This window comes from Dermacentor silvarum, chromosome 9, assembly GCF_013339745.2.
Source record: "Dermacentor silvarum isolate Dsil-2018 chromosome 9, BIME_Dsil_1.4, whole genome shotgun sequence".
Classification (NCBI taxonomy): domain Eukaryota; kingdom Metazoa; phylum Arthropoda; class Arachnida; order Ixodida; family Ixodidae; genus Dermacentor; species Dermacentor silvarum.
In genome coordinates, this window is record NC_051162.1 from 4,556,242 (window position 1) to 4,628,330 (window position 72,089).

Sequence of the window (72,089 nt, forward strand, 5' to 3'; positions counted from 1 at the left end):
AGTGCCGTCAACTGGCTCGCTCATTCACGTCGGATACCCAAGGCATCCAAAAAGATCGCCGCGACCACGATCAGCCAACACAGTCCTTCGCCGTGGATTCTCACGTCTGGCTTCGGTTGATATTCCAATCTCCAGGCCTTAGCCCAAAGCTTGCTCCAAAATATCAGGGTCCGTACCGGATCGTCGAATGTACATCGCCTGTCAACTATGTGGTCGAACCGGTGACACCATCTTCGGACAGGCGCCGCCGTGGCCGCGAGACGGTTCACATCAGCCGTCTGAAGCCGTACCGCGACCCCCTCGTCTTGTCATCACCTTAGGTCGCCAGGATGGCTCACCTTTGCAGCGGGGGCAATTGTAGTGGGGAATATGCATGTAGGCGCCGTGGGCACTGCCATCGCTTCGGCGCGTGACCCCGAGCTCGAGCTGCGGATGCCAACAGCTAGGACTGTGCCTAAAAAGCAACTTGCGATCCCTCAGACGAGTTTCAATAAATCCCCCTTTCAATGTATATATATATATATATATATATATATATATATATATATATATATAATACTTCCTAAGTGTCCTTTTACAGCGCCGCTCTTATGCGCCCTCGGCGGCGTGACTGAGCGAACGAGCGCAGCGCAAGATGAAAGCGTAGCGCAGCGGGGGACTGAAACACTCGAGATGGTCAAAATTAAGCCGGAGCCCTCCACTACGACGTGCCTCATAATAAGAACTGGTTTTGGCACGTAAAAGCCAAGAAGGAAGACCCGCAGCGGCGACCAAGGAGGTCGTCACTGACCTCGACGTTGACAAGATGGATAACAGGTTGGCCCACCTGCTGGAAGCCAAGCAAGCCCTCCTTACGAGATGGAAGGGACAGAAGCATAACAGGAGGCTCCGCAAGAAGGTTTCCGAGGTCAACAGGGAGATCGAAGAGCACTGCAATAACCTCTGTAAACAACAATGGGAGGAGCTCTCCGAATCCGTCGAGGGCCAGCTCAGATCCGGCAAGAGCTGGGGTCTGCTCAAACACCTTCTCGATGAGGGCAGCACCAGGTCCAGCCAGAGACGATCCCTTGCGCAAGCCATCCACCTCGTTTCAGACTCTACCCCGGACGAGTTGATTGTCGACAGGCTCATAAAGAAGTATCTACCAGTCGCCGATAGCTCTGCCCCCACCCAGTTCCCAGACTACACGGGGTGTGATGTGCCGGAGTTGGACCAGGATTTCACTGCGGTTGAGATCCGACAGGTCCTCTTCTCCCTGAACAGCAAATCCGCCCCTGGCCCAGATGGCGTCACTAATAAGATGCTCAAGAATCTCGATGATGAGTCGATCGACTTCCTCACCGAAAGGATTAATGAAGTCTGGCGCAGTGGACATGTCCCCACACAGTGGAAGACGGCTTGCACGGTCCTCATCCCCAAACCCGGTAAAGCACCAGGAATCGACAATCTGAGACCAATTTCCTTGACGTCCTGTGTAGGTAAAGTCGCAGAGCATGCCCTGCTCAGCTGGCTCACGGTGCACCTCGAGACTAATGACATATACACCCACAATATGATTGGTTTCAGAGCCGGCCTCTCGACACAGGACGCCATGAAGCTGATAAAGCATCAGATCATCGACCGGAGCACGAGAGATACCAGAGCAATCCTTGGAATAGACCTGGAGAAGGCTTTCGACAATATCTCACACGAATTCATTCTCCGGACTATTACCGGCCTCGGGCTTGGAAAGAGGGTCTACGATTTCGTCCGATCATTCCTTAGCCAGATAACTGCCAAGCTCAAGATCGAAAGATACCTCTCGCAAGAAATCACCCTCGGTTCACGCGGCACGCCTCAGGGCTCAGTCATCTCGCCAACATTATTCAACAACGCAATGATCGGGCTTTCCAAGGAGCTCGCCAAGATTCAAGGAATCAACCATACCATCTACGCAGATGACATCACCATCTGGTGCGCTGACGGCAGTGACGGCCAAGTTGAGGACGCCATGCAGAGCGCCATCGATGCGACCGAGCGCTTCCTACGCCCCACTGGGCTCAGATGTTCTCCATCCAAGTCTGAGCTACTTCTCTACAAGAAAAGACCCAGAGGTGGTGGCCATCGGGATTGGAAACCAGCGTCCGAAATCGAAATACGGCTTTTCACTGGTGACGGGTCCCCGGTGCCCAGAGTGGACTCGCTCCGAATATTGGGAATGTATATCGAGTCTAACGGTGCCAATGGTGCCGCACTCAGAAGGATCATCGCCAAAACGGAGAGTGCTCTCGGCTTCATCCGGAGGATCGCCAACAGGCACCGGGGAATCAAGGAGGACAATCTCATCCGCATTATACATGCTTTTGTGCTCTGCCACCTTTCATACTCGGCAGCCATGCATAATTGGCATGTTGCAGAGAGGAACAAGTTAAATTCCCTCATCAGAAAGGTCTTCAAGCTTGCCCTCGGCTTACCTGTGAGCACTCACACCGAATACCTGTTAAAGCTCGCAGTGCACAACACGCTCGAAGAAATAATAGAGGTGCAAGAGCGTTCACAGCTGCTCAGGCTATCCGGCACCCCGGCGGGCCGCAAGATACTCGACGAGATGGACCTCTACCCTGTCGACCATTGCCCCGACGCCGTGCGCATTCTCAGCGACATCAGATCTCAACTACACATCGCGCCCATTCCCCGCAATATTGTCACGTAGTAGTGACGCTGAAGTAAACAGTCGTAAAACTGTGTATGACGAAACTGGTTGTTTATTGGGCGAACCTGTGCCCACAAAAGCAAGCTACACTCAAAGCACAAAGATAGCGGCGAACACAGTCGGCGATCGTCGAAAATCTGATCAGGGGCGAAACGCGTCGGCTTTTATACCTGAGTCACCGAAGGTTCCAGATTAATCCCTGATGCCCGCGTGTCTTCCAGAAAGTTCTAGACAATTCGCGTCGCTCATACAATCAGATTACATGAGTTTCGGTGACCACAGACGAAGGATAGAAGCATCGATAACGTTCGAGAAGCTTCCGATGCAGGCGCGTCCTGCGCCGAGCGATAACGTTTAACACTTGTTAGCCGGTGGAAAGCGGCCACCGGTGAAAGATAAACATGTATACGTGTCAATAAGCACCCCGCACACAACGTCGGCAGACGTCGGGCCAGGGGTAGAGCTCTACTCGAACATGTACGTAACAACCACATTGAGGCAAGCTTCGTGGATGCCGCAGCATATGTCCAACAAGAGGCGTTCGCCGTCTCCATCGTCGACTCTAATTCCAAGATCACTTGCTGCGCTACAGTACGCACTTCGAAGCCATTTATAGCCGAACAGGTTGCAATCGCGCTGGCTGTGCTGGATGGTCGCAGAGAGGTAATATATAGCGATTCTAAGGCGGCCATTAAGGCCTACCAAACCGGGATGGTCTCCCCTCAGGCCCTTCGCATTCTCCAAAGCTTGAAAAGTATCTCTCCGCATTCTCTCATTTGGTTTCCCGCTCACTTGGGGTCGATTGAGGGCTCTCCCTCTAACCCTAACGAGAGCGCGCACGAGGCCGCGCGAGGACTCACTGACCGGGCCGCCTCCGCAGTCCCCCTACCCCGCGGGGAACCATTGATGACGTATAATGAGATCACTGAGCATTATTATCTGTCAAGACGGGTATTCCCCCTCCCGCACCCTGCCTTATGCAGGGCGCGGGCGGTGACCCTTCGACTTTTACAAGCTCGTGCGTATCCCAACCTTGCGGTTCTTCACGCTATATACCCTAAAAGGTATCCCAGTGCGGACTGCCCTGCCTGTGGACTAACGGCAACATTTAACCATGTGTTGTGGGAGTGTGAAGCCATCGGCTCCGCCTTCAGCGAGGATAGGTGGGCTGCGCTTTTGGGCAGCCCCGAACTCAACGACCAAACCCTGGCCGTCCAGAGTGCCCGCGATCAGGCCGTCAAGCTCGGCTTGCCGGTCCCTACGTGGGACTAGCCGGGTGGCGCGGGGTGTCCCCTGCGTCTTCTCTGGACCTCAATAAAGTTATTTCACTCACTCACCCAAGAAAGAAGAACACACGAGGAGGGTATGGCGAAAAGGTTAGGACAAAAGCGGAGCGCCGGCGGTGACTATAGGCATGCGGTTATCACATAAACAAAGCGCTCGCGCAGGCTTCCACCCGACTGCGCATGCTCTACTGCGCCTGCGGCTCCGCTAGAAAAATGCTATCCGCGCTAGGCACGCGTTCCCGTGTTCGCGCTTTCTGTTTGAACAATGAGCGACGCAACCAGTGGAAATAGTTAATCTGCCGCTGCTGCTAAAGAGCTTCCCGAGCAGAGGCTTCATGCCGCTGCCGTAAGCACTCTTTCGTTCAGAATCAATTTCTTTGCCACAATACGAGTATATCGCGAACTGAAAACACCTAACAAGCAGCGCTCGAAATTCGCATTAAGAAGTATCGTAATCGTCGGGGAATTTCGTTGCAGCCATTCTTAAGTCAAAGATCTTTAACAGCGGAGCTGTTTAAGCAGGGCGTGATGTGTCTGCTGAATGCAAAAATGCTGACCGATCTTGGCGGCAGTGCAGAAAGGGTCCAAGTGCAATTACATATACCCCTGTGAACAAGCAAAGCTGAGCCTGGCTAAACAAGATAACATGGCTTTTGTTACGCATAATTTCATGAAGGCTCGCCACAATTTTTGGGCTAAAAGGCCGTTCTGGACAAAAATGCTGCGAAGATTCGCGTTAGCGCATTTTGGCTAAGCACTTGGTAGTGCTTAGCCTAGCCCAAAAGCCAGGACTAGCTAGGTGCCCATCAGCTCCGCTGTCTCTTTAGCATTGCGCCTCCATTGCAAGCTACGCAATTTTTTTCTAATTAGAAGAGTATGATAGAAGTAGGCGTGCGTAGCTGCTACGAGTTGAACTGTTGCGTGCTACAAAAATGTTCTCTAAAACGGTTTTGGTCATTGCCACCATTTATGCATTATTACTTAGCTGGCACCATGCTTCGAAAGTAAGTGAAAAGTGTGCTTCGCTTGCGAGGGATCAGAAGTGCCGGCCAGTCTGCTGATTGTGTTTCTTGCACAGCGTCCAGCAGCCGAGGAGACAATGGAGGAGTTGCAGGAGGAGGTGAGTTGTACTCGTTCCCCAAATGTCGCGATGCTGGAACGTTCTATATTTCTGTTAGCCGTGCTCTATTTCTGGAGCATAAACGCTGCAAGAACATATGATTCAACTATTGCGCCAAATTGCGCTAACGGCGCTTCTTCGCAGCATTTTTGTCCAGAACGGCCTTTTAGCCCAAAATTTGCGGCGAGCCTTCATGATATTATGCGTAAGAAAATCCATGTTATCTTGACACTGTCCCACTCTTAAAAAGAAACAAAAACATTGAGCACCTCACGTAGGGGACGAGCTTTTATATTTCCGGGAGGGTTTGGGGGGCCAGCTTTTTCCCCCTACTCTCGTACCCCCGTCTTTCTGTGGAGGTTGTGGGTTCGATTGCCACCGCCGCCGGGCACTAATTGGTTCAAATGGGCACAAGTGTACCCCGGCCTGGCGTTCGGCTTTCCCCAAGGGCTTGGGAAAGGAGCCTGCGCCCTGAATTCCCGCCGAAACCTTTGTGAGCACAAATAATGGTCTGAAGGAGAATGACAGGCGCTTCGATGTCCCGGATACGGCGCCTGCGAGGCAGATAGGGCCACAGAACACCTCTACAAACTTAGAGAAGGGAAACTGTACCTTGCACACTGCGACGAAAGTAAGAATAGCGGTGGCGTTGTTAACTAAATTATGCGACCAAGAGATGGCGCTGGCGAAATCAAATCTACTATCATCATCATTACGTAATGAGCAATATGGCCGCTGCGATAGCGGCTGGTGCGGCTCGTTGCGCTGCTCGTTCGATGGTTTTGGGCGTTTTGTTTCTGCTTTCAAGGCGGTATTCGTGTGTACAGTGCTCTAACATGACTACAGATATCTTTATTATGTCGCCAGGTGACCGAGAGGCCTCAACCGGCAAAAAAACAACACTCCAAACACGTAAGCTTACATTGTTTAGTGTCAATGGTGAACACATGCCCACAATTTTCGTGGAGGTCAGGTGGACTTAATGCGTCAGGCACTGAGTTTACAACACACAGAAACACAGCCAGCCATCTATTTAATGGAATCGACATCTGAAATCGAGGGAAGTTTTATTATCGTGTTCGGCGTGCCACTAAACCAGGGAGAACGAAGCTTCAGACAACGATATATATGCAGGGCTACCCTCGTACTTGTATTGCGTACAGTGCTGCTTGGCGTGTTTCATACTATTCATGTATTGTCTGCGTTCGACGATTTCAGCTAGATTAAAAAGACATAAAAAGTGCTCAGAAAACATGTACTGTCAGCAAGATAAGCTCGAGCTGCAATGTCCCATTGATCACATAGGCGATACGCACGAATTTAAGAGGAAAAATAAACGTTATGCTACATTTTACATCATATATTGTCTGCTCTTCATATTTCTGCTGCACATTTAGTGTTCAGGTGCGGCAATAAAGGCTTTGACATTAGTGGAGTGCTCGTAGGAAAGAAAGGAATGTTATGGAGACAGCAATGCTTAGAAGGACTTCTGCAAATATTGTGTGAATAAACAAGGACACCAAATAAACATATACAGCATTATGAGCATTGATTGGGGTAAGCCCAATCAATGCTCACGGATCCTTGGAAAATGCAATTTACGGTTTCATGTTGAAAAAACACCATCTTGCTTTGTGTATTCAAACAAGGCAAAGAGGTTGCAAGGAGATGAACAATTCAATTGAATAACAGAACTGACCAAGGGAAGCCTCAGCCTGGAGCCAATGATTCAACAAGCGAACATATTTGTGAGGGCCGAGACGAAGACAGGTTCCGATGCGGAGGCTTCCCTTGCTCGTCCACTGTTGATTGGCTGAATGCTTCAGCCAAACTTGCTCCAAGTATATTTCAAAAACTTTTTGGAACACAATGTGCTCAGATTTGTCGTCTGTTGTTTGAAGAGAAAGAAAAATTGTTTTTAGTGCTTTGTCATGTTTGAGAAGTGTTGGGTAGGCCGGTTGTGTGAACTTTCCTCTTCCAGCTATCTCTTACAGTGCAGGGCTATCCTAGTTATTGATTTCATGCAAACTGTAAATGAGCCTTTCATAGGTAACAAATATAAAATAATGCGCGTATCCAGATCTAATTCTAATCCTAGCACTTACCAACTTAACAACGTTCTCTTTCCTTATGTCATATAAATATCTTTGTGTACACATTACAAATAACTTAAATTGGACCATTAATATAGAGTATGCCATTAACAATGCTAATGACATGCTCGGGTACTCACGGCGCAACTGTTCCAAAGCACTGTCTACGTTAAGACTACAGCACTCGTTTCTTTGGTTTATTCTACTACTTTGTAACCACTGGCCTCTTTAACTCCATATGGCCCTGAGAGTACTTTAAATAAATAACAAAATAATATAACGAAGAGTGACTGCCAGTGTTTCAGTGAACAGTGAATGTTTCACCACAGGAAATAACATCAAGGGCCAGAATCCTCACAAGGTATGTTTCTGAACACTACTAGAACAGTGATTTCTTCATTTATTGGGCGATCTTTTGTTTCACCATTTTTGCTTGCTTGTTTGTCATGGCTTCATCGTTTCTCTTTACAGGAAGATGGACAAGATCTAGATTGTTGGTCCGCAAGCTGCCCACGCTAAGCCATAAGAAGCTCAATGGTCACCATAATGACAACAGGTCCTCCTGAACCATGTGCCTCACCATATGTTTGCATGACATTACTTCTCCAATTGTCATAAAACACCCTTACGAGCAAGTAATCTTGTATGTGAAATTTTATCATTCCCGCTCGATACGATACAAAACTGTAGACTGCTGCCTTCCTTGTTTGGGCTCACACCCCTCTATCTGGTAAACTTGCAGACCTATCATAGTGAGGCACGTGGTTGAGGAGGACCTGTTGTCATTATGGTGACCTTCTTATGGCTTGGCGTCGGTAGCTTGCAGATCAATAATCTCGCTCTTGTCCATCTTTGGTGAAACAAAAGTTTGTCCAATAAATTAACAAATCACTGTTCTAGTGGAAGTGTTCAGAAACATACCTTGTGAGGATTCTGGCCCTTGGATGTTATTTCCAGTGGTGACACATTCACTGTTGAGTTGTACATCCAGAGACAATGGAGTCCAAAGGGTTGAACAAATATGAGCAGCGTCTTGAAGGCTAGAGTCGAAAAAGAAGAGAGCCTCAATTACTATAGTGGAAGTGTGGCTTAGTTTGTGATTTATGTATGACTAATAACAGTGCTAGCGCAAGACAGGGGTAATTGGAGATCGCAGGGAGAGGCCTTCGTCCTGCAGTGGACATAAATATAGGCTGATGATGATGATGATGAATAACAGTGCACAAAATGCTCAACGACAGAAAAGTACACACACACACACCAACACTATTTTGAATGTGTATTTCTTTCAATGGTGTCCTTGTGTGGGCTGTGCTTAATCAAGCCTTGATTAGATGACAATTGTTTTTGCCAGATACTAATAATAAACGCAGTCATTTTATTATGTCTCAAATGCCATTAATCTAGCTGTATCACCGGAAGTACATTTGCCACTAGTGTGTAGTGAATTTATCGCGGTGTATGGTTTATGTGGAAACAGCCAAATTTGTTTTATTATTTATGCTATACTCCATGTTAGGAATTTTAGCAGCGTAGCAAAATAACAAGAGCCTGCTTTATCCGCCTCGTGCGCAAAGAAATTCGAAGTTGAAAATGCTAAGCACTGCTTTTTTTTACTTACCGGTGCACACGCCCAGAGGCTGCAAGGTTGATCCGCTTTCGTGGGTAGTCTTCAAGCAGAATATGCTCGTTACCAGCGATGAATTTTCGCGCTAGCTAGCATATTTTTCAAGCAACACGTCATTACGCGACCAGACGCGGCAGATCTCTAACGGCTGAACCCTTTCATGCAGCCGTTATGCCAGTGAAATGCCGCAGCTGACCAAATTCACCGTCTTTATACACGTTCGCTTAGTGGCGGCTATCGAATGTTGGACGCATAAACTGGCTGAGATATTATTGCTATCTACTTAAAACGAACCTGCGTGATGCTGCTCAAAGGAAACGACCACTCCGTTCTCAAGTATTACCGCCGTAACATTTGAATCGATAAACGGCACGGACTGCAGTCGATACTGGTGGCCTGCCGCTTATCACACGTCAGTATGGTCTCATAACATTTATTCAAGTAATAAAAGACTGACTTTAATAACAGAAGTCCAATAAAAACAATGGTCTGCTTATTTCGTAAAAAAGTGACATGTGAACTATGTTTATCGGTTATTATATGTACAGTTGTAGATCAAATATTTAGCCGCGTTGAGCGGCCCTAGCATGAAAAATACAAACTAAAGTCTTAAAAGTCTTATGCAACCAAATTACCGTAGCTCCACTTGCGCGCTTCATGCTAGAGCGCGCCGCGGTTGATTTTATTACGAAAGTAATTATATGGACACTTCAAGCCGATTTCTGCCGTCTCCGTGAGGTTCTGTATAAATTACAAGGGTGATAAAATCGTCGTCACGCGCCGTATGTGCGCGTGAAAATGCGCGGGGGACGCGCCATTTCACGGAGAGCTAACGCAGGGCGCAAACGCGCCGTGCGAGCAAACGCGATCCGTCGCGCGAGAGGCCATGGGGGTATGGGAGGGAGGGAGCGGGGGCGACGCTGTGCTGCGGCATGAAATGCGTATCTTGCAATCGGGCGCGAGGGGAACTGGCGACCAGTGTTGCGGAGTTACCACTCCGGAATTGGAATGACTCCGGAATGATTCCACATTTTCGTGACCCAGGAATGGAATGGGGAATGGAATGGCGACAACGCTTGGAGGAATGGAATGGGAATGGAATTAAGCGCCTTTTGCCTTGAATGGAATGGGAATGGAATTACGTCTTTTTCCTAAAATAGAGCGCTCTTTAGTCTACGCGCTGTTTTTTGTCAAAATAGGCCGAAGAACTAACGAGCCCACGTTCAAACATTAGTAAGTCAGAGCCTCGAATTTAACAATAAAGCAGTATTTTTTAAATGGCTTGGCTGAGTACAAGCATGGTACATTTATAAGCAACGCGCCTACTACAAGTCTGTCTTTACAGACTGAGTTGCCCCGAAGTTTGTCGCGATTCCTCGCGTAATCGCGGCTCTATGCCGTTGGTATGGGTCGTGTGGAACTACGGCGGTGGCATACCACACCCCCCCCCCTTACGCCTTGTGATTGTATTGCGATAGCAATTATATGGACACTTCAACCGGATTTCTGCCGCCGTCGTCGCCGTCGCCGTGAGCTTCCGTATAGGTTCCAAGGGCGATAAACTCGTCGCCGCGCGCCGTATACGCCAGCGAAAGCGCGCGGGGGGCGCGCGCTATCACGGAGAGCGAACGCACGGCTGAAAGCAAACGCGACCGTCGCGCGAAAGGCCGTGGGGGTATGGTAGGGAGGGAGGCAGGGCGACGCTGTGCTCCGGCACCAAAGGTCTTGCAATCGGGCGTAAGGGTAACTTGCCACTCAATTTCCCACGCGAAAGCAAGAAAACGGGAAGGCAGCGCGGGAGGGAGGGGGGGAGGGGCGCAGCTTCAACTCTGCCAACTCCGTTCGTACTTTTCCCGGTAGTGGCCGTCGCCCGCACGGTCTCATCTCCACACGGCTCTGACCTTTGCATGCGCTGTGCATCTGCCGCTCAGTTTCCTTTGAAGCGATAGACCGCGATAGACTTTTGAAGCGATAGACTCTCTGCCTCCATACAGAAAGAGAGAGGATAAAGTTTTGAAAGCATTGGCTAGGGAAGCCAAAATAAAGCTTCTTTTTGCACCTTGACACTGCTTGCGACCTTTATTGCAGCATTTAAAAATCACGAGGACACCTAATCACTTTTTATGACGTAGTGATTGTCAAAGCTCTAGTGGCCAATTGCCGGACGTGTTGTTGTTGTAGAAACATTTATTTGAGCCGATAAAAATAAAATAAAGGTGGGTGGCCTCCTCTTAGTTCAGAAAGTTGTGAGCGACTGCTGCTGCTCTAGTCTGGGAGATCAGGCGTTCCTTACTCTCGAGCTGAGCGCTGGCCAGCCCACACGCCCACTGCTCCGCTGTGGGGTCATTTCATTATTTTCGTTATCCTTTTAGGGGCGAAGCTCCTTAGGGTGTGGGTCTGTCCCTCCTCTGTAGTAGTAGTAGCAGTAGTAGTCGTCGTCGTAGTAGGTAGCCACGTCTACTTTTATGAAAAAAAATTCCGAAAGTTGTGTCCGTAGCGCGGAATCGAACCAGGCACACCTCGCTTCCGAACGCGCGGCGCTAACCACTACGCCACGAAGCGCACATGGACACACGCACCACGATGACAATAAATACCCAACATTAACAAAAGACTGCGCGTTTCTAACGCGTTTGTGCTAGCGCGTTACGGCCCGTGTAAGAAGCTGGTGTAAGACCCTGTGGCCTCTCCGCCTTACCCCCGTATTCATAAACGCTCCTCGACTTGAACTTGACTTGCCACCGCCTTGGGCAGCGCGTTCGAAACGCGTTGAAGGCGGTGGCAAGTCAAGTTCAAGTCGTGGAGCGTTTATGAATACAGGGGTCATACTCTCTCAGCAGTCATGTGATGGCATCGGCAAACGCGGTGCACGTTCCGGCATGTGTAAACGGCTGCTTAAGACGCTGTGGCCTCTCCCCCTTACTAGAGAGTACTGCACGTTTCTAACGCGTTTGTGCTAGCGTCCCCTTAAGCGGGAGATGGTGCAATTATAATGAAGGGCGCTGTTATAAAATAGGAATGACGTCACATATGGCGCGTGTCATTGGTGGAAGTCAATCGTTCGATTTAGTGCGGCGAGACTGGGCGAATTACACGGAAGATTCACGGTTTACCGATGATTCCCTCCGGAGCTTCGCCCACTTATCATCATTCAACCTGGGGATATGCGGTGTATAGCAGTTGCTTGCTGCATGTAAATGTACCTGGTTACCTATTCGGTACACGTTGTGGCGTCTCCTCGCAAGGTACGAACCGCTGCATAAGAAGCGAATCGTAGAGCTACGTGCGCGGCTACAACCAGGCATCATCGGGCTCAGCAGACTGCTGTGCAGAGAGCATTCCAAGCCGCAGCTCGCCGTCGACGCCGGCCGGACAATTCAGATCGTTCTCGTCAAAACGAGGCGAAGACCCTGTTGTGCGTGGTGCCGAAATTGGAGCTACTCTTGAGCCGCGCCACCAGCTTACTACGCTGTGATAGTGATGCGTGTGCCGCGCAGGCACGTGACTTTTTTTTAGTACACTAGGGAAAGTGGATGCGCGCGAATCGCCTCAGCTTTGTTGTCGGTGCGATAATATGAATCAGCGGCAGGCTTCCTGAGGTCCATTCGAACGTGTCTGAACGGCTGCTGGGTTTCGTGTCGACTGCACAACACTGCGACAACTCGCAGTCATCGGTTGCGTACAAACTACTAGAAAACGAGGCGTTATCTGCGTTTGCGTAATTTTGTTGTGGAATACAGCTGTGCGCACAGTCAAAAGGGAAATCTACAAAACGAAAGTGATCTTCTTCTTTCTGGGGTTTTACGTGCCAAAACAAGTTATGATTACGAAGCACGCCGTAGTGGAGGGCTCCGGATTAATTTTGACCACGTGGGGTTCTTGCACTACAACTTGCAACGTGCACTACAACGCAAGAGCACGGGCGTTTTTGCATTCTGCCTCCATCAAAATGCGGTCGGGATTCGATCCCGCGATCTCGTGCTCAGCATCCTAAGCTAACTGAGCATTTAAATAGAAGAAGCATTTAAATAAATAAGAAATTACAAACATGTAAGCGCCATTATTGATACGCCACATCGCGCAACACGGGTGCGCGGCAATGCGCACGCGCGCCAGTTTTCACGCAAAGTGACATTGGCGTGGGAACGGCATAGTAATTATTATCATCGCTATAATACACTTTTCTTTATAAAGGCACGGCGTCATAGCGCAGACAGCAGTGATACAGCTCATTAAAAATTGTCAAATACCCTTTGCAGGTGGGGACGGCCACGTGCAGGCACTGCTTGCAGGAGCCCTGTATAGCGCTGCAACAGCGGCTGAAACTTCCGAAAAAGCCCTCAATGCCTCACCAACAGAATAGCGCTAAGCGGAAGCGCCTCTATCAGCGCACATGGCGCGTCCTGAAGCGTATTGGCTTCTGGCAGCAGCCGCAGTACCGGCGCCGCAAGATCGCGGCGCCGGGGCCCCAGCCACTCGGTCAGATGGCGCTACATTCGCCGAGGGAGGTGATGCCCCAGTGCATTGTGGATCGCATCCGGGAGCTGTTGCCCAACCAGCACGGTGTCCCATATATGGGCCACCGGTGGAGCTAAGGTAAGACATGTCCATTGCTCGAGTCTTGTAGTATGTAACAAATTACACGCAATTATTTACTTATAATCACTTATATTCTCGGACGTGGAGTGTTTATTCGATTAATTTTATATTACTTGACTCTCAATGTATTTATATTACTTTTGGCAGTAACCAATTCCATGTAAATAGTTGCTTTATGGGCGAGACAAGCTGTAAGTTTTAACGTTGTTTTGAGCACGTCAATTTGGCAGAAACTGCAGAACGCCCCCTATCCGCCGAAGGAGCAAAATCGCTGATGCGTTGATGCGCCCTTCGCTCCAGCAAGCTAATTGAGCGATCTTTTATTGCCTGTAATGATGAATTCACAAGAGAACGGCTCAGAATTACCGGCGAGAATATTGAAAAGGCGAACAGAGAAGCTGCTCTGCTGTGTGCTGTCTTACCGAATTGCTCGTGCCGAATACGTCAGTCAAAGGACAAATAATTTCGGCATCACGCCGTCATCGGATTACTATTGTCATCCCTGCTGGCGCCTGGCTCGGGCGAAATGCCGGTGCCAGACAAACCGCAAACACTCGATATAGTGCGAATCAAGGCAGCTTGCGCTAACAGGTTCGAGCGCAGAAGCAAAAAAAAGTAATTCTTTGCATGCTTACTGATGAACTGAATGAAAACATTGCACTGAAATCATGTTTCGTTTGCCTTTACGCAGGAGGTTACGGGCTGTGTTGGGCCTGGCCTTACGCGAAAATACGGCTTCAAGGTCACTGCACTGCAACACATCTTGTTTAGCCTCGGCGGAACAGTTTATATAACTGCAATTTTTTTCGGCCTACATTCTCTAATACATTTTTTTTCATTTGTGACTGCACTGCAACACATCTTGTTTAGCCTCGGCGGAACAGTTTATGTAACTGCAATTTTTTCGGCCTACATTCTATAATACATTTTTTTTTTCATTTGTACTGCACTGCAACACATCTTGTTTAGCCTCGGCGGAACAGTTTATGTAACTGCAATTTTTTCGGCCTACATTCTATAATACATTTTTTTTCATTTGTGACTGCACTGCAACACATCTTGTTTAGCCTCGGCGGAACAGTTTATGTAACTGCAATTTTTTTCGGCCTACATTCTATAATACGTTTTTTTTTCATTTGTGACTGCACTGCGACACATCTTGTTTAGCCTCGGCGGAACAGTTTATGTAACTGTAATTTTTTCGGCCTACATTCTACAATACATTTTTTTTCATTTGTGACTGCACTGCAACACATCTTGTTTAGCCTCGGCGGAACAGTTTATGTAACTGCAATTTTTTCGGCCTACATTCTATAATACGTTTTTTTTTTTCATTTGTGACTGCACTGCGACACATCTTGTTTAGCCTCGGCGGAACAGTTTATGTAACTGCAATTTTTTCGGCCTACATTCTATAATACATTTTTTTTTTCATTTGTGACTGCACTGCAACACATCTTGTTTAGCCTCGGCGGAACAGTTTATGTAACTGCAATTTTTTCGGCCTACATTCTATAATACATTTTTTTTTTCATTTGTGACTGCACTGCAACACATCTTGTTTAGCCTCGGCGGAACAGTTTATGTAACTGCAATTTTTTCGGCCTACATTCTATAATACATTTGTTTTCATTTGTGACTGCACTGCAACACATCTTGTTTAGCCTCGGCGGAACAGTTTATGTAACTGCAATTTTTTCGGCCTACATTCTATAATACTTTTTTTTTCATTTGTGACTGCACTGCAACACATCTTGTTTAGCCTCGGCGGAACAGTTTATGTAACTGCAATTTTTTCGGCCTACATTCTATAATACTTTTTTTTTCATTTGTGACTGCACTGCAACACATCTTGTTTAGCCTCGGCGGAACACTTTATGTAACTGCAATTTTTTCGGCCTACATTCTATAATACATTTTTTTTTCATTTTAAAGCAATAAAGCAGAAGAAATTGCTTCATTTCGTGCACGCATTGTTGTTTTTTGTTATTTCGTTTCGTTCACTGATCTGCAATCTGCTCAAGCTCTCGTGAATAAAGGTGGATATTTCAAGGATAGTTTGTGTCACATTGAAGACCATGGCAACAGAGCAGCTACCGCCTTATTCTGGCCTTATTCTTACAGAGTAGTAAACTTAGCACCTTTATGGGACTATCGTTTTACGTAAGCGACACAAGTAAGAGAACAACAGGCAAAGTGGTATTACACCTGTAGTGAAGAGGAATACCCGGTGCTGCAGCCACATCGCCAGTCGTCCGGGAGGCGCGAGCTCGAGATTGCCTGAGCTGTTCTGGTTGAGACACGCTGCCTGCTGTTCTCTTGTCCTGTATTGATATTAGATTCTGGTGGAGGTGCTCCAATAAGTAACTCTGATAGCACTTTATTGTGCTATCGTTTTACTTATGCGAAACAAGTAAGAAAACAACAGGCATAGTGTTATTACACCTTAATAACTCCAATGAGCCTATCCCAACCAACCCAAAAGTAGTGACGGGTTCTTCATTTCAGCAGGCAAACTTTCTTGAGACACTTAGGGATGCCCCAGCGCTGCCAAGCCTTTGAAGCGCTTGATTAAACTTCGTACGAGAACTGCTTACACATCAGAGCTCCGAGTTAAGATTAATTAACTCATTCGCGACATATGTAAAAACGAAGTAACGAAATCAAAATTGCGAAACAGTATTTACAAAGAAATAGCCCCTCGTGTTGGTGCATGACGAAAAGCCATGGCGGCCACGGCAGCTGCATTTCGATGAAGGCAAGAAAGCCCGTGCATTGGTTCTTAAGGCGTAAAACTCCAGGGGCCGTATTCTGAAACGTTCGCCTAGGCGAAATCAGCGTGCGCGCTGATTGGCTGGTTGAGCTAAATTGAATGACGTTGGGCTCAACCACCCAATCAGCTCATCCAATTTTGCTAAAACAGCCAATCGGCGCACGCCTGAAAGCGAAAAAAGAAATTTCGCCTAGGCGAACGTTTCAGAATACGGCCCCAGGTGGTCAGAATTAGCCGGAGCGCCACACTAGGCTGTGCCTCAATTACATCCTGGTAAAACGTAAAACCTCAGAAATAATTGTTGGTACTGCAAGCCGAGACCAATTCCATCAAGTTTATTTTTACAGCGTAAGCTATTTATCCACTCTAAGACAAATGGGACTAAGAAGGATAGGGGGAATCGTCCCTTTGGGGAGTAACTGCATTGCCACAACCATTGGTCCCTAAAGGATAAACGATTTGTCCCTTAATGACTAACTGCAAAAGGATTAACTGTTAGGCCCCAGCAGTATTCCCTAGGAGGCTAACCGTCGCTCCCCTCAGACGAATGGTTTTACGCGCCACCGGGATAGGCTTAAAACCACTAACCGCTCTGGTTACTGCATAAACCCACAGATGGCAGCAAAACCCGTAAAAAACGGTTGTCTTTTTATATTTGCGCTACGACTCGGCGAAGGTCAACAGATCAATACAAGGCAGAGAGAGCCCTTTCACACACGCAACGAGGAAACGTACCACAGTGATCACAGGGCCGTGCTTGTAAAGGGCAAAAAACACACAAAAAAACACGGCAGATTTCACGCCCTGTGGGAATCGATGTTATGCCAAGCAGTGTGCGGGGAGCCTACCAAGTTAACGAAACGACCATTAGAGCACCAAGACGTAGGTGGCTGTTTCATGACCTACGCGACACGCATGTCATGACATTCATGTAGTGAACCCTCAGGAGTCCCTTTAGCTACGCTAAGAGACCTTAAGGCAAAAGCCTTAGTCATGCTCGTGACTATTTCTTTACTTAGCTCCACATCCAAACCCATTCCATTGGTTTTTGAGTGGTAATATTTTTTAAATGGCAAGCATTTCTTGGCGAACATCTGCCACTTTGACAGTATCTATCTATCTAGCCGCCTACGTCTTGGTGCTCCCATGATCGTTTCGTTGACTTCGTATTTACCAAAATTGGCATAGTATGACAAGAGTGTATGAGGAACATAAATTATAGGTCATGAAACAGCTGCCTTGGTGCTCTCATGGCCTTTTCGTTAACTTGGTTGGTACCGAAATTGGTATAGTATGACAACAGTGCATGACGAACATAAATGATAGGTCATGACACAACATGCGTGTCATTCAGGTCATGAAACAGCCGCCTAAAATGACAATGACCCAGCGAAAAACAACACTTCAAAACCACTGAAAGGGGTTCGGACGTGGGTACTACGGTAAGGAGACACTAAAGGATGATGGTAGAAGTCGGTCATGAGCATGACTCTGCAAAAATGACAATGACTTAGCCAAAAAAGATTAACTCTCAAAAACTATTGAAATGAGTTCTGACGTGGGTATTAAGAGAAGAAAACACTAAAGGATGGTGGTAGAAGCCATCTTCATTAGCATGAGTCAGCAAGAAAAGGTTAACACTAAAAAAAATGTCGCAGTTTCATCCAAAAGGCAAAGCATCAATTGCGGAAGCAAATTAGTAGAGAGCTATACGGAATAAGGATAGTAGTTTTATCAGCCGTATGAACTTGGACATGCAGCAGCACCAGCAACACGCAGAACTGTTGTCGACGCCGTTGGTGTTTTGCCCGCGTTCCCAACGAACGCGCGCGCCGTTGGTGACTGTTGCCGGTGCCTCTGGGGGCGGCTGGGAGGTTTTCAGCGAGATCAGAGCGGGACACTCATCGAGAAGCTTCGGAAATATTTACCACCTTCTCGCCTCGCAAAGTTTTTATATAAATATGCATCTGGTACCGCAGCTAAATGACCCTTTGCCTCCCATGGTGCCCGGTCTGCCAGCCGCCACCGCTCCGTCTACTTCCCGCCTCTGCCCAGGTCCGAGACGTCCACCGCCCCCACCACCACATCACCGGTAAGCTGGTAATCGCAGCCTCAAACGTCGGACCCCAAACCGCGGCCCTCAAGGCCACTTTCGCTGCCCAGCAGCTACAAATTCAGGAGCTATCGCCCCAGTTGCAGGCCGCGCTAGCGCGTCTGTCCTACCCCGCTCCTTCTCCTCCTCCTTGCCCGGCTCCCGCACATTCACAAACGCCACTTCAGCCAGCGGCAGCCTAGGAGCCAATGAACACGGCAACCTCGGCTGCGTCATCGCGCGCTTCCTCTCCCACCCGCCGCCCCCTGCGGAAACGCTGATCACCCTCCTCCGACGAAGTCGCTCCCGAGCGTGGCAAAACAGCCTGCTTCTTGGAGACGTTTGAGCAGCGCGTCATGGCGTGCTTCGCGCGACTTGAGGAGCGCGTCGCTAGTGTCGACAACCGCGTGGCCACCATCGAACCTTACCACCCTAGACACCTGGGTCGCGGTCATAGAGGCCCGCCAGAACGCGACTGAGGCCACCCTCGCGCACCTCTCGCTTCCCGCCACCCTCACCCCGGCACCTACCCCAACTCCGACCGGTGACCCCGCCATCCATCATGGCCAGACACCCCCACACCTTAATCTCAGCCAGTGGAACTGTCGGGGGTTCCGCGGCAAGCGTAGCACCCTGCACTTCACCTCTAGAACAACCCTCCCGACACTCTCCCCTCTGTCCTAGCACTCCAGGAACCCCTAGCTCCCGTGAAGCTGCGGGCCCAGGTGAAAATATTCCAAGTGGTACCACCTGGTTCCAGACTGGTCCCCGTTGAACTGGCTCATGGTGAAATTCCCAGTTGGTTCCAGCCCCCAATGGGACCAGCTGGAACCAGTTGATAGTGGTCCCAGTTGGTCTCAGCCCCTAATGGCTAGCGCCAGTCGCTTGCTCGATTTCATCACGTCTTCTATCTTCTCGGAGAGAAGCTTGGCAATGGAGGCCACAGCTGTGGTCACATCTTCGCCCTTTAACTGGCCGCAGTAGCGGACTGTGGCTGTAAAACATAATTGGCACAGCACAGCATAAGGTTCAATAATCTCGGTAAAATATCAAGAAAACAACGATTTTTATAGAGACAAACAAAGACAAAATCAAGACATTTCCAGTTTAGACATTTCCAGACAAAGCCAGTTTAGACATTTCAAGGTTACCAGAGTCTGTATATTTTTTCTACCATACCTGTCACGACGTTCACTTTCGTAGGTGTAAGTGGCTGCTTCGGCAACTCCCCAGCTGCTCTGAGCTTGGGGGCAGCAACGCCACTCACACTTCGGTTCACAAAGCCATCCGTGCCCCATATTGCTTGCGCGGTGTCTTTGCACACAAGTGTTGCCTTCTTGTTATTTAGGATTTTTGCTGCTTGATTTGCAGATATAACGATACCTTCTGCCAGATGAAACTGAAACAAAAAGATATCCATACCCACATTGTCAAAATAACACATTGCCGATAAGAATAGAGGTCCTACATAAATGAGTTGCACAACCAGTGGTCTTAGCTAAACTGGTTCAATTATGTAATTTGTAGAGCACCGAGAGAACAGAAATACGAATTTTGAATAGAAGTACGTGAAATACAGCTGAATTTTGTGAACTTTCATTGCCTTAAAAAAGAAAGCAGGGCTTGTCCATCACAAATTATGTTGTTCGACATGCCCAGCAACCTTCTGTTTCAACGACTGAAACATCAGGGGATAAAGTTAAGTATAATCATAAGTAAAATAAGAACTACTGTCATGCAAAATGGGCAAATATGGTTTAGGCGGTATCGATTTTTCACATCTCGTTATGACAATGACCACTTTTTATTGGTTGAGAGGCTAGCATGTGAATACCTTTTGGACCGCTAAACATGGAAAGGAATACGAAAATAGTGTGCAGTGGAACTCACCTCATCCATCAGGTAGGTGCCCAAAGTCTTTCCCAGGCACTATATAAGAATGAAAACCACATTAAAATCTTTGCAACACTTTTAATGGTGCTGTGTGTGCAAATGTTTTGAGACAAGCTTAGCATTGAAATAATGCTAACTAAACACAATTGTTACATTACATTCTACACAAGTAAATAGGATGGCTTTACAAGGTTTAGAGAACAGGGAAAAAGTTATGTTAATTACTTACGCATAAAAATGAAAACTTTTACAAGTTACTTTATGAATGGTGGCTCAAGGTATTCACATTTATTTATTAAATACAGTGTGCATGTGAGCACTCAGGTATGAGTAAAACAAATGTACTTGTCCCACAGCAAGTAGCAGTAGAACCAGGATTAAATGACCCTGGTGGAGTCAGCTAGAAGTGTTTAAGGGGAGAGGAGGGTCAAAAAACGGCGATTTTCATTAAAAAAACAGGTTTTGTGTTTTTAGTTGTTTCAGCAACATTGATCTCTCCTATTTCACATATGAAGAAATCAGAGCCAGAAATGATCGGGAAAAGTATAAAAAACTCGATTAAAGCCCTCGAGGTGGCAAGAAAAGGCACAGATAAGACACATTTCTAAGCGCGCGATGCGTCAAACCGCGGTTTCACACGCCATTGGGCTCGTGCAAGGTGGTAGGCCAAAGCTTTTTCTCTCCAAGGTTAGCTTTGCCACATCACAATCTCCCTGAGAAGTAATAATGATAATTAACAGAAGTAAACAACTGTTCAAACTTTCAATCGCATTTTTCTCAACTTCATATTTTGGGCAAAAGAAGGCGTTTGTGCACAACATTTTATGTACTTATTGTGGTCCAATCAAGACCACACTTGATGGGCGTAATTTTTAGGATATGTAGAATGCACTTATCTAGGATTTAATGCAATCACGTAATTTTTTAAGGGTGAAAATTTTTAATGTACTCGGGCACCAGCCACTGAATATGAAGCACCAGATACGAAATTCTCTTAAAATGTTGCCTGTAAAGGGAATCACATTATCTTGCTTATTAGCACTCAGTGGAGTGTTAGGGACAAGAAAACTAATTTTGCACTGCTCTATCATGCTAACTGCTAAGTCCAGCAGCTGCACAAACATGCACTGTTTCTCACTTATGCATGGTACTTAGGACATGAAAGCATCGAGATATCCTAAAACTAAAAGTAGATTTCGAATGAAGAGATCAAGCTCTATAAGTGGTAAAATTTTCATTCGCCCAGCCTTATTATTTAAAAAGAAATGTTTCTGAGGAGCATCTCCCCTTAAAGCATAGTAATATTGCCGCATTTACGAATGTACTGTTCACAGAAAATAGAAATAAAATAGAATGTACCCGGTATGCTAGGAAAATGATCCTGGCCGTTGCCCTGATCATTTTTCTCCACATGCAAGTCATTATCTGAAATGGCAGGTTGATCACTAGTTAACAATCACATAGTTAAACTTGTGTTCATATTTTGCAAGTTCGAAAACTGCAGAGTCGGTCATGAGGGATGCTGTAGTAGTGGAGGGCTCCGGTTTAATTTTGGTCACATGGCGGTTCTTTAGCATGCACCCAAAGCACGGTACACGAGCATTCTTGAATTCTGCCCCCAATTGAAATGCCGCCACTATGGCCAGAGGTTGAACCTGTGACCTCGTGTTTATCAGCAGAATCCCAGTCAATAAGCATCTCTATGTTCTCGAAATTGTCCTCACTCCAGAATCATGGCTCTAATTTTTAAAGGCTGTCGCTCAACAGTGTAAAAGTGCCTATGTAGCACATAGTCTGCTTAAAATTCATTTGCCTAAAAACGCTTTTAGCTCTATGTGAGAGGAAGTGAAAACACTTGCCTTTTTTGATGACACTTGGTACTATGTGATCGCCTGAGTTTCAAATTTTTGTGATCAAAACATTGTCATTATAAAGAAGGCTTTCTGCCCAGAAATTAAGGCTATAGTCACACAATGAGAAGCAAAAAAATTTTCTCCCAAGCCACAGCTTTCTATGTACTAACCTTGGCTGGTACTAATGGCTTGTTCTGTAACGAAGTACAGTAAAATGCTTAGTAAAACACGTTAAAGAAATATAAGTACTCCAGAAATCGTCACAGAATTTTAACCAGCCTGATGGAATTGGCTGCAATGTCAAACAGTTTAAGTTAACAAACCTGCCATGGGAGCTCTGTGGCTGAATGTGTGTGGTCGTAAGTTCGATTACTGGCCATGGTACCCACAACTTTGTGGGTGTAGAAGGCGTAAAGGCTCTTGTACTGAACTTGGGGTGTACATTATAAAGAACCCCAGATAATCGGAATTAGGCCTTTGTCACTTTTAGAAGTTAGCCTCATCATAAATCTGTTGGGAGATGGCATATTCCATGCGCTACTTTCGCAGGCTGCCTTCGCAAAAGTTATGACACACGATATAGTTGTAGATACATATTACACTGCATCAGCAGAAGTCCTTATTTTCACTGCATATAACATAGTACTTTCTGCTGGGCACGTTGGTATGGTTTAACCAACTAAGTATTGAAGCAAATACATTCAAACGCTACTACAGGCTTCTCGAGTCCAGTTTCCATGTGTTATAAAAGTGGCATGCATGCAGGCTGGCTGCTCCAAATTGGCCTCTGATTGGTCCCATATACCGAGTGTTTCACTTAACTTGAGCCAGACCTTGAAAATATGCAAATGGCACATAACTGGACAGAACCAAGGTAATGTTGTGTCCTGTCACTTGGAGATACTCAGATTATTTTTTGCGTGCTGCCGAATTAGATGATTAGCCTGAACTAATCAACTAATCATTATAATTAAAAGAGAAATAAAATGATATATGTCCATAAGAAAATTGTAGAGCAGAATGAGAAACTCCCGATACAGCTTTACACAACATTACCTTGGTTTGGTGCAGCTACGTGGCATTTGTATATTTTCAAAGTTCGGCTCAAGTTATGTGAAACACCCTGCATTATTGTGGCCTCCCACAGGGCCGCCAGTTGGTACGTCCCAGTTGAAGCTTATGGCGGTCCCAGTCAGCCACCAGCAGGGACCACTTGGTTCCAGTCAAGCCCCAAGTGGTCCCAGTAGGCTTCAAGCTGGGACCACTTGGTTCCAGTCAAGCCCCAACTGGTCCTAGTAGGCTCCCATCTGATACCATTTGGTTCCAGTCAAGCCCCAACTGGTCCCAGTAGGCTCCCATCTGGGACCACTTGGTACCAGTCAAGCCCCAACTTGTCCCAGTAGGCTCCCATTTGGTCCCACTTCCTTCCCACCGGGAACCAGTTAAGAACCAGCTCGAACCAGCTGGTCCCTGTCTGGAACCAGCTGGGACCAATTGGTCCCAGTCCATTACCAGTTTCATATTTTCACCTAGGCGACTACACCTCCTTTTATCCTTCTTCTGAGGCCCACCCAAACGTTGCCACGCTGGTGTACCGTAACCTTGCTGCCGTGCTGCACCAGCTGGAAGTTTCAGATTGTGCCCATCTTCTCCTTGAAATCCTTCCCCGCCGTCGCACTGAGGCAAGCATCATTGTTCTCAATGTCTACAGCCCTCCCAAAGCCCATTCAGCCCCTCTACTCGTCCTTCGCAAAAGCGCTCTCCTGCGCTGGCCGCAACGCCCTGGTCTTTCTGGGCTATTTAAACGCACCCCATACTAGCTGGAGCGACCCCCAGAACACCCGCAAGGACCACTCACTCTGGACTTTCATCCACAACGAATGTCTTTCCATCCTTAATGACTTCGCTCGCCCCACCAGGATCAGATCCAGTGTCCAACGAGACACCAATCTGGACCTTACCCTCGCCAAAAATGTAGCCGATCCGAGCTGGTCTAATACGGGAGTCTCCCTCGGTAGCGATCACTACATCCTCTGCACCACTTTCCCTTTCCCCTCCCTTGCTCGCACCTCTACTTCTCTGACACAGATAGTTCACTGGGACCGCTTCCGTTCCACTCGTCTTTCTATTTCCTCCTCTTCTCCTATCACCGGTCTCTCTGCCTGGACTGAGACCCTTTTGGTGGACGTCCATTGCTGCCACATCCACACTCCCTGCAGCACCACACTCCACCACGACAGACAGCCGTCTACTGCACCTTTTGGAGGCCTATCACGCTGTCCACCGCCGGTGTAAGGCTCAGAAACACAGTCGCCGCCTGCGCCTCCGTTTTGCCCGGCTCGCGTCGGACATGGAGGAGCACTGCTCCTCTCTTCTTCGACAACAGTGGGGCCAGACCAGCGACCGCATGGCCAGCAACCTGGGTCTCCGCGACACGTGGTCGCTTCTCAGGGTGCTGCTAGACCTTAAACACACCAAAGCTTCCCAGCGCAAGGATATCTTGCATCTCCTTCACTCCTCCCCACTCACCGATACTGACTTCCTGGCGGCCCTCCGGGACCGCTACCTCTGCACCAACCCCCCTACAACTCTTCCCGCCTACACCGGTTCCCCCAACCCCTACCTTGAAGCGGACAGCTCCCTGGGAGAGGTTCGTGCGGCGCTACTCACGCTCCGCACCACCTCGGCCCCGGGGGCAGACTGCATCACTAACAAGGCACTCCGAAACCTAGATATCCGCTCCCTCGAAGCCCTTACTGACCTTCTCAATACTTGGCAGGCTGGTACTCTTCCTTCTTTCTGGACCCATGCACGTGTCTCTGTCATCCCCAAACCCGGTAAAACTATTGCCCTCGAGCACCTCCGCCCCATCTCTCTCACCTCCTGTCTCGGCAAGCTGTTTGAGCACGCGTCATCCTGGCCCGCCTCCAGACATATCTGGATCATGAAGTAATTGAACTTGTTCCTAACGTCAAAACCTTGGGTGTTATATTTATTCAAAAATTAATGTGGAATTAACATGTGGAACTTCTTGCAACCCGTTTAGCCAAAGCTTGCGGCGTGCTTTGTAGTCTCCGTGAGACCATACCATCTAAAGTTAAGCTGATCCTTTATAATGCCCTATTCTCATCTCATTTAATGTATTGCAACCTTGTGTGGGGTACCACATCAAAGCAAAATATCACTAAATTATTACTGCTACAAAAAAAGGCTGTTCGTCATATCGCAAACGCGCCATTCGACGCACATACATCTGAACTATTTTCGAAGTTTAATATCATTTGTCTACCAAGTTTATATGAAGTTAACCTTGCCCTTAAATACCAGAGATATTTTAAATATAACAATGAAGCGTTCTTGGGTGTGTGCAACCTAACAGAACCAACAGATATATCCTACAACATTAGGGAAAGAAAGAGATGGCTGCTACCACTCTCCCGTACGAATTATGGATCAAATCGTTTAACCCATCGCGTTCCATCCTTGTTAAATAAACTACATGAAAAGGATGTTGATATATCTGAAATTACTGGGAAAACAATACTACACTTCCTAATTCAAATTGAGTAATTATTTTCATAGCGTTCCTTTGGCTATGAGAAGTCACTACTTACCTCTTTTAATTAGGTGGTTTTACATTTTAATAACATGCAAGAATACTAGTGTTTCTATGCAGTTATACATCTGTACCTCAACCAGAATTACAAGAACTTTTTTGTTTCTTTTTCACCATGTGTAACATTTTCGCATATAGGATGTAACCTGCAAGAGAATTATACACACCTTTATTTGCTGTCTGTGTTTTCATATGTTAAATAGAATGTAATATGACAAATGTTAACCCTTCAGCAATCAAAAATAATTATGTATATCTGATATATACTGTATATTCATATATGTCATTTGTACTGACACTGCTTTGTAACGCTAATTGTACATTTCACCTTACACATTTTCACTTACACTCTGTCACTGATTGTACATTTCGCACGCTAAAGTGTACAAACTTTATTTTATTATGCCCCCGTTGTCATGAATATGGGCAAGAACCTTGTCAAGCTGCAAACAAGCAGCTTTTAGTTCTTGTCCCAGCGTTCATTTTTTTGTAAATGAATGAATGCGAAATAAAAATTGATTGATTGATTGACTCTATGTTCGGCTTTCGTCCCCAGTTGTCCAGCCAGGATGCCATGCTCTAGCTCTCTGAGGATGTCCTAAACCCCTCCCACCACAAACGCGCTCGAGCTATCCAGGCGCTGGACCTTACCAAAGCATTCGACACCACACTGCCATTCTGGACACTCTCTCCTACCTTCATGTCAGAGCCCGTGTCCGTCACCGTTTTCCTCGCCCACCACACAGCCGAAATCTCGTATGGCCCACTTTCTTCTCCTTCTTTCTCCCTTGGTAACAAGGGTACTCCCGAGTCTTGTCCCCTCTTCTATTTAATGTCGCAGTCCTTCCTCTGGCACGTGCTCAACGCACTATCCCAGCTCTGTCTCATGCTTTCTACGCCGATGACATCACCCTATGGGTGACCACGGGCAATCTTGGCGACATGCAGACCATTATCCAGGCGGGCGTGGACGCGGAGGCGACCCACGCTCGGGTCTGTCGGGTTGAGCTGCTCCCCGGCCAAATCGGAGCTTTTGTTTCTTCGGCCTCGGGGGATGGCCCCCCTGTCGCCTTCTCCACTCACCGTCTCCCTTGAAGGCACACCCCTTCCCCTCGTCTCTAACCTCCACATCCTGGGACTCCTCCTTGAGTCCAATGGCAAGCACTCCACCCTCATCACTCGACTCACAAATATCACCACCACAAACGCGCTCGAGCTATCCAGGTGCATCCGCTAAACGCCGCATTGCCAACCGTTACGATGACATGCGCGAACACGACCTCCGCCGCCTAGTCCAGGCCTTTCTTCTCAGCCGCTTCATCTATTCTCTTCCGTATATTTTCCTTTCACGCACCGAGGAAGACAAAGTCAACAACCTCATTCGCCAGGCGTATAAGTCGACCCTGTCTCTTCCCGCATCTACTTCGATGGTTCGGTTACTGTCGATGGGCGTCCAACTCCCTTACGGAGCTGACGGAGGCCCATCGCACGGCCCAGCTCCTCCGTCTCTCCCGCACTCGGCCTGGTCGCGCACTTCTCTCTACCCTTAAACTCTCCCCTCTTACCCCGTTTCCCACCTCACTGCCCATCCCTTCCGTCTACTCCCTCCTAACCGTTAGTCCCCTCCCTAAGGATATGCACCCTGAACACCACCCCTTCCGTAGAGAAGCGCGAGCCTCGGCGCTCTGGCGTCAGTACGAACGGCAACCCGCCGTGGCTTATGTGGATGCCGCCGCGTACCGCCACTACCCAGCTCATGCCCTTGCTGTCACTGACAACACTTTCCGACCCACTGTTACCGCCTCAGTATACACTTCGACCACTGTCGAGGCCGAAGAGGCACCTGTTGCCCTTGCCATCACGCAAACCTCCGCGGAATACATTTTCAGTGACTCCAAGCCAGCAGTCTACAACTACGCGGTTGGACGGGTGGCACCCCCGGCATCTTGCCTTCCGACACTGTTCCCTCCCGCCCAATCCAAATCGTGTGGGTGCCCGCTCACGCGGCCCATCCTGGCAACGAGGCGGCCAATTCCATCGCTCACGATTCGACTGACCGAGCAAGCCCGCCCCCGCCGGGAATGGATACGCGCGAGGCGCTCCTCACGTACCACGATATCACCTTGCACTACCGCCTCTCTTGTCTCACCTTCCCCCCACCGCACAAATCCCTTTCCCAGCACCACCAACACTTGTGGCGTCACCTTCAGGCCCACGCCTTTCTTACTCCCGCACGACTTGCCCTCTTTCATCCCGGGACGTACTCGCCGGCGTGTCGCTTATGTGACAGCTCCTGCGCCGATTACGATCACATCTTATTCTCCTGCCCGACACACTTGACCCCTGCCTCTTGGCACCTAACCAGTCCGCAGCAGTGGGATGCTTCTTTGTCCAGCACCGAGCCGGATCTCCAACTCCGGCTGGTGACCTGGGCAGAGGACGTCGCGACTATAGGCACGGCCTGGACGGCACAACCGGCTGCCTGAAGGCCGCCCACAACGCTGCTTTTATTGCAATAGCAATTATATGGACACTTAAACTGGATTTCTGCCGTCGGCGTCGCCGTCGCCGTCAGGTTCCGTATAGATAACATCATCGCCGCGCGCCGTATGCCCGAGTGGTAGCGTGCGGGGGACGCGCGCTATCACGGAGAGCGAACGCACGGCGGAAAGCTAACGCGACCGTCGCGCGTGGGGGTATGGGAGGGAGGGAGGGAGGCGGGGCGACGCTGCGCTCCGGCACCAAAGGCCTATCTTGCAACCGGGCGCCAGGGGAACTTCCACCTCAATCTCCCACGCGCAAGCAGGGAAGCGGGACGGCAGCGCCGGAGGGAGCGGGGGGGGGGCGCACTTCTACTCTGCCAACAACCGCGCCCGTCGCTCGCCGGCCGCACTGTCTCTTATCTCCACACGGGTCTGACCTTTTTTATGCGCTGTGCAGTCGCCGCTCAGTTTCCGTTGAAGCGATAGACCGCACGCCCGCTGCGACGTATTTGCGCTTGCTGCCAGCGTTTTCACAGTCGTTGTCTGCGGTCATTCAGTGTGATCTATTTATGTTTGCTTGTGCGCGCTCACACCACGCTTGTTCATTCAGTTAGTAATAGTCGGGCCACATTTTCCAACGCACGCTACACATGCAATGCTGCCCGGATCGGCAGTGCAGCGCTACAGGTGTGTCCCTTCGCACGCGCTGCCCTCGGGAAGCGCTTCTCATCAACACCACCGTTTCACACGCGCCTTCTCGTGGTCATCGAGTCTCTCTTCATGTCGGTCTACTTACGCCGCAGCACACCTGCTTACTTAATCAGCTCATGTTTACTACAATTCATATTGCTACCAAAGCCGCTCATCTTACTTCGTGTCACATTGCTGTGTTGCTATCGCATTCATTGCTTCGCCCTTAGGGCGAAACTGTGACATTTTTTAAAAATTTTCCTTACTTCGGGCCTTCTCAATAATAGTTTTCCACCACCACCATGACGATGACGACGGCAGAAATCCGCTTGGAGTGTCCATATAATTGCTATCGCAATAAAACCACTCAAATCGGTTCTGGCGTGGGTACTAAGTGAACGAAACACTAAAGGATGATGGTAGAAGCCATATTCATTAGCATGACTCAGCAAAAATGACAATTACTCAGCGAGAAAACATAACACTCACAAACCACTTAAATGGGTTCTGACGTGGGTACCAAGTGAAGGGAACATTAAAAGATCATGGTAGAAGTCATATTCATGAGCATGACTCAGCAAAAATTACGACTCAGTAAAAAAAGAATAACGCTCAAAAACCACTGAAATGGGTTTGGACGTGAGTACTAAGGGTAGGAAACACTAAAGGATGGTGGTAGAAGTCATAGTCATGAGCATGACTCAGCAAAATTTTCAATGACTCAGCGACAAGAGATTAACACTCAAAACCTACTGAAATGGGTTCTGACGTGGGTACTAAGTGAAGGAAACGCTAAAGGATGATGGTAGAAGTCACAGTCATGAGTAAGACTCATCAAAAATTACAGTGACTCAGCGAAATAAGATAAACACTTCAAAACCACTGAAATGGGTTTGCACGTGGGTATTAAGTGAAGGAAATACTACTCAGCGAAATAAGATAAACACTTCAAAACCACTGAAATGGGTTTGCACGTGGGTATTAAGTGAAGGAAATGCTAAACGATGATTGTAGAAATCACAGTCATGAGTATGACTAATCAAAATGACAATGACTCAGCAAAAAAATAACACTCAAACACTATGAAATGGGTTTGCACGTGGGTACTAAGCGAAGGAAACACGACATTGGCTCAGCAAAAAAAATTACCTATTTGCCTAAAAAAATACTATGAAGTCGTCGTCGTGCGCTGTGTGGCTCGCAAGTTCCAAACCAACGCTTGTGTTTGCTTCAGATTTGTGTCCTGACGCTTCAACAGCAACGGTTTTGTAACTATATTGCGCTATTTTCAAGAACCATTACCAAATTCTAATCGCATTAGGCTTAGCAGGCGTGTCAAAGGCAATACCTGATCTCGCAAATGACGACAAGACGTACCTGATGCTTTGTCCTCAGCACCAGATGAAACAAATTGATGGCTGTTTTCACCATTTATTTATTGTTGTTGGCGTAGTGCACGAGTAGCAAGTTAGGGTCGAAGCGGGCGGTCCGTTCTGCGTGGGTGCTGTCATGTTAATTTGTAACCAGAATTGCTGGCGTTTACCGATACAACGATTAAAGGCATACGACGCACATGCGAAGTGGAATAAACGAATTATCGTTGTGACGTGACACGTGCCAAAAAAGTGCGGATGTCTCAACCCTGCCAATTACAAGGCCATTACATATGCAAGTATGTTTGGCTGCGCAAGCATGCGGCCTGCTTACACACCGTAGCTTTGGTAGTGCTGAACGGTAGTGGTGACACGGCCGCTGGATAAAAAAAGGTGCGGCCTGCCGCGTGCATCGAAAACGGTGTGATCCGCCGCGGCACCACACGTCGCGGGCTGTTGTCTGGCATCGGCATAGCAAATGCGTCAGGAAAGCGCTTGGAACGCCGTCGCGCGTTCAAGCCGACGCGTTCCATCGCCGATTACTAGCGCCGTTCGGCCCAGCCAAGTGGCCGACAACGCAACTACGGCCATCACTTTCGCTCCCATTGCAGTGCGCCCGACGCGGCAGGCCGCACCTTTTTTTTTATCCAGCGGCCGTGGTGGTGAGATGGAGTTTTGCTTCAAAGGTGTATAGGATGGCGCTTGCAAAAACAACCGCTGACGTTTACAAAATACATAGTGTTGAACTTGCTTAAATATCTTCTCGTCTAATTTCATACAGCAATTAAACAATTGTTAGCCCTGCCCCTGTCGAGAAAATCGGGGTAAGCGAAGCTTGTGTGTTTCTTTGGTGTTCCTCCGAACGAATTGCACTGAGTACCACGTTGTGCTCGAACCACAACCAGTCACATGCGCTGCAGCTGGCTCCGAAGTTCCGGTTGAGAAACTGGCGTTGAAACCTGGCCGTCGCACCAGGGAAGCTGGCGCTAGCGTTGCCGAGGCTTGCACCACTGTTGTAGGGTTCCTGGAGGGCTAGACGACGCTGACGTTTGGCCTCAACATCACGCTGCCTCATCTCGGGGTCCGCGGCTCTTCACTTACGTTTTCCCTGGGCTTCGGAAGCCCTCACGCTAGAATCGGCGCGTTGACGAAGAGCCCTCTCCCAAGCGCGTTCATTCTGGATGGATTTCCGTGAAATTGCTTCAAAATTAAATCTGTCCGTTACGTAAGGCAATGAATGGCTCCCACCCCTTAAGCAATGACTCACACCCCCGAAAACGCGGCCTCCTGATTTTGACGAGAGAAGAGAAGTGAAATTTCACGCTGGAATGATTACCGGCAACGCAGCCAGCTGTGGAAGCAGACGACGACGACGAATGAGGGAGCAGTGGCAAGAGTGCGTGCCGACCACCTGTGCAGCTCTGAGAGCAAGTGGTTTTTTTAGCGTTACATCGCCGGCACAGGCTAGCGTATACAAGCTTCGCTTGAAAATGCAGCCAGTTCCACGAAACGATATCTTTCGAAACAGTGGAGTTGTGGTCGTTCTGTTTCTGCGATTGTCGCGTATGTTTCTTATTTTCGCTATGGGAGTCTTCGTTTTAGACCGAAGGAACGACAACATATCCGCCGTTTCGACAGATATTACTTCGTGCAACTGGCTGCATTTTGTTAGTGAGACATGACCATCAAGGTACGGTAAAAAACGCTTTTATTCAATGTTTAATCCCTCCCATTGCTGCGGTTTTCGTAGGTGTCGCGTCGGGTGTTTCCTTTATTGCGATAGCAATTATATGGACACTCCAAGCGGATTTCTGCCGTCGCCGTGCGGTTCCATATAAAGTCCAACGGCGATGAAATCGTCGCCGCGCGCCGTATGCTGTATGAAAGCGCGCGTTTGTCGTGCTATTTCACGGGGAGCCAGCGCACGGCGGAGAGCAAACACGACTTCTTCCGTCGCACGAAAGGCCGTGGAGGAACGAGAGGGAGGGGGGGGGAGGCTACGTTTAGCTGCGGCACCAAAAACGTTGCGAGGCGAGAAGGTGGCAAAGACTTCCGACGCTACTCGACGAGTGTCTCGTTCTGATGTCGTGGAAAACCTCCGAGCCGCCGCTAGAGGCACCGGCAACAGTCGCCAACGCCGCGCGCCTTCGGTGCGAATTCGGGCAAAACGCTGACGGCGTCGACAACAGTTCTGCGCGTTGCTGGTTCTGCTGCATGTACAAATTTATACAGCTGATAAAACTACTATCCTTACTCCGTATTGCTCTCTACTAATTTGCTATCGCAATTGATGCTTCGCCTTTCGGGTGAAACTGCGACATTTTTTGTCCTTTACAAGTGTCACCTTTAGTTGGGAGTGCGGAGAGTTGCGAGCATGCACTACTCTCGATGGAGGAGAGAGACGACTGGCGGCACGGCAAACGAAGATTTAATATATACAGGAGAGGGCGAACACACGCGACACACAACACTAAAACCACAACTAAACAACTAAAGGCACGCAAAACTAGACATAACTCAGCGAAAAAGCTTACTTGATAAAAAATCAAAATCTCTAACTTAATACAACACTACTAGCAAACAGCAATCTCATTTCCGGAGCCTCGCTCCGCCTTAAAGTCTCTCGGTCAGTCTTAGCTCGCCAAAGTCTGGCCACCTTGGCCCCGGCCTAAGTGCGTCGTAAACAAAACGTGGGCTCTTACGGACCGCCGACTTGAAGCTCCTCTCGTTGGGTCCAAGTCGCATTCATTCGGGGCGTCGTTACTGCCGTAGAAGCCGACGACTCGCGTTGTCTTTTGTCGGTGGTGAGCTCGTCGGTACTTCGTTGGTGATACGCTCGTCAGCTCGTCAGCGATGGCGTTCGTCGTAGCTTAGGCCCACCTGCCTAGGCCTAGCGTCGGGATGCGTCGCAACTTCTTCAGGAGTGCCGACGTGGCGTCCCGAGGAGAATCGAACGTGCCGGTCTGCCGCAGAAGGGGGATCCTCTCTGGGGTGAATGGTCCTGCAGTGAGAAGCTGCAGCCCGTCCAGGAGCCTCGCCCGAACTTGCCGAGGTCGACGGCCACACCTTGGACGGTCAGCCTCGCGGACTCAACCAGACCCCCAAGTCTCCCGTCGCCAGAGCGGAGCTGGCGATGCGACGTTCCTGACCCGGTGCCACGTTGAAACTCCACGGACAGCGCCGTTCATCTCTCGACAATGCCTCGGTTCGTGCGCCTCGCGCGCTCGCGCCGTTCCGAACACCAGGCATCGCGTGCTCCTCTTCTTTTTCGCGCCACCGGCGGCCTCTTACATGTGACAACAAGCAGGGCCTTGTGATCGCTGTGGTAGACGGTCAGTGGGGATCCGAGGCGGCCCATCTCCCGCAACGCGCTAGAAACGCCGTCGCCCGTGGAAGCCGACGCGTCCCATCCCCCGCAAGTAGCACCGTTCGGCCGCTTGGCTGGCCCGAAGCTTCAAGAAATCGGTCGCTTGTTCAGGGCCCCAAGAAAATGGAACTTCTTGCTTCATAAGAGCAGCACGAAGTCAGGCGACTTCCGCAAAATTATGCACGAAGCGACGGAAGTACGAGCATACGCCCACGAAGCTCCGGACATCTTTAGTACACGTTGGGACGGCAAACTTCTGTACAGCATGAACTTTGTCCGGGTGTGAGCGCACACCAAACGAGTCAACAAGAAGACCAAGGATAGTAATTTGGCGGCGCCCGAAGTGACATTTAGACAAGTTAAGTTGAAGGCCAGCATTGCTAAAAGCAGAAAGAACAAGCGAGAGGAGCTCCAGGTGCTTGGCAAATGTAGGAGTAAAAACGATGACGTCATCTAAGTAATAAAGACACATGGGACACTAGAGACTATACAGGTATGGGTCGATCATGCGTTAGAAAGTAGCTGGAGCATTATACATAAGCAGGGAAGCCATGACTTTGAACTAGTATAAGCCATCGGGCATTATAAAGGCAATCTTCTCACGGTCCACGTCATCGACAGCAATCTGCCAGTAGCCGAAATGAAGGTCGATGGACGAAAAGTACTTGACATCGTGGTGACTGTCTAGGGCGTCATCAATGCGTGGTAGAGAATAAACATCTTTCCTGGTGATCTTGTTGGGGTGCCGGAAATCCACGCAGAAGCGCCAAGTGTCCTCCTACAAATTTCACTGCGTAAGCTGTTATGGGCTCATAAAATTAGCCGTTTCGGGTCGCGATGATACTGCCGCAGACGGCGTACGCATCCAAGTTTTCAAACGTCGTAGACCTTTCGGCACTGGCCTCCGCCAGTATGGTGGCGTCATCTAGGTAAGGTGCCTGCAGACACAGCGTGCGCAGGCGCAGACGCCGAGATGCGATTCAGACGAGGCGCGCAATCAAGGCTATCCTGAGGTGCCGAGCCTCCACCAGTATGGTGGCGCCATCTAGTTAAGGTATCTGCAAAGCGTGCCCGACATGTAAGTTGCAGTTGTAAGGCTTGATTTGGCTCAGCAAAGTGCTGCGCAGAAAGCATTAAAAGCCGCAGCTCGCCGTCGACGCCGGGAGGACAGTTCAGGTTGTTCTCGTCAAAACGAGGCGAACAGACTGCCACGAAGACCCTGTTGTGCGTGGTGCCCAAATTTGAGCTATTCTTGAGCCGCTCCACCAGCTTACGCTGTGACTGTGCTGCGTGTGCCACGCAGGCCTGTGACTCTTTAACTATAACGACAGGGGATGCCCAAGGACTGGGTAACGATTCGATTATTCTTCGAGAGAGCATCTTTTCGAACATCTTCTCGACTTGTCTTTCATGCAAAGACACACTGTATGGTCGTCTGTGAATAGGGTGTCCGTCACCGCTGTCAATACGGTGTGTCGCGAGAGAGGTCTGGCATAAAGGACCGCCGTTCAGGTAAAAAATGTCGCTGAACGAGGCAAGCTGGTCGGCGAGGTGAGGCGGAAGTTCAGGAGAAATTATGTTTGTGAACTCGGGAAAGACAGCCAGCAAAGAAAATGAAGAGTTAACTGGAGACGACGATGGTGATAGTGACGACGGTGTGCGGAGAGCAACGTGATGGGCAAGGAGGACGTCCCCGAGAGGAAAAAGAACATAGTTACCGTCAGGCGCAGGTGAAGCTGGAGAAAGAAAGACGCAAGTCATGGCTCGTGGGGCGAGTCGAATGTGCTCGGCGGAGCGCAGTCTGCTGGGAACTTCCTCGGGAGGCAAGGCAAATCGAGTTGAAGTCCAGCGGAGCAGTCGATAAGTGCGGAGTGAGCGGATAGGAAACCAACGCCTAGAATAACGTCATGGAGACACTCTTGAAGAAGAGTAAACAAAACAGATGTTTGGTGGCAAGCGACACCAACGCGAGCGGCATGCATACCTATTGTGGACAGTGTTCATCAGTCAGCGACTCGCACAACAAAGGATGGTGGAGGTATGAGCACTTTAGTGAGCCGTGTGGGAAGCCGGTCGCTCATCAAAGAGAAGTGCGCTCCGGTATCAAGCAGAGCAGTAACAGCGACACTATCTACGTACACATCAAGTAAATCCCTATCCGTCGGTAAGCTCAATAGAGGAATTGCAGTCCAGATCGTACTAGCAGTATCACCCCCGGAGCTGCAGCCGTCTGTTTCCCGTAGAGCGCCGCTATATGCGGGACGGAGAAGGGCCAATAGTGGGTGAGCAAGACAGGGAACGTCTAGGTGAGGGTGAACGACTCTGCCGTGTAGATAAGGATGCCTGAGTAGATTTGTATGGGGCTATGGAATCTTCGAGTGGTAGACGAGTACCTGGTGCGAGGCGGTAAGGTAGGAAAGCAGAATAACATTGGGATGATGTCCAGGTATCGCCACAATAACGGGAAATGTGGCCGACGGGCCGGCAGTTGACACAAATCTGCCGGTCATCGACTGTTCACCATTCCGCTGGGTTGCGAAAAGGCCGAGAGGGGTACTGGCGTCGCGAAGAAGGCATTATAGCATGCGACTACCTTTTGTTTCTTTGAAGTGTCGACATTCTTTAATGACGTCGGTGATGGTGGAAAAATTTTTATACACTACAAGATTAACAGCGTCGTCCCCTATGCTCTTAAGTAAATGGTTCACTTGTTTTCTTCTGACATCCGCTTGTCAACCTTACAGTAAAGGGCGAGAACGCCCTGCACGTATGTCACATAAGATTCGGTCGATGTCCGGACGTGGGACCCAAATACTTTTTCCGAAGTTCGTTGACGGCCAGCAGGATTGCCGAAGAAATCGCGCAGTTTTTGCTTGCATTGCTCCCAGCTCGTCAGTACTTCCTCGTGGTTTCGAAACCAAACCCGTGCCGCACGTTTCGGGTAAAAGAATATGTTTGCCATCATAACGGTTTGATCCCACCAGTTATGGGAACTGACACGTTCCTGGGTCGCATTGTCGAGTAAAGAGCAATTTGGTGAATTTCTCACCCCCTGCAAGGACAGTCCACAGGTCCTCAATCCGTGGAATTGAATATTTGTCCACTGTTGCACTGGGTTGATGGTGACACTAATATCTCCACAGATGCTGATGCGCCAATCCTTTTTTACCCCAGGAACAATAGGTAAAGCCCATCTTGATGTTTTCACTGCAATAAGGATGGAATCTCTTCTTAATCGTTGTGTTTCTTGTGTGACTCGATCTGTCAAGGCATATGGCAGAAGGCGTGGCTTGAAGAAACAGGGTGGGGTATCTGAAGGAACATGTAATGACGCTGTAGCACCGTTGAACGTACCAAGACCTTCTTCGAACACCTCTGCAAAGTCTTGGACTAGGTGTTTGATGTCAGAAAGTGCATGTATATTTACTTCAACATTTGAGAGACCGATGCCCAGCTTGCGCATCCAGTTGCGTCCTAGCAGAGTAGGTGAACTGTCCTCGGTCAGAAAAATGGGTAGATCCACCTCCTTGCCATGAAACTTCACAAGGACATCAGCCTTGCCTTCAACTTTTTTTCATTTCCCCGGAATAGCTTCGCAGAAACACTTACGACGGCTGCACATTAACCGAAGGCAGAAACTGTAGAAGCCGCGAGTTTGCAATGACGGAGACGCTTGCCCCCGTGTCCACTTCCATGCGGAGCGGCTTGCTGCAAACGTCAACGGTGACGGTGAACGGCGCAGGCGGTTCGGCGTAGTTAATTTGCGACATGTTGTAGACTTCTGAAGGCGAAGCTGTAGTGGCACCTTCATCTTTTACAGTGTGCACGCGAAGACGGTTGCATGACGACTGCGAACTTCGTGCAGTGGACGAACGCTGCTTGTGAGGACTGCTGCTTCGGGCTTGGCTGTCCTTTCGTTTCGTGTTGCAAATTTTCGCTAGATGACACCGTTTGTGGCAGTAACTACAGACGGTCTTCACATGCTTGCATTCGGATGCACGGTGTCCACCACCGCAGGGATATCAGGTGACGGCCACGGAGCCTGACGAGACGTGGAGATAGGGTCAAAAAGGTGGATCAAGACAAGGCGTGCTTGGCCTGCTTCTTCAGTGGCTGCGCTTAGCGGGCCAACTACTAGGCGTGCTTGGCCTGTTTCTTCGGTGGCTGCACTTCGCGGGTAAACATGGTTCACATTCAATGCGCCATGCGCAATTGTATCAACTGGTGACGAGGATGGGATGGGAGGCTCTTCAGTGGCTGCGCTTAGCGGGCCAACTACTAGGCGTGTTTGGCTTGTTTCTTCGGTGGCCGCACTTCGCGGGCCAACATCGTTCACATTCAATGAGCCATACGCAATTTTATCAACTGGCGACGAGGTGAAAAGTTTCAAGTGAGTCGGCGTTTCCCGCACGGCAGTTGCAAGTGAGTCTGCGTTCCTGCACGGCAGTTTCAAGTGAGTCTGTCCGTTTCATCCGTTCAACAGGCCAAATTTTGGCAGTCTCGAACCATTCGAGGGGGGAGGAAATGACTGGCCCTGCTATGTGGACCGACTCGAAGCATTTTTGGTGGCCAACGATACCGCCGAAGACAAGCAAACGTCCGTATTTATCAGTTGTTGCGGGCAGAAGACGTATGCGTTACTTCGGAACTTGGTAAAACCCGACAAGCCGAGTGACAAAACCCTCGAACAGATTGTTGTGGTTCTTCGAAACTACTATTGTTCGAAGCCGTCAGGAGTCAGGCAGCGTTTCCGTTACAACTCGCGAGTTCACGCGGAAGGCGAATCTATCAGCGGGTTCATTGCAGCACTGAAAAGCCTCTCTGAGCATTGCAACTTCGGCGCCGAACTAGAAAACATGATACGCGACCGTATTGTGTGTGGTGTGAACAACGCAGACATTCAAACAAGATTGCTGGAAAAAGCGGACCTCACATTCCAGGATGCCATGCAGACAGCCATAGCAATATAAGCAGCAAAAAAGGATGCCGGGGAGATTGCACAAGCTAACCCTAACGGCACCTTTTCGACCCTCCGCGTCTCGTCAGGCTCCGTGGCCGTCACCTGCTGTCGCTGCGGGGGTGGACACCTTGCATCCGAATGCAAGCATGTGAAGACCGTCTGCAGTTACTGCCACAAACGGGGTCATCTGGCTAAAATTTGCAACACGAAACGAAAGGACAGCCAAGCCCGAAGCAGCAGTCCTCACAAGCAGCGTTCATCCACTGCACGAAGTTCGCAGTCGTCAAGCAACCGCCTTCGCGTGCACACTGTAAAAGATGACGATGCCACTACAGCTTCGCATTCACAAGTCTAATACATGTGGCAAATTAACAACGCCGAACCGCCTCCACCGTTCACCGTCACCGTTGTCGTTTGCGGCAAGCCACTCCGCATGGAAGTGGACACGGGCGCAAGCGTCTCCGTCATTGCAAAGTCGTGGCTTCTACAGTTTCTGCCTTCGGTTAATGTGCAGCCGTCGCAAGTGTTTCTGCGAAGCTATTTCAGGGACTGAAAAAAGTTGAAGGCAAGGCTGATGTCCTTGTGATGTTTCATGGCAAGGAGGCTGATCTACGCATTTTTCTGACCGGGGACACTTCACCTACTCTGCTAGGGCGCAACTGGATGCGCGAGCTGGGCATCGGCCTCTCCAATGTTGAAGTGTATATATAAATATACATGCACTATCTGACATCAAACACCTACTCCAAGACTTTGCAGAGGTGTTCGAAGAAAGTCTTGGTACGTTCAAAGGTGCTAAAGCGTCATTACATGTTACAACGATTAATGAGAGATTCCATCCTTGTTACAGTGAAAACATCAAGGTGGGCTGCACCTATTGTTCCTGTGGTAAAAAAAAAGGATGGGTGCATCAGAATCTGTGGAGATTTTAGTGTCACCATCAACCCAGTAGTGACAGTGGACAAATATCCAATTCCAAGGATTGAGGACCTGTGGACTGTCCTTGCAGGTGGTGAGAAATTCACCAAATTAGATTTGCATGACGTGTATCAGCAAGTAGTGCTCGATGAGGCCTCCAGAGAGTACGTTACAATTTCGACACACATGGGGTTGTTTCAGTACACCTGCTTGCCTTTTGGAGTGTCATCTGCTCCTGCTATATTCAACGTGAGATGGATAACATGCTGAGAGGACTACCACATGTGGCCGTCTATTTCGACGACATTCTTGTAACAGGTGCTAATGATCAGACATTTGATTAATGATTATCGGAGATTTAAACAACCTTCGTGCTGTGCGTCGCAAGCTTCAAGAATCTGGCCTCAAATTGAAACTCGAGAAGTGTCATTTCTTCGTGCCAGAAGTGGAGTATCTTGGGCACATGATCAGCAAGGAAGGCCTTTCCCCGAACGTCGACAAGGTGTCTGCCATTGCGTATGCCCCTGCTCCAAAAGACGTCAAAGAACTTCGGAGTTTCTTGGGACTTCTCAATTTCTATCGGCGATTTTTGCCTAATCTTTCTTCACTTCTTTCTCCCCTGCACTCTCTTCTTTGTGATGGAAAGAAATGGGAGTGGGGGCAGGATCCGCAAGATGCATTCACAGCCTGCAAGCACCTGGTGACCTCAGCTCCAATTCTCGTGCATTTCCACCCTGACAGGCCTGTGTGGCCGTCTAGCTGTGTGTCTCAGCTATGACGCGTCACCTTATGGCATAGGTGCAGTTCTGGTTCACAAAGATGCTGACGGCCGAGAACATCAAATTGATTTTGTCTCACGCAGCTTGTCAAAAGCAGAACGAAACTACAGTCAATTTGACAGGGAGGCCCTGGCACTCGTGTTTGGTGTAGATCGGTTCCACCCGTACTTGTGGGGCATACCGTTTGGAGTATACACTGACCACAAGCCACTTATCGGACTGCTTGGTGCCAACGAGCCTGTCCCTGTGCAAGCATCACCAACATTGGTCAGGTGGGCTCTCAAGCTATCCGCGTCCAAGTACGCAGTGTATACAAGCCTGGAAGAGAACTTGGCCATGCTGACGCTCTTAGCAGACTGCCACTATCGAACGACAGCAGCGCACTGCCTGATTCTGCTGAGATTTTCATGTTAGAGGAGGCCTATCCATGACTTCTTTCACCTGCTGTGGTAGCACGAGCCACCAGGAACGATCCATTTCTCGGTCACGTTGTTCATTCTGTATTGAAAGGAGAGAGCCTCTCGACTGGGCCAGAGTGGAAGGCTTTCAACACAAGCTCAGAACTCGGTCTCTATGAAGGCTGCCTACCATGGGGATCAAGAGTTGTGGTTCCAAAATCACTGCAGGCCCAAGTACTTGTAGTACTTCACGCCAGTCATCCTGGTATTGAAAGAAAGCAAAATGATTGCCAGGAGCCATGTCTGGCGGCCAGGCATAGACAATTACATTGCCAACACTGTGAAAAGCTGTGCTACGTGCCAGGCTGAACAACGGGCTGCGCAGCCGGTCCAACAGATGCCATAGCCGTTTCCGCACCGACCCTGGTCACGGCTTCACATTAATTTTGGGGAACCATTTCTTGGACACACGTTCTTAGTCATCGTGGATGCTTCTTGAAGTGGATAGAAGTTTTACCTGTGTCATCCATATCTGCAGAAGGTACCATTTCTGCCCTGAGAATTGCATTCGCTCAGCACGGTCTCCCTGACGTAATAGTCTCTGACAATGGCCCTGCGCTTACCAGTGCGCAGTACCTTGAGTTCCTAACTCGAAACGGAATACGCCGCATGCTTGTACCACCGTATCACCCCGCCTCGAACGGTGCAGCAGAACGAGTGGTACAGACCGTAAAGAAGAAAATTAAGAAGTCTAGCTCTGGCGATTTCAAAACACAGATTTCCACGTTTTTATTTCATTATCGGACAACCCCACATAAAGTAACTGTTTGGGCACCATGTGAGCTCCTAATGGGGAGAGTATTCAAGACTCCGTTGGATGTCCTGCGGCCTAGTCTACAAGCATCGGTGCTCTTAAAACAACTGAAACAGAAGTTGAATGCTGACAGTGGGTCATGCAGGCACCATTACTCCAACCAGGAGATAAAGCGTATGCGAGAAACTTCACACAGGTGCAACCTTGGTATCTGCCAGTGTTTTGGATGTCAATCCACCGTCGGCCCATCTCCTTTGTCAAGACGGTTCGACATGGAACCGACACAATGACCACTTGCACCTTGCACAGACAGCGCCATTTTGTCCTGCTGGCGCAGAAGCTTTTCCTCATCTGGAGCAGCCTCCCATCTATTCCCCAGCTGTCCCTGACGTGCTTCATGAGATAGAACCAGACATACATCTCCCAGCTGCACCCCACGTGCTACATGAGGAACAATCGCCTGGAAGTGTATCTGGAAGTAGCTGTGTCGTGGACAACCGTGTTATGGCTGCACCTTGCACCCCAAAGTTGCGGCGTAGCACAAGAACTGGAAAAACCTGTCATCAAGTACTCCCCGTAGCATGACTGCCAGTGTCAGTGTTTCGCGCGCATACACAGTGCACACCACGAGCACAACGCCACACATTGAACAGTCCGGGGAGTCTGCCCATCCAATGATGCGCAAGTATTTGCGCGTGAAAGCGACGCCTAATTGGAGTCTGTGTATCAGGCACGTATGAGAGCGTGGAATTGCACGCAGAACAGAAAATTGCATATCGGCATGCAGCATCTTAAGGCGGACGTGACGAGCATCAGGCTGGGCTCAGTATGTTCTCGTCGCACTCATTAATTCCGACAGGAGGCGTGTGATGTCCGGTCTAGAGAACGGCACTACAGTTTGCAGGGGAGGAGTGATACAATGTTTATGTTGCCGGAATGCAGCGCCCCCAAGCACGGCTGCCTTTTTGTGTTGCTGCTGCGCCATGCCTAGCGGGCAAGTGGTAAGTGACCGCGGTAGTCGGCGTTCAGATGCAATAAACATGTGAGTTCATCAAGACTAGGCGTGCTTGGCCTGTTTCTTCAGTGGCTGCGCTTAGCGGGCCAACTACTAGGCGTGCTTGGCCTGTTTCTTCGGTGGCCGCACTTCGCGGGCCAACATGGTTCACATTCAGTGAGCCATACGCAATTGTTTCAGTAAAGTCCTTAGATAATTTTTTGCTTTCATTCAAAAAAGAGCAGAAAATCTAGGCACTTCACGTCGCGGGGCTAGGACTAGGTGTCTGTCAGCGTTGTGGTTGCGATTGCTTCTGTCGGCATGGCGGCTGTCCCAGCACCAGCTCCAGCGGTGGTCGTGTTGTCAGTGGCCAGGTTACGTACGTTTCGGAGCTCCGTGGCGCATAGTAGTACCCCGGAAGGAGGGAAGAAGCAAGATAGGAAGTGTATTTACAATGTGTACACGATTGACAAGCACAAGTCCACAGCAGGACAGCAGGACGACTGAAGCGTCGTCTTCTTCAGCCTCAAGCTCATGCTCCTCTTCCTCATTGTTGTGCAGAGCAGTGTAACAACATAACGTCACGATGTAGTGATGATGACATGGCCCAGGAAACCGTGGGCCAGGAACAGAAATTCTTATAAGTGAAGCGGCATTTCCCTGGTTTCACGGCTGGCCCTGAGGACTGGATGACTTCTAGCATCGTCGCATGGGGCTTTCTTTCGTTCCAAACCGCTCATTTACTTTTGTCCTGTCGCTGGCAATGTCCCTATGAGAAAGCAACAATAACAGTCCACTCAAGCACCCTTCGCACACGTGAGAACGCATCCAAGTTTTCAAACGTTGTAGAGCGGAGAAATACCTTTCAGCCCTGGCAACACTCACAGATAGGGTGGCCAGTATCTGCAGGAATGTATGGATTCGAGGAAAGACTTCCCTGTCGCACACGCCCAGTGTCCCAACAGCAGTAGTGGGAACTTCCCTCCGTCTTCGGCCTCGCGCTTTTATTTCTGCCCCCATAAGCCTAGCTAACTTTGACCTATCTCTGCTGTAGTTGAGGCATGTCCCCACAAATGCGGAATTCGCTGAGCAATACTTGCGAGAGAATTTTGTCGCCCTCTATTGTAGCGCATATCTGAGAGGGCACAAAAAGGAACAGTTGGTAGGCACTTTCCGACTCAACTGTGAATCTCGTTTTTAAATCGGTCAGCACATTGCCCAGTACTGCCGTTCTGTACTAGCTCTCTACATCAAGCGTAAGCGTGTTGCACCTGTATGTCTGTCGTATAGCTATATATTGGGACCGAATCTCCGTTTACAGAAGGAAGTAGTTTATTGATTGAAAAATGTAGAGAGGTCGGCCGGAAAATGGAGTATCTGGCCTGCTACTCTACGTAACGGAACTTTGTGGCCATGCGCCTAGCAAGAGGTCCTCCGACAGTGGTAAATTGTCCAAATGCCTCAAGGTAGCTGCCAGTGTCAGTGTTTCGCGCGCATACACAGGGCACACCACGAGCACAACGCCACACATTGAACAGTCCGGGGAGTCTGCCCATCCAATGACGTGCAAGTATTTGCGCGTGAAAGCGACGCCTAATTGGAGTCTGTGTATCAGGCACGTATGAGAGCGTGGAATTGCACGCAGAACAGAAAATTGCATATCGGCATGCAGCATTTTAAGGCGGACGTGACGAGCATCAAGCTGGGCCCAGTATCTTCTCGTCGCACTCATTAATTCCGACAGGAGGCGTGTGATGTCCGGTCTAGGGAACGGCACTACAGTTTGCAGGCCATTGCTGATGGCGCGCCTTACTTCAGCATCGGCCATCTCATTACCATTGGGCCCACAGTGTCCCAGGATCCATTGGAGCACGATTCCATGGTGTTTTTCTTGAGCGCATGAGAGTAGCTCGGTGATCTGCAGTGCCAGAACCTGATGTGCGGTGTGGTGTAGGAAGCATCCCAAAATTTCCAGCGCGGGTTTCGAGTCCGTGAAAACGCACCACTCTTGAGATCGTTCCCCGCAGATGTGGCGAATCACTTCCAGATCATCCGCCAAAGCGATGGCGTCGTTATAGAGCTGCGAAAATGTTTCGGCAGAGTCCACTCTTCGGTTATCAAGAACAGCCACGGTGTCCACCAACGCGTTCTTAGCAGTTTCGATGTCAACGCACCCTTTTTGGAACAGGCGACTAAGCGGAAGCGTATGCGTCAGCCTATCTGCCAAGCAAATGACTGCAACCAGGAATTCGCCGTCGCTGATAGCTGCACGCAGTATCATAGCTTTCGCAGAGCTGCGCAGTTCTGTCCTGCTGGAAACGTTCTCCAGAGCTTTCGCCACGCTCCCAAGTGAAGCCCGAAACCGGATTACGCTGTTGCGTCGCTCAACCCATCTTGTTTCGCAGAGGCCTTTAAGTTGGCCGCCAAGGATGTAATTTAGAACAACAGTTTTGCTGACGCTGCAAAGAAGGAAATTACCCAATGCAATTGGATGCAGTGAGCTTCATTTCAGATACAGCGCCACAAACCTGAGGGAACATGACGCTACAACCATCGGTACCTATATCAACGCACTCTTCAAGATAAAGTTGCAAAGCCTTCAGAGCCTTAATAACTTGTTCTCCGAACGCCCTTCCTGTCAAAACGGGTTCACTTATACCGCAGCCAAGACCCGAGCCACCAATGTCACTACGGACCATGTTGTTGTGTACATATCGCAGAACAAGACACAACTGTGACATATTGGTTACATTAGTGGTTTCATCTAACATAACACTGTACATGCCCGATTGTTGTACTTGTAGAAAGACCTTAGAAAGGACTTCTTCCCCACACACTTGATGAGCTCACTCTGAGTCATCTTGCATGGCCCGAGATGACGCGTTGGCAAGATGCTCCTGAAGTTCCTTGTCACCACTGGATACCCGAAAGCGCAAACGTTAGCGAAAATGGTCCTCGTTAGCGACTGAAAAAGCCTCTTGTGGTTGTGGAGAAGCATGGTATCGTCTCGATGTCCACGAAGCGGTATGCCTTGACGCCCTAGAAATATGATGGATTCTACGATAGGTAGGTCTTGAAGATGGGTCTACGATAGATAGGTCTTGAAGAAGAAGAAGCCGAGGTGGGGACGTCCCTCACATCGGCTCCGTTGTTTTTGAATTTTTGTGCAGCCATTACCATCATCACAGATTCAAGCACATCACTGGATGTGTGAAGTCACCGGGAATTGGCGGACACCTTACTTTAAGGTGGGACTTCTATTTTTGGACATTTAATATGCTTTCTTGGTGCATCGAACGTGTGCGGGTAGCAAGGCGCAAGTAGGCCTACTGGCCCCGCCGGGCTGCAATGGCCGAAACGTGCATGGAAGAGGCCACCGGATTAGAAGAGAATGATGAAGATCTAGGCTGGCAAATTGTGACAAGCCGAAAATCTCGCTCCACAACAAGAATTTTTGGCGATGGGAAAACAACGCCACCGAGCCAGCAAGAGCAAGGCAACAGCAGCAAGAACAAGGGACCTACAACCACTACGTTCAAGAACCGTATTGTCAAGGCATCAAGGATGCCCCAATTGCCGCAGCAGCACAGGAAGATTGTCATCCGCCCCCAAGGAGATCTCAACTTGAGCAAAGTGAGCACCACAGCGATAGGCGTGGCGGTTATTGAAGCATCAGGCCTGATTCCGGAACAAGCCCGAGAGGATGTCGTTTGCCCTAACTTCACGCAAAACATCGTGGTAGTCAGTACACCAGATCCCAGTCATGCTGCCAGGTATGTGCGACTCAAGTCAATTATCATAGTGGAAACCGAATATGAAGTTAATGCCAACGAGACAGCTCCGCACACCACGTGTAAAGGGGTCATTGAGAGAGTTGACCTCAGAGACAATCAGGCCACGATAACGAAGAACATTGTGTATGATTTTAACTCACTGGCATTGGCAGCCAAACATATTAAATCGACGGACTCGGTCATTGTTTTGTTTGATGGGCTCAAAGTACCCAATTATGTCAGATACGGATCGACCCTTGTGAGGTGCTACCTGCATAGGAAGCAGTTTGACGTCTGCTATGCTTGCGGAAAGATTGGACATAGATCAGATGTGTGTCCAACACCGGACGTGGTTCAGTGCAGAGGATGTGGAACTCAAAACCCGGAGGACAATCACATGTGTTTGCCTAACTACAAATTCTGTGGAGGGGACCACCCAACTGGGGACAAGACTTGCCAACAGCGGTACCAAATTCCATACGTGGTGCGAATTCGACGACGAGAACGCAACAGATCTGCATCGAGGGCAACATCAGCTCAGCTGCAATGGGATGCCCAAACGGCCACCAAGGGGCGCTCGCGCTCAAGGAGCCCCACACGGTCAAGACGCCTCTCGCCGTCGAAGGGCAGAAGCCGCTCCGGATCACGTGAAGTGCAGGTGCGCTTTGAAGGAGGAGTGCAGACGCCTGGCGACAAGACATCTGGAACTGCCTGGGCCGACAAAGTGAAAGGTACTGTGAGGGCTGCGGAGAGCAGTGCGGGGCGGCCGGTCGGAGATAATGATGCCAGGATAGAACAGCTGATCAAAGAAGTAACATATCTGAGAAAGGCAAATGAAGAACTTACTAAGCAGGTTGAAGAACTGCGCAAGAACTCGCAGACTAGCTCCACAAAAGTAGCAATAGCCATTCTTCTTCTGCTTTCTGGGGTTTACGTGCCAAAACCAGCTCTGATTATGAAGCACGCCGTAGTGGAGGGCTCCGGATTAATTTTGAGCACCTGGGGTTCTTTAACGTGCACTACAACGCAAGCACACGGGCGTATTTGCATTTCGCCTCCATCGAAATACAGCCACCGCGGCCGGGATTCGATCCCGCGATCTCGCGCTCAGCAGCGCAATGAAAGTAGCAATAGCCAAACCGGTGAATAATGACAACAGTCAGGAAGAAGAAAACTCACCAGCTCTAAAGAAGCGGACAATAAGCCCAGTAGAAACGACAATGTGCTCTGCTTTGGAAGAGATCAAGGAGGCGATTAAACAACTTAGATGCCACAGATAAAACTACCTTCAAAGTTGATTCGTAATGGAAATGGAGACTGACGACAGAAAAGAGGCTTACCGAAGTAGAAGCGCAAGGCGAGGACAACGAATACCTACCCTCAGGAGCAGAAAGCGTCAGATCGCTCCCTGGTGTATCGGGGGGTTCTACGAAGCGTACTCTAGCGGGCAGCAGTAAGGCGGGTTCTACAAGCAATTCCTAGCAGGGGGAGCTTTACCGTGTGGCAGTGGAATTGCCGAGGATTTTATAACAAAAATCACCTCTCATGCAGTTAATAAAAACATCTCCAGATAAACCGAAAATAATTATGCTGCAGGAAACCTTGGCGGATGAGATCAGCCTTGGCGGATGAGATCAGACAAAGTGACATGCAGGGGCAATGAGCCGGGTAGGGGGCTAGCCACGCTCGTAGATCAGAAAATACCATTCATAGAACATGATTTGCGCCTTGGACTAAACAAATTAGAATACTTACTTCTGGAAATCATTTTGAAAAGGAGTAGAGGCAAACCACAAAGCCTCTTTTGTCTCAATGTTTACAGTAGTCCTAGCGACATGAAACAGTTTCAGGGCACTTCTTAATAAGACTATGGCTGTTACTAAGCACGCTCCACTCATTATTGTAGGGGATTTCAACGCCCCACATCAAGCCTGGGGATATCGCTGGAATACTAAGAAAGGGGATGGACTCTGGCACCTAGCTACAGATCTTAATCTCTCCCTCATCAACGACCCAGCTTATCCCACTAGGTGTGGTACATGTACGTGCAGGGACTCCACCCCAGACCTTACTTTTGTATCAAATTTATCGAACGCTGGCTGGAATAACTCCAAGATTGACCTGGGTAGTGATCATTACATATAAATAGTATTGGAAACACCCAGTAATGAGATAAAGCACTTTAACTACATTGACTGGGATCTTTTTTCGGAAAGCAAGGAAAAGCAGAGCTGAGACAGAGACAGGACAAAGGAAAGCACTCCAAACTTGGACCACTCAGCTCAGGGAAGATGTAAAGGCGGCAACGAAGGATATTACCACTGAGGAGGATATCGAAATCATGGACAGTAGGCTGGCGCACTTGATTGAAGCCAAACAATCTATGTTAAAAAGATGGAAAACGCAACGGCTGAACAGGACACTCAGGGAGCGTATAGCATTGTTGAATAGGGAAATTGAGGAACACTCCAGAAATTTACAGCAACAACAATGGAATGAGCTTTGTAATTCCATAGATGAACGAATCAAACAACGTGGAAATTGGAACTTACTTAGACATTTGCTTCATGAGAACGACACGAAATCTAATAGGAGAACAGCAGTAGCACGACTCGTCCATCGTGAGAGTCTGGACACAACGGAGGAGGCCATTCTGGATCGGCTCGCAGCTAAGTATTTACCACTTAAGGATAGCAATGAGAGTACAGACCAGCCTGAAAATACAGGGGAAGATTGTGAGCCTATGGCTCAAAACTTCACAGAAAGCGAAGTGCGCGCAGCCCTGTACGACCGCAACAGTATATCCGCTGCCGGTCCAGATGGCATTTCCAATAGGCTGTTGAAAAATCTGGACGATGATTCCACAAAATATTTAACAGAGTATTTCAATGAACTCTGGAAAACGGTGATTATCCGAAGGGAATGGAGAATTGCTAACACAATTCTTATTCCCAAACCAGGCAAGCAACTCAATCTAGATAACCTAAGACGCATAGCGTTAACATCATGTCTGGGCGAAACCATGGAGCATATCATACTTATTAGATTGACTAAGTATGTAGAGAACAGAAATGTTCTTCCGCATAACCTGATCGGTTTCTGTCCTGGACTTTCGACTCAAGATGCAATGCTTTTAATCAAACATTACCTTATTCTTGCTAGCCCACTACATACGAGAGCTCTCCTAGGCCTAGATGTAGAGAAAGTCTTTGATCGCATCAAACACAAGGCCATATTGTATATCCTCTCGGAGATGGGATTGGGTAAGCAATTGCACAATATAGTCAAAGCCTTTCTCAGTTGCCGTTCTGCTTGTCTCAGGTTAGGCGAACTCCAATCGACAACCCTGGAACTTAGGAATCGTGGGACACCACAAGGGTCTGTCCTATCACCCATGTTATTTAATTTGGCACAGTCAAAAGTGGCTCTAGGTCTCGCGCAGACGGAAGGTATCCGCTTTGCAATATATGCTGATGATGTAACAATCTGGAGTACTGAAGGTAATATGGGACAGAGACCAAACTACAGGAAAGCTTATGTGGTGGAAACCATACTTGAGGGTTTGGGACTGAACTGCTCTGCTAAAAAATCAGAACTATTGGTACTAGAGAGCAGTACGCGTGAGCGCAAGCCGAACGGATATATCCCAGAGGAAGAACCCCGCATTGACATATACGCCAAGAATGGAGAACCATTCAGGTAGGTGGAGACTATTAGAGTGCCAGGACTTCTCCTGGAAGCGAATGGATCTAATCGCAGGATGATACAACATATCTCTAAGAAGTCAGAAGAAGTCATTAGGCTTCTGCGTAGAATTACCAACAAAGCATAAGGGGCTAGGAGAAGACAGTGCCATAATAATGGTACATGCATTCGCATTTTGCAACTTTTCGTACGTGGCAAGCATGCTACAATGAATGCAGGCTGATAAGAACAAACTAAACGCTTTAATCAGACGACTTATAAAGGCTGCACTAGGACTTCCCATCAGTACGGCCAATGATATATTGCGCCTAGGGCTGCATAACACACTAGAAGAGATAGCTGAGGCTCAACAGGTGGCCCACCAAGAGAGACTAATGAGGACACGACCTGGGAGGGCGCTACTTGAAGAAATAGGCGTAGAAAGTAACAACCAAACCAACAAAGGAGAAGTATTAACAGAATTGCAAGCGGGCCCGAACTACGAGAAAAAAATTAAGACGACCCCGTTCCCTAGGAACATGCACCCGACATATAACCTCGAGAGACGGAAGGCAAGGGCCAAGGCACTCCTTCAAGACATAGATCAACATAAGCAGCAGGCGGTGTTCGTTGACGCTGCCTAGGTTAACAATAAGGATGCATATACCGCCGTTGTTGTAGACACTCAAGTTAATACGGGATGCCATAACCGTCTATACCAAGGACCCTACAGTAGCAGAACAAGTAGCCATCGCCTTAGCCATCCGGGCAAATCGGTGGACACATATTTACAGCGGCTCTACAACAGCCATGCGCAACTTTACTAACGGATATATGACACACATAGCAGCCAGGTTACTAGACAAGGTCAACGGTGAGAGGATCGAAATCCGCTGGTTTCCTGCACATCTGGGGGACGTTACTCGGAGAAACCTCAATGAGGTGGCAAATGAAGCAGCACGAGAACTTTCTAGCCGTGCTCTTCAAGACCGAGCAACTTATATTTCACCCGGGGAACACAGGGATCGATTATTAACATATAACGAAATCATGAAGCATTATTATATAAGCCAGACGGGAATACCCATTACTACATGGTAAGCTTTGAGAGCCCAAGTGGTCACATTATGTTTGCTACAGACAAGGACATACCCAAGTCCAGATTTTATTAACAGGATCTATCCGGAGACGAAAATTCAAACTAATTGTAATAAGTGCAATGACATCATTACTCTTGACCACATGCTTTGTCAGTGCCCCGCGGTCTTCACAGGCTGCGACAAGGAACAAGAATGATGGCGGCAGATGCTACACAGTGAATCACTCTCTGACCAATTACGGGCAGTCCAGAAGGCCCCCGATTTGGCTGAAGGTCTCGGCCTGACAGTTCCAACGTGGGAGCGGCCCACGTCAACGCAGCGTTGACCTTCTGTACTCAATACAGTTCTTCATAACATACCATACGATAGGTAGCAGGCGGTTTCTGTTCTCAGTACTTGGAGAAGACGCTGATTGGAAACTTGGTTGGCGCCATTTTCTTCGGGTGCATGAGCAAACGCAAGACCGTTCTTCCTGTCCTACACTGCTTGCCTGTGGTATCTGCTGGTTTCATGCACAGGAAGATCACCATCCTTGCTTATACTTGCGGACAACTTTCTGAGGTAATGAAGGGAAAGCTACGGAGACAAAGCATTCGCAAGTGAGAGCGCTTCGGAACAGAGTCCCGTGTTTAAGTCCACATTAGTTTAGGCTGGGGAAAAGAAAACACAAACACCTTATTAGCAACAGCTAAATAAGACAGAACACACCACTGAGTGTAAAAGTTTCCTTATTTTGCAGTTTTTGCCTTCTTCGTCTCAGCAAATGCGAAACCGTCGCACGTGGAAGCTGCGTCGATTCGGCGCTTTTTCCGAGCAACCAAAAGCACTGTCAAACACTGGCGCGGGAACACATCTGCAGCAGCCACGCACCCGTAGCTTTCCTAGAGATGGAAAATTTCCGGAAATTTTGAGCAATTGGAAAAAAACCTGTTTTTTCACGTTTTTTCCGAAATTTTGGAAAAAATGGAAAAAAACCAATCTTCTTGAGCATACGGTGAATAGTTTATTGCCAAATGTCAAAAGCCATAACCCCCATTATGTAAATAACACAAGTGAAATCCTTTCTGCCTTTTCACAAACAAATCTATGTCTTACCACTTGCCCTAGCGGGCAAGTGGTAAGTGACCGCGGTAGTCGGCGTTCAGATGCAATAAACATGTGAGTTCATCAAGACTAGGCGTGCTTGGCCTGTTTCTTCAGTGGCTGCGCTTAGCGGGCCAACTACTAGGCGTGCTTGGCCTGTTTCTTCGGTGGCCGCACTTCGCGGGCCAACATGGTTCACATTCAGTGAGCCATACGCAATTGTTTCAGTAAAGTCCTTAGATAATTTTTTGCTTTCATTCAAAAAAGAGCAGAAAATCTAGGCACTTTACGTCGCGGGGCTAGGACTAGGTGTCTGTCAGCGTTGTGGTTGCGATTGCTTCTGTCGGCATGGCGGCTGTCCCAGCACCAGCTCCAGCGGTGGTCGTGTTGTCAGTGGCCAGGTTACGTACGTTTCGGAGCTCCGTGGCGCATAGTAGTACCCCGGAAGGAGGGAAGAAGCAAGATAGGAAGTGTATTTACAATGTGTACACGATTGACAAGGACAAGTCCACAGCAGGACAGCAGGACGACTGAAGCGTCGTCTTCTTCAGCCTCAAGCTCATGCTCCTCTTCCTCATTGTTGTGCAGAGCAGTGTAACAACATAACGTCACGATGTAGTGATGATGACATGGCCCAGGAAACCGTGGGCCAGGAACAGAAATTCTTATAAGTGAAGCGGCATTTCCCTGGTTTCACGGCTGGCCCTGAGGACTGGATGACTTCTAGCATCGTCGCATGGGGCTTTCTTTCGTTCCAAACCGCTCATTTACTTTTGTCCTGTCGCTGGCAATGTCCCTATGAGAAAGCAACAATAACAGTCCACTCAAGCACCCTTCGCACACGTGAGAACGCATCCAAGTTTTCAAACGTTGTAGAGCGGAGAAATACCTTTCAGCCCTGGCAACACTCACAGATAGGGTGGCCAGTATCTGCAGGAATGTATGGATTCGAGGAAAGACTTCCCTGTCGCACACGCCCAGTGTCCCAACAGCAGTAGTGGGAACTTCCCTCCGTCTTCGGCCTCGCGCTTTTATTTCTGCCCCCATAAGCCTAGCTAACTTTGACCTATCTCTGCTGTAGTTGAGGCATGTCCCCACAAATGCGGAATTCGCTGAGCAATACTTGCGAGAGAATTTTGTCGCCCTCTATTGTAGCGCATATCTGAGAGGGCACAAAAAGGAACAGTTGGTAGGCACTTTCCGACTCAACTGTGAATCTCGTTTTTAAATCGGTCAGCACATTGTCCAGTACTGCCGTTCTGTACTAGCTCTCTACATCAAGCGTAAGCGTGTTGCACCTGTATGTCTGTCGTATAGCTATATATGGGGACCGAATCTCCGTTTACAGAAGGAAGTAGTTTGATTGAAAAATGTAGAGAGGTCGGCCGGAAAATGGAGTATCTGGCCTGCTACTCTACGTAACGGAACTTTGTGGCCATGCGCCTAGCAAGAGGTCCTCCGACAGTGGTAAATTGTCCAAATGCCTCAAGGTAGCTGCCAGTGTCAGTGTTTCGCGCGCATACACAGGGCACACCACGAGCACAACGCCACACATTGAACAGTCCGGGGAGTCTGCCCATTCAATGACGTGCAAGTATTTGCGCGTGAAAGCGACGCCTAATTGGAGTCTGTGTATCAGGCACGTATGAGAGCGTGGAATTGCACGCAGAACAGAAAATTGCATATCGGCATGCAGCATTTTAAGGCGGACGTGACGAGCATCAAGCTGGGCCCAGTATCTTCTCGTCGCACTCATTAATTCCGACAGGAGGCGTGTGATGTCCGGTCTAGGGAACGGCACTACAGTTTGCAGGCCATTGCTGATGGCGCGCCTTACTTCAGCATCGGCCATCTCATTACCATTGAGCCCACAGTGTCCCAGGATCCATTGGAGCACGATTCCATGGTGTTTTTCTTGAGCGCATGAGAGTAGCTCGGTGATCTGCAGTGCCAGAACCTGATGTGCGGTGTAGTGTAGGAAGCATCCCAAAATTTCCAGCGCGGGTTTCGAGTCCGTGAAAACGCACCACTCTTGAGATCGTTCCCCGCAGATGTGGCGAATCACTTCCAGATCATCCGCCAAAGCGATGGCGTCGTTATAGAGCTGCGAAAATGTTTCGGCAGAGTCCACTCTTCGGTTATCAAGAACAGCCACGGTGTCCACCAACGCGTTCTTAGCAGTTTCGATGTCAACGCACCCTTTTTGGAACAGGCGACTAAGCGGAAGCGTATGCGTCAGCCTATCTGCCAAGCAAATGACTGCAACCAGGAATTCGCCGTCGCTGATAGCTGCACGCAGTATCATAGCTTTCGCAGAGCTGCGCAGTTCTGTCCTGCTGGAAACGTTCTCCAGAGCTTTCGCCACGCTCCCAAGTGAAGCCCGAAACCGGATTACGCTGTTGCGTCGCTCAACCCATCTTGTTTCGCAGAGGCCTTTAAGTTGGCCGCCAAGGATGTAATTTAGAACAACAGTTTTGCTGACGCTGCAAAGAAGGAAATTACCCAATGCAATTGGATGCAGTGAGCTTCATTTCAGATACAGCGCCACAAACCTGAGGGAACATGACGCTACAACCATCGGTACCTATATCAACGCACTCTTCAAGATAAAGTTGCAAAGCCTTCAGAGCCTTAATAACTTGTTCTCCGAACGCCCTTCCTGTCAAAACGGGTTCACTTATACCGCAGCCAAGACCCGAGCCACCAATGTCACTACGGACCATGTTGTTGTGTACATATCGCAGAACAAGACACAACTGTGACATATTGGTTACATTAGTGGTTTCATCTAACATAACACTGTACATGCCCGATTGTTGTACTTGTAGAAAGACCTTAGAAAGGACTTCTTCCCCACACACTTGATGAGCTCACTCTGAGTCATCTTGCATGGCCCGAGATGACGCGTTGGCAAGATGCTCCTGAAGTTCCTTGTCACCACTGGATACCCGAAAGCGCAAACGTTAGCGAAAATGGTCCTCGTTAGCGACTGAAAAAGCCTCTTGTGGTTGTGGAGAAGCATGGTATCGTCTCGATGTCCACGAAGCGGTATGCCTTGACGCCCTAGAAATATGATGGATTCTACGATAGGTAGGTCTTGAAGATGGGTCTACGATAGATAGGTCTTGAAGAAGAAGAAGCCGAGGTGGGGACGTCCCTCACATCGGCTCCGTTGTTTTTGAATTTTTGTGCAGCCATTACCATCATCACAGATTCAAGCACATCACTGGATGTGTGAAGTCACCGGGACTTGGCGGACACCTTACTTTAAGGTGGGACTTCTATTTTTGGACATTTAATATGCTTTCTTGGTGCATCGAACGTGTGCGGGTAGCAAGGCGCAAGTAGGCCTACTGGCCCCGCCGGGCTGCAATGGCCGAAACGTGCATGGAAGAGGCCACCGGATTAGAAGAGAATGATGAAGATCTAGGCTGGCAAATTGTGACAAGCCGAAAATCTCGCTCCACAACAAGAATTTTTGGCGATGGGAAAACAACGCCACCGAGCCAGCAAGAGCAAGGCAACAGCAGCAAGAACAAGGGACCTACAACCACTACGTTCAAGAACCGTATTGTCAAGGCATCAAGGATGCCCCAATTGCCGCAGCAGCACAGGAAGATCGTCATCCGCCCCCGAGGAGATCTCAACTTGAGCAAAGTGAGCACCACAGCGATAGGCGTGGCGGTTATTGAAGCATCAGGCCTGATTCCGGAACAAGCCCGAGAGGATGTCGTTTGCCCTAACTTCACGCAAAACATCGTGGTAGTCAGTACACCAGATCCCAGTCATGCTGCCAGGTATGTGCGACTCAAGTCAATTATCATAGTGGAAACCGAATATGAAGTTAATGCCAACGAGACAGCTCCGCACACCACGTGTAAAGGGGTCATTGAGAGAGTTGACCTCAGAGACAATCAGGCCACGATAACGAAGAACATTGTGTATGACTTTAACTCACTGGCATTGGCAGCCAAACATATTAAATCGACGGACTCGGTCATTGTTTTGTTTGATGGGCTCAAAGTACCCAATTATGTCAGATACGGATCGACCCTTGTGAGGTGCTACCTGCATAGGAAGCAGTTTGACGTCTGCTATGCTTGCGGAAAGATTGGACATAGATCAGATGTGTGTCCAACACCGGACGTGGTTCAGTGCAGAGGATGTGGAACTCAAAACCCGGAGGACAATCACATGTGTTTGCCTAACTACAAATTCTGTGGAGGGGACCACCCAACTGGGGACAAGACTTGCCAACAGCGGTACCAAATTCCATACGTGGTGCGAATTCGACGACGAGAACGCAACAGATCTGCATCGAGGGCAACATCAGCTCAGCTGCAATGGGATGCCCAAACGGCCACCAAGGGGCGCTCGCGCTCAAGGAGCCCCACACGGTCAAGACGCCTCTCGCCGTCGAAGGGCAGAAGCCGCTCCGGATCACGTGAAGTGCAGGTGCGCTTTGAAGGAGGAGTGCAGACGCCTGGCGACAAGACATCTGGAACTGCCTGGGCCGACAAAGTGAAAGGTACTGTGAGGGCTGCGGAGAGCAGTGCGGGGCGGCCGGTCGGAGATAATGATGCCAGGATAGAACAGCTGATCAAAGAAGTAACATATCTGAGAAAGGCAAATGAAGAACTTACTAAGCAGGTTGAAGAACTGCGCAAGAACTCGCAGACTAGCTCCACAAAAGTAGCAATAGCCATTCTTCTTCTGCTTTCTGGGGTTTACGTGCCAAAACCAGCTCTGATTATGAAGCACGCCGTAGTGGAGGGCTCCGGATTAATTTTGAGCACCTGGGGTTCTTTAACGTGCACTACAACGCAAGCACACGGGCGTATTTGCATTTCGCCTCCATCGAAATACAGCCACCGCGGCCGGGATTCGATCCCGCGATCTCGCGCTCAGCAGCGCAATGAAAGTAGCAATAGCCAAACCGGTGAATAATGACAACAGTCAGGAAGAAGAAAACTCACCAGCTCTAAAGAAGCGGACAATAAGCCCAGTAGAAACGACAATGTGCTCTGCTTTGGAAGAGATCAAGGAGGCGATTAAACAACTTAGATGCCACAGATAAAACTACCTTCAAAGTTGATTCGTAATGGAAATGGAGACTGACGACAGAAAAGAGGCTTACCGAAGTAGAAGCGCAAGGCGAGGACAACGAATACCTACCCTCAGGAGCAGAAAGCGTCAGATCGCTCCCTGGTGTATCGGGGGGTTCTACGAAGCGTACTCTAGCGGGCAGCAGTAAGGCGGGTTCTACAAGCAATTCCTAGCAGGGGGAGCTTTACCGTGTGGCAGTGGAATTGCCGAGGATTTTATAACAAAAATCACCTCTCATGCAGTTAATAAAAACATCTCCAGATAAACCGAAAATAATTATGCTGCAGGAAACCTTGGCGGATGAGATCAGCCTTGGCGGATGAGATCAGACAAAGTGACATGCAGGGGCAATGAGCCGGGTAGGGGGCTAGCCACGCTCGTAGATCAGAAAATACCATTCATAGAACATGATTTGCGCCTTGGACTAAACAAATTAGAATACTTACTTCTGGAAATCATTTTGAAAAGGAGTAGAGGCAAACCACAAAGCCTCTTTTGTCTCAATGTTTACAGTAGTCCTAGCGACATGAAACAGTTTCAGGGCACTTCTTAATAAGACTATGGCTGTTACTAAGCACGCTCCACTCATTATTGTAGGGGATTTCAACGCCCCACATCAAGCCTGGGGATATCGCTGGAATACTAAGAAAGGGGATGGACTCTGGCACCTAGCTACAGATCTTAATCTCTCCCTCATCAACGACCCAGCTTATCCCACTAGGTGTGGTACATGTACGTGCAGGGACTCCACCCCAGACCTTACTTTTGTATCAAATTTATCGAACGCTGGCTGGAATAACTCCAAGATTGACCTGGGTAGTGATCATTACATATAAATAGTATTGGAAACACCCAGTAATGAGATAAAGCACTTTAACTACATTGACTGGGATCTTTTTTCGGAAAGCAAGGAAAAGCAGAGCTGAGACAGAGACAGGACAAAGGAAAGCACTCCAAACTTGGACCACTCAGCTCAGGGAAGATGTAAAGGCGGCAACGAAGGATATTACCACTGAGGAGGATATCGAAATCATGGACAGTAGGCTGGCGCACTTGATTGAAGCCAAACAATCTATGTTAAAAAGATGGAAAACGCAACGGCTGAACAGGACACTCAGGGAGCGTATAGCATTGTTGAATAGGGAAATTGAGGAACACTCCAGAAATTTACAGCAACAACAATGGAATGAGCTTTGTAATTCCATAGATGAACGAATCAAACAACGTGGAAATTGGAACTTACTTAGACATTTGCTTCATGAGAACGACACGAAATCTAATAGGAGAACAGCAGTAGCACGACTCGTCCATCGTGAGAGTCTGGACACAACGGAGGAGGCCATTCTGGATCGGCTCGCAGCTAAGTATTTACCACTTAAGGATAGCAATGAGAGTACAGACCAGCCTGAAAATACAGGGGAAGATTGTGAGCCTATGGCTCAAAACTTCACAGAAAGCGAAGTGCGCGCAGCCCTGTACGACCGCAACAGTATATTGTCACGTAGTAGTGACGCTGAAGAAAACAGTCGTAAAACTGTGTACAACGAAACTGGTTGTTTATTGGGCGAACCTGTGCCCACAAAAGCAAGGTACACTCAAAGCACAACGATAGCGGCGAACACAGTCGGCGATCGTCGAAAATCTGATCAGCGGCGAAACGCGTCGGCTTTTATACCTGAGTCATCGAAGGTTCTAGATTAATCCCTGATGCCCGCGTGTCTTCCACAAAGTTCTAGACAATTCGCGTCAGTCATGTAATCAGATAACATAAGCGTCGGTGAAAACAGGCAATGGAAAGAAGCATCGATAACGATCTAGAAACTTCCGATACAGGCGCGTCCTGCGCCGAGCGATAACGTTTAACATTTGTTAGCCGGTGGAAAGCGGCCACCGGTGAAAGATAAACATCTATACGTGTCAATACCCTCCCCTTAAAAAGCATCGTCCCGATGCTACAAACAAATGTGAAAGCGAAAACAAAACCACGCGTAATAAAGAAAAAAAAATAAAGTAACAAAGTACCTAAGTTCGTCAGCGGGCGTAGAAAGGCTTAAGACGCACCACATGGACGACTTCGGGTCGTGCGCGGCGCCGCTGTGATTGCGAAATGCCGTCTGGCACGACCTCATAGTCCAGTGCGCCAATACGTCGGATGATCTTATATGGTCCGAAATAGCGACGTAAGAGTTTTTCGCTAAGTCCTCGTCGGCGTATTGGAGTCCAGACCCAAACACGGTCTCCGGGCTGGTACTCGACGTAGCGTCGTCGAAGATTGTAGTGTCGGCTGTCGGTCCTCTGCTGGTTCTTGATGCGCAGGCGGGCGAGCTGTCGACCTTCTTCGGCACGCTGCAAATAGGTGGCAACGTCTAGATTTTCCTCATCGGTGACGTCCGGTAGCATGGCGTCAAGCGTCGTTGCCGGGTTCCTTCCGTAGACCAGGTTGAACGGCGCCATGTGCGTCGTTTCTTGCACGGCCGTGTTGTATGCGAAGGTCACGTACGGAAGGATGGCATCCCACGTCTTGTGTTCGACGTCGACGTACATTGCCAGCATGTCGGCGATGGTCTTATTTAGGCGCTCGGTGAGGCCATTCGCCTGCGGGTGGTAGGCGGTGGTCCGGCGATGGCTTGTCTGGCTGTATCGCAGGATGGCTTGAGTTAGTTCTGCCGTAAAGGCCGTGCCTCTGTCGGTGATGAGGACTTCTGGAGCACCGTGACGCAGGAGAATGTTCTCAACGAAGAATCGGGCTACCTCGGCGGCACTGCCTTTGGGCAAGGCTTTTGTTTCGGCGTAGCGGGTGAGGTAGTCCGTAGCTACGACGATCCATTTATTCCCGGACGTCGACGTCGGAAAAGGCCCAAGTAAGTCCATCCCGATCTGCTGGAATGGTCGGCGAGGTGGTTCGATCGGCTGTAGAAGTCCGGCTGGCCTTGTCGGCGGTGTTTTGCGTCGCTGACAGTCTCGGCATGTCCTTACGTAATGGGCGACGTCGGCAGAGAGGCGAGGCCAGTAGTATTTTTCTTGTATCCTCGCGAGCGTGCGGGAAAAACCGAGATGTCCAGCCGTTTGGTCGTCATGGAGAGCTTGCAGAACCTCTGGACGCAACGCTGAGGGTACCACGAGGAGGTAGTTGGCTCGGAGAGGCGAAAAGTTCTTCTTTAGGAGAATGTCGTTTTGCAAGAAAAACGACGCCAATCCTCGCCTGAACACCTTCGGCACAGTGACGGTCTTGCCTTCTAGGTAGTCTACAAGGCTCCTTAGTTCCGGGTCGGCTCGCTGTTGTTCGGCGAATTCGTCGGCACTGATGGGTCCCAAGAAAGTGTCGTCATCCTGGTCGTCCTGTGGCGGCGGTTCGACGGGGGCGCGAGACAAGCAGTCGGCGTCAGAGTGCTTTCGGCCGGACTTGTAGACGACGGTGATGTCGAATGCTTGAAGTCTCAGACTCCATCGTGCGAGGCGACCTGAAGGATCCTTCAAGTTAGCTAGCCAACACAAGGCGTGGTGGTCGCTTACAACTTTGAAGGGCCTGCCATAGAGGTAGGGGCGAAACTTTGATGTAGCCCAGATGATGGCGAGGCACTCCTTTTCTGTTGTGGAATAATTTGATTCCGCCTTCGATAGCGACCGGCTAGCGTAACTTACAACCCTTTCTAGTCCGTCAGTCCGCTGCACAAGCACGGCGCCGAGTCCTACGCTGCTTGCGTCGGTGTGGACTTCGGTATCGGCGTTTTCGTCGAAATGCGCAAGAATGGGCGGCGATTGCAGGCGTCGCTTCAGTTCTTCAAATGCTTCGATTTGCGGCGTCTCCCACTTGAACTCGACGTCGGCCTTCGTGAGGTATGTCAGTGGCTCGGCGATCCGTGAAAAATCCTTGACGAAGCGCCTGTAATAGGCGCACAGGCCAAGAAATCTACGCACTGCCTTCTTGTCGGCGGGCGGAGGAAAGTCAGTGATGGCCGCCGTTTTCTGTGGGTCAGGGCACACTCCAGACTTGTTGATGACATGGCCCAAAAACAAGAGCTCCTCGTATGCGAAGCGGCACTTTTCTGGCTTCAACGTGAGTCCGGAGGTCTTGATAGCTTGAAGAACTGTTTCAAGGCGCCGGAGGTGTTCCTCGAAGCTTGAGGCAAACACAACGACGTCGTCCAAATAGACAAGGCAAGTCTGCCACTTCAAGCCTGCCAGTACTGTATCCATGACCCGTTGGAAAGTCGCAGGTGCCGAACAAAGACCAAACGGCATGACCTTGAACTCGAACAGTCCGTCTGGTGTTATAAAGGCAGTCTTCTCCCGGTCTCTCTCGTCGACTTCGATTTGCCAGTAGCCGGTTTTGAGGTCCATCGACGAAAAATACTTTGCGTTGTAGAGTCGATCCAAGGCGTCGTCAATCCGTGGGAGAGGGTATACGTCCTTCTTCGTGATTTTGTTGAGGCGACGATAATCGACGCAGAAACGTAGGGTTCCATCCTTCTTCTTCACTAACACCACGGGGGACGCCCACGGACTCTTGGACGGCTGGACGATGTCGTCGCGTAGCATTTCGTCGACTTGTTGCCTTATGGCCTCGCGTTCGCGCGCCGAAACTCGGTACGGGCTCTGACGGAGTGGGCGGACATATTCGTCGGTTATGATGCGGTGCTTGGCGACCGGGGTTTGCCGAACTTTTGACGACGACGAGAAGCAGTCCTTGTATCGCAGGAGCAGAGCTTTTAGGTGTTCTTTCTTATGCCAAGGAAGGTTCTGATTGACGTCGAAAGTTTGTTCAAGTACTACAGTCTTCGTTGCAGGTGCACTAGAATCCGTGAAGGCAAAAGCACTGCCGGCTTGTACTATTTCCTCGATGTAGGCGACCGTTGTGCCTTTGTTAATGTGCTTGTATTCGTCGCTGAAGTTCGTGAGCATCACTCTTGCTTGGCCTTCACGTAGCTTAGCTATGCCTCTAGCGACGCAAATTTCACGATCGAGCAATAAGTGATGATCGCCCTCGATGACGCCCTCCATATCTGCGGGCACTTCGGCACCGACGGAAATCATTACACTGGAGCGAGGCGGAACGGTGACTTGTTCTTCTAGCACATTCAAGGCATGGCAACTGATGTCTGTATCCGGTGGTATCGCGTTGTGCGTTGAAAGCGTTATTGACTTGGACCTTAAATCGATGACTGCACCATATTGGTTTAGAAAGTCCATGCCTAGGATGACGTCCCTGGAGCAGTGCTGCATGATTACGAAGCTCGCCGGGTAAGTGCGATTGTTAACCGTGACTCGCGCTGTGCAGATTCCAGCCGGCGTTATTAGGTGGCCTCCCGCTGTCCGGATATCAGGTCCTTGCCAGGCCGTCCTCACCTTCTTCAACTTGGCGGCGAACGGGCCACTGAAGACGGAATAGTCAGCTCCAGTGTCGACGAGAGCGGTGACGCTATGACCATCGATTACCACGTCTAAGTCGGTAGACCGTCGTCTGGCGTTGCGGTTAAGTCGTGGCGTCGGATCACGGCTACGTCGCCTTGCTTCGCTGCTCCTACGTCGCGTCGGTAGGTCTTCTTTGGGCGGCGAAGTGTTGTCGTCAAGGCTCTTACTAGGCGGTGTGCTGGTACCTCGTTGTGATGATGCGTGAGTTGTCGTCGTCGGTGGCGGCGGAGGATCTTCGGTATTGCGTCGTACAGCAACCGCACCTCCATCGGTTGCTGCCTTTAGTTTCCCGGATAGGGGCTCACGGACCGGCCCCGCGCTGGGCCAGTGTATGGTCGGCGCTGCGGCGACAGGTAACGTCCTGGTGACGGCGAGCGTGAGGGTCGTCGTGGTTGCCACTGGGCTCCGGCGAGGTAGTCAGCGATGTCGCGTGGTCGCTCGCCAAGCTGTGGACGTGGCGCGTTGACGGCGAACCCTCGTAGGCCCATCTCGCGGTATGGGCATCGGCGGTAGACATGGCCGACTTCCCCGCAGTGATAGCAGAGCGGGCGGTGGTCGGGGGCGCGCCAAATGTCCGTCTTCCGCTGGTAGCAGCGCTGGGCGACGGGTGGGCGTGCTGGCGGCGGCGGCGGTGGACGACGGAACTGCGGAGTTACGGGGCCCTGGCGCGAGCGCGGAGGGGGGCCTTGACGACGGGCGACGGCGGCGTAGGTCATCGCTTGCGGCTGTAGTTGAGGCGATGCCGGAACTTTTGGCACTTCCAGTGATCGCTGAACCTCTTCTTTAACTATGTCGGCGATTGAAGTCACCTGAGGCTGCGACCTTGGGAATAATTTCTGTAGTTCTTCCCGTACAACAGCTCTGATCGTCTCGTGCAGGTCGTCGGCGCCTAGAGCTTGAGCTTCGGCGTAGTTTGGCAGCGCACGGCGGTTGTATTGTCTGGCTCGCATTTCAAGCGTCTTCTCGATCGTTGTCGCCTCCGAAACAAATTCTGCCACAGTCTTGGGCGGGTTGCGCATCGATCCAGTGAATAGATGCTCTTTGACGCCCCGCATCAAGAACTTAACTTTCTTTTCTTCAGACATGTCGGGGTCGGCGTGGCGGAAGAGGCGAGTCATCTCCTCCGTGAAGATCGCGATGCTCTCGTTCGGCAATTGAACTCTGGTTTCCAGGAGAACTTCAGCCCTTTCTTTTCGTACGACACTCGTGAAGGTCCTGACGAAGTTCTCGCGAAATAGGTCCCAAGTCACCAGGGTGGTCTCCCTGTTCTCAAACCATGTCCGAGCAGCGTCATCCAACGAAAAATAGACATGGCGCAGCTTGTCATCGTCGCTCCATTTGTTGAATGTCGCGGTCCTCTCGTACGTCTCCAGCCATGTTTCAGGGTCTTCAGCTGCTGATCCACGGAAGGTCGGTGGCTCCCGAGGTTGCTGCAGCAGGATGGGGGACGCTGGGGCTGCCATTGAGGTCCTTGACTTGGCCTTGATCGCTGTGGTCTTCTCGGGAAGAAGTCCGTATTCTGGCAAAAGACCTTGCTGCCTACGGCTAGCTCGCTGGTCCTTGGCGACGTTGGTCTCGTCCTCCGGTTTCGGGCTTGGGTCGCGGCTTTGCGGGGGCGTCCGCTGCATGGACACAAAAGCACCTCCACCAGATGTCACGTAGTAGTGACGCTGAAGAAAACAGTCGTAAAACTGTGTACAACGAAACTGGTTGTTTATTGGGCGAACCTGTGCCCACAAAAGCAAGGTACACTCAAAGCACAACGATAGCGGCGAACACAGTCGGCGATCGTCGAAAATCTGATCAGCGGCGAAACGCGTCGGCTTTTATACCTGAGTCATCGAAGGTTCTAGATTAATCCCTGATGCCCGCGTGTCTTCCACAAAGTTCTAGACAATTCGCGTCAGTCATGTAATCAGATAACATAAGCGTCGGTGAAAACAGGCAATGGAAAGAAGCATCGATAACCATCTAGAAACTTCCGATACAGGCGCGTCCTGCGCCGAGCGATAACGTTTAACATTTGTTAGCCGGTGGAAAGCGGCCACCGGTGAAAGATAAACATCTATACGTGTCAATATCCGCTGCCGGTCCAGATGGCATTTCCAATAGGCTGTTGAAAAATCTGGACGATGATTCCACAAAATATTTAACAGAGTATTTCAATGAACTCTGGAAAACGGTGATTATCCGAAGGGAATGGAGAATTGCTAACACAATTCTTATTCCCAAACCAGGCAAGCAACTCAATCTAGATAACCTAAGACGCATAGCGTTAACATCATGTCTGGGCGAAACCATGGAGCATATCATACTTATTAGATTGACTAAGTATGTAGAGAACAGAAATGTTCTTCCGCATAACCTGATCGGTTTCTGTCCTGGACTTTCGACTCAAGATGCAATGCTTTTAATCAAACATTACCTTATTCTTGCTAGCCCACTACATACGAGAGCTCTCCTAGGCCTAGATGTAGAGAAAGTCTTTGATCGCATCAAACACAAGGCCATATTGGATATCCTCTCGGAGATGGGATTGGGTAAGCAATTGCACAATATAGTCAAAGCCTTTCTCAGTTGCCGTTCTGCTTGTCTCAGGTTAGGCGAACTCCAATCGACAACCCTGGAACTTAGGAATCGTGGGACACCACAAGGGTCTGTCCTATCACCCATGTTATTTAATTTGGCACAGTCAAAAGTGGCTCTAGGTCTCGCGCAGACGGAAGGTATCCGCTTTGCAATATATGCAGATGATGTAACAATCTGGAGTACTGAAGGTAATATGGGACAGAGACCAAACTACAGGAAAGCTTATGTGGTGGAAACCATACTTGAGGGTTTGGGACTGAACTGCTCTGCTAAAAAATCAGAACTATTGGTACTAGAGAGCAGTACGCGTGAGCGCAAGCCGAACGGATATATCCCAGAGGAAGAACCCCGCATTGACATATACGCCAAGAATGGAGAACCATTCAGGTAGGTGCTATTAGAGTGCCAGGACTTCTCCTGGAAGCGAATGGATCTAATCGCAGGATGATACAACATATCTCTAAGAAGTCAGAAGAAGTCATTAGGCTTCTGCGTAGAATTACCAACAAAGCATAAGGGGCTAGGAGAAGACAGTGCCATAATAATGGTACATGCATTCGCATTTTGCAACTTTTCGTACGTGGCAAGCATGCTACAATGAATGCAGGCTGATAAGAACAAACTAAACGCTTTAATCAGACGACTTATAAAGGCTGCACTCGGACTTCCCATCAGTACGGCCAATGATAGATTATTGCGCCTAGGGCTGCATAACACACTAGAAGAGATAGCTGAGGCTCAACAGGTGGCCCACCAAGAGAGACTAATGAGGACACGACCTGGGAGGGCGCTACTTGAAGAAATAGGCGTAGAAAGTAACAACCAAACCAACAAAGGAGAATTATTAACAGAATTGCAAGCGGGCCCGAACTACGAGAAAAAATTAAGACGACCCCGTTCCCTAGGAACATGCACCCGACATATAACCTCGAGAGACGGAAGGCAAGGGCCAAGGCACTCCTTCAAGACATAGATCAACATAAGCAGCAGGCGGTGTTCGTTGACGCTGCCTAGGTTAACAATAAGGATGCATATACCGCCGTTGTTGTAGACACTCAAGGTAATACGGGATGCCATAACCGTCTATACCAAGGACCCTACAGTAGCAGAACAAGTAGCCATCGCCTTAGCCATCCGGGCAAATCGGTGGACACATATTTACAGCGGCTCTACAACAGCCATGCGCAACTTTACTAACGGATATATGACACACATAGCAGCCAGGTTACTAGACAAGGTCAACGGTGAGAGGATCGAAATCCGCTGGTTTCCTGCACATCTGGGGGACGTTACTCGGAGAAACCTCAATGAGGTGGCAAATGAAGCAGCACGAGAACTTTCTAGCCGTGCTCTTCAAGACCGAGCAACTTATATTTCACCCGGGGAACACAGGGATCGATTATTAACATATAACGAAATCATGAAGCATTATTATATAAGCCAGACGGGAATACCCATTACTACATGGTAAGCTTTGAGAGCCCAAGTGGTCACATTATGTTTGCTACAGACAAGGACATACCCAAGTCCAGATTTTATTAACAGGATCTATCCGGAGACGAAAATTCAAACTAATTGTAATAAGTGCAATGACATCATTACTCTTGACCACATGCTTTGTCAGTGCCCCGCGGTCTTCACAGGCTGCGACAAGGAACAAGAATGATGCCGGCAGATGCTACACAGTGAATCACTCTCTGACCAATTACGGGCAGTCCAGAAGGCCCCCGATTTGGCTGAAGGTCTCGGCCTGACAGTTCCAACGTGGGAGCGGCCCACGTCAACGCAGCGTTGACCTTCTGTACTCAATAAAGTTCTTCATAACATACCATACGATAGGTAGCAGGCGGTTTCTGTTCTCAGTACTTGGAGAAGACGCTGATTGGAAACTTGGTTGGCGCCATTTTCTTCGGGTGCATGAGCAAACGCAAGACCATTCTTCCTGTCCTACACTGCTTGCCTGTGGTATCTGCTGGTTTCATGCACAGGAAGATCACCATCCTTGCTTATACTTGCGGACAACTTTCTGAGGTAATGAAGGGAAAGCTACGGAGACAAAGCATTCGCAAGTGAGAGCGCTTCGGAACAGAGTCCCGTGTTTAAGTCCACATTAGTTTAGGCTGGGGAAAAGAAAACACAAACACCTTATTAGCAACAGCTAAATAAGACAGAACACACCACTGAGTGTAAAAGTTTCCTTATTTTGCAGTTTTTGCCTTCTTCGTCTCAGCAAATGCGAAACCGTCGCACGTGGAAGCTGCGTCGATTCGGCGCTTTTTCCGAGCAACCAAAAGCACTGTCAAACACTGGCGCGGGAACACATCTGCAGCAGCCACGCACCCGTAGCTTTCCTAGAGATGGAAAATTTCCGGAAATTTTGAGCAATTGGAAAAAAACCTGTTTTTTCACGTTTTTTCCGAAATTTTGGAAAAAATGGAAAAGAACCAATCTTCTTGAGCATACGGTGAATAGTTTATTGCCAAATGTCAAAAGCCATAACCCCCATTATGTAAATAACACAAGTGAAATCCTTTCTGCCTTTTCACAAACAAATGCAGGGTTTAACAAATCGAAACAAGCCAGAAGCACCACCGCGAACGCGTTCAGCTCTCTGTGAACGGGTGCGGCTTCTTAGAATTGTTACGGCAGTTAGACCAAAGAACGCTTCTCTTCTGTGGCTATTTTGTCGTGGCTTCGACTATGGAAACGGATCGAGATGTCTCCCCGACCGCGAAATGCATCCACACGTCGGAAATTGGCCGTACCATCGCAAAATCTGCTTCCACACAGCTTCATATGCGGACTTCCGCCACAGGTTGCAAAAGTGCACGAGGGAAAGTCAAAATTGGACAATAACGGTCACCAAAACATGAGAAACCGCACCCGAATGACGAAGCCACGCTGACGCTGGAGCTGACATGTGATATCGATGGCGAGTCGTCAGCCGTCGTTTGGTGTTTTGGTATCATGTGCGACGTTTCGGTTTCGCGTTCTGCGTTTCGCTTTCACGTTCAACGCTGGGTGTTGCCTAAGTTTTATTTCTGTACGTTTTTCCCCGCGGAAATTTTGGCCAATTTTTCCAACTGCGCCGAAAAAAACTGAAAAAAAAAGTTTTTTCCGGAATTTCCACGTTTTTTTCCGCACTTCGCATCTCTAAGCTTTCCCTTCATTGCCACAGAAAGATGTCCGCGAGTATAGTAGCCTCGCTATGGTAGCCACCATAGCCTCTCAAATGTTTTGAGCGGCCTCGTCACAAGTTTTTGATGTGGAACATAAGACCCCTCGTTGGTTGTAAAATTTCGTGGCGTAAACACAAACCTCCATACCCCATACCAGCTGTGCGATAGTTTCGCCGAACTCGAGCAGAGAGAGCTGAGAGAGAGTGAAAGCAGAGTATAAAAATAGCATCGCGCAGCATAGCGGATGCGAGGTGGAGAGGAGAAGTGCAGGCATGTGGTAGTGGGACGTAATTGGCGCTGAGCCGTGCTCCCTCAAGGGCTGCAGAAGATAGCGCCAACCTTTCCCTTTCCCTCAAGAACCACTTACCACCGCGTAGAGCTGCTGATCTGGCGCTGAGCCGTGCTCCCTCAAGGGCTGCAGAAGATAGCGCCAACCTTTCCCTTTCCCTCAAGAACCACTTATCATCATAGAGCTGCTGCCAACGCCGATAGCGTTTTCCTGCGTTCGCGCTGAGCGCGCCTGGTGTCCATGACTGCTGCCGATGCCTCAAGCGGCGGCTCGGCAAGTTTCGACCAGACAAATGGACATTAGTTGCACGGCCGCTACATTAAAAAAAGTTGTCGCAGTTTCACCTGAAAGGAAGCATCAATTGCGATAGCAAATTTGTAGAGAGCTATACGGAGTAATGATAGTAGCTTTATCAGCTGTATAAACTTGGACATGCAGCAGCACCGGCAACACGCAGAACTGTTGTCGACGCCGTCGTCGTTTTGCCCGCGTTCGCACAAAATGCGTGCGGCGTTGGTGAGTGTTGCCGGAGCCTCTGATATAAATAGGCACTTGGTGCCGCTGCTAAACGTCGCCTCCCTTCCCTCCCCCTCCCCCCCCCCCCCACGGCCTTTCGTGCGTCAGAAGAAGGCGCGTTTGCTCTACATATATGGTGATTGCAAAGGAGGAAAGAGACGCCTACTTCTGCAGCCCTTAAGTGAGCACGGCACAGAACGCGCGTTTGTTCTCCGCCGCGCGTTCACTCCCCGCGAAAGCGCGCGTCCCTCGCGCCCTTTCACTCGCACATACAGCGTTCGGCGGCGCGCGGCGACGATTTCATCTCCATTGACGTCATAGGGAACCTCACGGCGACGGCGACGGCATAAATCTGCTTTGGAGTGTCCATATAATTGCTATCGCAATAAAAGGTGCACCCTGCTGCGTGGCGCCGAAACTACAGTATTCTAGTGCGCTGTACCGAAACGGCGTCTCGGGCCTATCTCTCCTCCCGCCCGCTCTGGCGCCACTACTCGGGCACAGCCGTTCACGGAGAAGCGCTTCCGCAGCTGCGTTGGTACGCGCGACAGTGACTCTAATATGGCCGTAAATAACGGGTTTTATAGTTGCTCATTACGGGTTAAATATTGAAGTCGTTATTAGAAGTGGTGATTAGAAGTGATGGTGACGCGGCTTTGCTTTGCGATCGTAATAGTTATTTTGCGTCAGCTGGGCTTTCTTTAGCTCTTCTTGAGCAATTCTGCATGTATCCTGTAAACGATCGCAAAGCTCCATAACATAAGCATAGGTGGTCCTTGTTTCTCCATCAAGAGTTTCTCGTGTCCATAACTCCTTCAGTATGGCCATTGGTCCTCTAATGTATCGACCATACAGTAGGTCGAAAGGAGAAAAGCCGAGGCTCCACTGAGACACTTCTCTATAAGCAAATAATAATGGCGCCAAGTATCTGTCCCAATTCTTTGGACTTTCCTGGCACATGCGCCGTATCATTTGCTTTAACGTGCCATTAAAGTGCTCAACACGGCCATTCGCCATAGGGTGGTTTGGTGTTGTTGGCATATGCCGGAAGGACAGTAGTCTGCTAAGTTCTCGCATTAAGCTTGAAATGACCGATCGACATCGGTCACTCACAATTTTCCGTGGAATTCCTACCCACGAGAACATTTCGACCAACGCTTCCGCTATCCTCTCCGTCTCAATGCTTGGTAATGCAACGGCGTCAGGATAGCGTGTGGCGCAGTCCACCATTGTTAGGGTATATCGGTTTCCTTTTGCCGACGTCGGCGAGAGTGGCCCGATTATATCTATTGCCACACGTTGGAACGGCGTGTCAATCACCGCCATGTTCCTTAGGGGGACACGTCCGACTAGGTGCTTCGGAACAGTACGCTGACAGATATCGCAAGAGCGCACAAATCGTGTCACCTCAGCCAGAACGCCTGTCCAATAGAATTCTTCGAGTATACTGTCAGTGCTGCGTTTAATACCCCGGTGGCCGGCCAAAACTCTTTCGTGCGCCATCTTAAGGACGAACTGGCGCAGGCTTTGGGGAACAACCAGTTGGTCGACTTCCTTCCTCGTCAGCGATCTGTAGTGACGCTATAGTATCCCCTTGATCAAAACATATTATACTTTGTCGTTTCCTTCCCGATCGACGAAAAACAACCCTGCAAGGTATGGTTTCCTCGCTGCAACTCTTCCAGAACTAGTGGGCTCACATCTAGTGCGTTCGATGCAGCAACAGGTAGCTTCGTTACCTTGTTTCCCCTTGTTGTCACTGCGCTCAAGGTCGCTCTATCTTGGGACACGCTGTGGTGTCGAACAGGCTCCTCTGCTGGTGCCGACTCTTTATGGAGTCTTGAAACATCAGACGGGTCACGCGACATCTCAGAAGCAGTTGGGTAGAGCATCCCGTTTATGTTCCCAAGAACAACGTCATAGAGTGGCTTTTCCATGCAGAGTGCCAGCGTCGTTCCTCGGAAGAAAGGAGACTCTACGTAGCCCTTCGCTTCCGGAAGCTGCTTAGACGAACCGTCCAGAAGGTAAACAGTATGCATGTTACCGGTGAAATTCTTTTCCGGCACCAGTGAACGCCTGACGACTATAGTATTGCATCCGGAGTCTCTCAGCACCATCACAGGATGTCCATCGAGATATCCGGTTGCGGTCGCCATCTCTTGCGTCATAAGACCAACACAGATGTTTTCATCCGTTTTACAGGTGGCCTTGTGTTCACTTAGGATTTAGTGGCAGGAGCCGGACTTTCTTCGTTCCGGACAGCAGGCATCCGGTCGCAGTCAGAAATAGCACTTGATGCCTCCTTGTTGCTGCTTCTTACGTTCGGCCACTCGTCAGCTTTATGCCCATGTTTCCTGCATTTCCAGCAAGACGAGGACTTCGGTCCTTTTGACCGCGTCCAACAATCTGCAGCACGGTGTCCTTGCTTGCCACATAGAAAGCACCCAAATTTTCTTTTATTGCGATAGCAATTATATGGACACTCAAAAGCAGATTTCTGCCGTCGGCGTCGCCGTCGCCGTGAGGTTCCGTATGACGTCAATGGAGATGAAATCGGCGCCGCGCGCCGAACGCTGTATGTGCGAGTGAAAGAGCGCGAGGGGCGCGCGCTTTTACGGGGAATGAACGCACGGCGGAGAACAAACGCGCGTTCTGCGCCGTGCTCCCTTAAGGGCTGCAGAAGTAGGCGTCTCTTTCCTTCTTTACAATCACCATATATGTAGAGCAAACGCGCCTTCTTCCGACGCGCGAGAGGCCGTGGGGGAGGGGGGGGAAGGGAGGCGACGTTTAGCTGTGGCACAAAATGCCTATTTATCTAAAACCTTGTGAGGCGAGAAAGTGGTAAAGACTTCCGACGCTGCTCGACAAGTGTCCCGTTCTGATCTCGTCGGAAACCTCCGAGCCGCGCTCCGAGCCGCGCTCATCTCCAATGGAGATG

At 49.4% G+C, this 72,089-nt stretch overlaps 1 protein-coding gene across 1 annotated transcript; it reads right to left on the reverse strand.

The window, feature by feature from the left end:
- Positions 1-19,139: 19,139 nt before the first annotated feature.
- On the reverse strand, positions 19,140-24,734 carry LOC119464932 (BEN domain-containing protein 5). The gene is made up of 4 exons (XM_037725797.1): positions 24,699-24,734; positions 20,173-20,211; positions 19,462-19,681; positions 19,140-19,276 (listed from the first exon to the last, which is right to left on the reverse strand). Exons 1-4 carry the CDS (start codon positions 24,732-24,734, stop codon positions 19,140-19,142), a joined length of 432 nt encoding a protein of 143 aa, XP_037581725.1.
- Between the last annotated feature and the right edge of the window lie 47,355 nt (positions 24,735-72,089).

What these genes read in the sequence shown, in the direction of transcription:
- LOC119464932 (XM_037725797.1), bottom strand. Translation starts at nt 24,734, where the DNA reads ATGCAGTCTGCCCCCGGGGCCGAGGTGGTGCGGAGC. An exon ending in GGGCCGAGGTGGTGCGGAGC is followed by an intron (nt 20,212 to 24,698) that starts GTGAGTAGCGCC and finishes ATTCTTATATAG; the next exon opens with TGCCTGGGAAAGACTTTGGG. An exon ending in GCACCTACCTGATGGATGAG is followed by an intron (nt 19,682 to 20,172) that starts GTGAGTTCCACT and finishes TTTTTGTTTCAG; the next exon opens with TTTCATCTGGCAGAAGGTAT.